Genomic DNA, 72,089 nt, shown 5'->3' with positions numbered 1-72,089 from the left:
TATATGCTTGTAAATTTCTCGCAATCACATTGGCCGGATCCAATACACGTGACCAGTCCTCAAACAGTCATGTACGTAGACTGGTTATAGCCTATATCGAAATTCCTGCAACTGTCATAGCGCATGTGCAGTTAGACCGGAATGCGATCTGTCAGACGACAACAGAAGATGGCTACTGACGAGCGCTTCGCCTCCGTTATATCTCAAAATTCCCCAAAACTACTCGAAGATATACAAATGTAGATGGTGTTAATTCCCATAGAACACGGTGTGCTTATCTTAAAAAGGAAAGAACATTGACGATGTCTTCGAAAGCTATGATGGCGAATTTTTGTATTCAACCCTGGCTTAATTTTACACGGATGCTAGTTTCAGTAAAGCTGAACTATACAAAAACCCAACTCTCAAGGCTATTAGGCACGAACTGAATATATATTTGCAGTTATTTGGACATCATCAATGGTACAGAATTTCACAAGTCAAAACGAACGTCCCAAGCCATGTATATGGAACTCAAAAGGCAGGGCCTACGAGGAATTGAGTATCACCCGCATATCGAAATTTAATTGTTGAAGCATATTATAAAAAGGTTTTGTGCTTTTGTGCTGGTAAATATGATGTAATATGAACCTGAAAAAGTGATATAGACATCGGCTGCCAGCACAAAAGTCCAAATTGTATATTAATCAAAAGCTTACCCTTTTAGCGTGCTTATAGCGTTATTACTTGTAGGTATAGCTGGTACATGTACCTATCGCATTTTTAGCGAAAGCTTAATCTCATAGCTGTTTTACATATACACTTTTGGAGCTATAGCTGACTTACCATTATAGTGTTATTAGCTGACGCTTACTCTTTTTGTAGTGTTTGTGGGTCTCTTTAAACTCAATTTTTCTTTTCTTATTTTGTTACATTAGGTACATTTCACGTTAATTGATATATTCATTCAAGGTTTATGGGCTAAGGACGTTTTGCAGAAGAATTATTTTTTACAATAAATCAGTTTCAACTGTGTAAAGCGATCTATAAAAGTTTTCAATTCCTTGAAAAGACGCGAAAAGTTAACACCGAATTAGAATACCTTTAACCAATATTTCGCTCTGAATGTACATGCACAATATGACTCACCGTCATCACAACGTTTAGCCCTTGGTTAATTAAATATATGTTAATGGCGTCACTACATGTTACATTTATGTCGATGACGTCACTATAGCAGTTTATTGGATAATGCAGACAACAGTGCCTGGTTGTCCTTAGCAACACGCAGAAGGCAAGAACAACGTTTAGTCTTTGATATAATATATAGCTAACATGTTGACTATATTTTGATGACGTCACACTCACAGTTCATTGGATATTGCAGGCAACAATGCCTGATTTTGCTAAGCAACACAAGGAATGGCAGAATAATGACTTTTATATCTCCAACGGTGCGCAAGAGACATTTTTCGTTTAGATGTCGGAAAAGAAATCCCAATTTAATTCCCAGGTTACATCATACCGCTTGGCAGAAACCGATAGTGGATTTTCTTTTTCCTTTTTTTTTATGGGAAATATTGCTTCTGAGAAAAATATACTGCTAATCGTCCGTGATTGTACGTAGTACCATTACTTGAAGATGAGTTTTGAAAATTATGATAAAGCTTCAAACCAAATGCTCCAAACGTCAAGATAGCTGGTTAGTGTGATGGGTCATCATTCATATAACAGTACGATTGATTCTTACGGGAAAGGGCCATTAAGTTAAATCCTAACCTGACATCAGAAAATTCTCCAAATCTGGCCAATTACGCCGGGCTACTGTAGTCCCTCGCGGGAGCGCTACCGGGCTTAAACAGGATATCTCAATAAGTTGAGCAATCGCTTTTGAAGCATTGGCCGTGCTTTCTCAACGCCAAAACGTGGCTGCAGGTCTAAATCGTAATTAGAAATCCAGAAATAAAAAAAAAATGTGGGTTGGAATGTCACTAGAAGACAAATCTAAAGATTTTGATTTCAAATACGAAAACAAAAGAGATTTCCTTTGAACAATCAAATTATGTAAGCGTGCATGCTTTTGATGGTGCCTGGAATTAGTGTCAGGCCGAGGAAAGGACAGGGAAGACCCGCTTCATTACTTGTTATGTAAAGGCGCGCTGTTAAAGGTCCATGATATCGTAGAGATCGATTTTATTTCGAACCGTTTTATTAGAGAAATATCATTTAAAAGATAAAACGAAACTATCATAAGGAGTTTCACTATATTAATTTTAGCTTATTTGTTACCATGTATACTCCATCAGAGCAATATAACGATGTGGGCTCCATTTTAGCGTCATTGTCTCTGTGTGTAATCTCATCTAATTGTCATTGTTTCCGCGTATACATTGTTCTCGACCTTAGATTCACAGCCCCCGTGTATGTTTTGATCACATTTAATAATTTTCCTATATTAACACCATTTATATATATATATATATATATATATATATATATATCCCGGGGGCCCTTGTAGGTAGTGGACTCCCAATCACTTAGAAACCTGGGATGGGGTCTTCCCCGAACACCAACTCTGCTTAAAATCACATGTTTACATAGGTGGCCAGTTGTGATGATAGTGAGTTACAGTCTATTGCAGAAATGGTGTACAGGTAAATCAACTTCTAATCAGATAATCAATAACTGCTTATAATTGCAAAATATTAATTAGTACTTATTTTCCGATTTCTATGAATTGTGTTTAACTTGTGTGACTTCAGTTTGATATTATTATCTGTTATGTTTTAATACTGTATACTTTCTTTTTCTGTGATGATTATTACTGTTTTATTATTAATATATGTGATTATCTCCCTTTACTTGCAATATAATATGTTATTGTTATTTTTACATATGTTTGTCGCAATAATAGCTCTCAAGAGCTAATGTTCCTTGTTTACCTGTATGCGACGTTAAATAAAGTTTCTTGTATCTTGTATGTTTCACTTTCAATTTATTGTACATGTGTATACTTAACCCGAATCCATTGCTTTTGTGTTTTAAGTGTATTCCATCAAATACCATTGCCAGCGTTTAGACTCCGTCTGTGAACTTTCAATTCAATATATTAGCATTCCTGCTTCTCCAAAACAGGGTTTCCAAAGATGCAGGTTATGGTCATCACCATTATCTCATTGCGAAATATGCTATTTCTTTGTATAAAATGATGGTTGAAGTTATAAATTATGCTCATTTGTGTGCCTTGCTTGGTTTGGTTTGGTTAGTATTGTTTAACGTCCTATCAACAGCTATGGCCATTTAAGGACGGCCTCCCATGTGTGCAAGATGCATGCGTGTAGAGTATGCGTGTGTGTTTTGGGAGGCTGCGATATGTTCGTGTTTGTCTCCTTGTGATAGCGCGGAACTGATGCCGACTTTATAGTGTTACCTCACTGAAACATACTGCCGAAGATACCCACCAGGACACCTCACCCGGTCACATTATACTGACAACTGACAACAGGCGAACCAGTTGTGTGCCTTGTGGTTTGTTGTCATTCCCTCAGTTCTCGATTTGACCAAGATGTAGAAGGCGGGAGTCGTTGAAGATACTTTTCCGGAAAATTAGGTCTTAGTCTCCTTGTCCTTTTCCACAACACGCTTACTCCTTGTACTTTTCCATTCTTGGTGAAGATCCTTTAATATTGTCTTAAGTTTGCCCTAGTTATTTTAAGGGTTCATATTACGTACGGTTTTGTAAGCACTCTGGTGGGATTTTTTTGGTTTTTTTCCTCCGTGTACACTTTATCTCAACGTCCAATCTAATTAAAATTATATCTTCACATCGCTCCCTTTTACTGATATGTCGCGTTGAAGATCTAACAACATCCCGTAGAGGGTCATGTTCAGGCGACCTTTGCATTAACCAATCAGATGAGAGCTTACGCATTTCTGTAAGTGATGATGTAATGATTTCGGAACACACTTGCTATGATAAAAGACCGAGAGGTGTCAAATGAGCATCGAAAATGACGGCGCCCTGACACCACGCCGTGTCTATCTACAAGACAACGTTTGTACAATTTGTGGATTTTGCTTTGAAATAAGAGAGACTTCCTCTTCTGGTGATGTTGTCGTTAAAAAGTTTAACAACTTGAAACTAAAATTAACCAATGACAGGCTTCGCAATATTCAAACTATCACTGGACCAGACGAAAAAGTGGATTTTGGGCTACGAGGTGTCTGCATTAAATGCTACAGGTCCTGCTTTCTGATTGGTTGAATGAAAGAGTTATGTCGCGTTTTGATTGGCTTGTTATAAATGCGATAATGCATTCATGTTGACCTCTGACGTGACCCTCTATGAGATGTTGTTAGATCTTCAACGCGACATATCAGTAAACGGGAGCGATCTGAAGATATAATTTTAATTAGATTGTCTCAACGTCATGCTCCACATTCTCTTCCTTCACGGGCATTTTCAGATTTGTTTTCTTTTCTCCTAATAGCATCAAAAGTCGATTCAAAGATTCCAAACCGCTCCTTATTCCAATTTAACTGGTGTTATTCAATCATGGGTAAATGAAGAGTTTATTGGCATGTTCGGCCTAGGGTAGACTTTCGTTTAGAGACTGTATGGGAGGCGTCCTCCTTCAGTCCCTGATTGATATTGATCTCACATGAATACCGTTCATATCATGCGTGTAAGTAACGTGGAGTTATAGTCATCTCTCAGATGCACGTACATGTATGAGCAAGATGTTAAATATAGACTGCTGGTACAATATCTCAATGGCGTGTCGTACATCAAACGCCTCAGTGACTTAGATGAACCAGTCCTCGCTTGTATTACGCCGATGCAGAGAGTAGACATGTACGCATACCATTTTGATTTGATTTTTAGCGAAATATCTATGTTGGAGTACATCTAGATCGATGCTAAAATCACCAACCACATATATATATATATACACGTATGGTTAAGTTGTAAAGAAGCTCTATTACTCATTTTATACTATACATCTATCAAATTCTGTTGTAAAATAAAGCTTAATGTGTTTTGCTATGAGAGATACAATGCTCATAATTCGTCGTAAACCAAACACATAACAATATGCCGGACGGAAGCAAATTTAAACCCAATTAAACATGTACATGTAAATATACAGTATAATCGAACAATATTATGCTATCATTTTATTCATTTTTTTTTGTCATATTTAAAAGGGCAGTGTTTCACTTGTGCGACTAGAATGTGTTCGTGTTAGATATGAAGATATAACTACATGTAAGTTGTAGTACAAATGGCATATCAAAGGCAAAGACATTTACAAATGTAGCTGTGTTCCGTCGAATTTCCAACCAGTTGATCTTTGGCACCCTGTGTTACAGGTCAACGCACAATGTATGTTCTCGTGTAAAGTACGCTTGTTGGATAGATTCTGCTTGACTTTTACAACAGATATCCGAATAAAAGCACAATGTTTCTCCGACAGCTGGAAATCGAATAAATTTTCTGTAGAGCGCACTTGTCGAATTGGTATGCATAGATTCTATAAGCGGGTTTCTACAAGACCGATCGCCTTTATTTTCCCATTTCACAAGCAATAGCCAGTACTTATACCGTTCCGTCCTACGTCCCGACATCTCAGGTGCACTCCCAATCTGTGCCAATCTGAGCTACCCATACACTTCTATGATAACGCTGGTATCTTTCTATTGATACAATAAAACACAAATAGTTATGGATTTCAGGGAATCTATTTCCACTGATAGCGATTCCTGTTTTTTCAATAAAGGCGATTATTTTCGTATTTAAAGACATCGATTTGCGTCCTTTCTAATGTGAACAATGCATTAAATGAATTGAGCATGATTAGCATATAAATTGAACACGATGTGCTTGTCTCTAGAGATACAGGCGCTTGGCCGTGATGACGTAGGACTGGCACTCACTGCCTGTTCATCCACGCTTGGGCAGCACCGACGACCACCTACGGTGGACACGGTGGCAATACACGAAGAAAAAAGTCATTATTCAATCTTAATGTGAACGATTTTGACTGTTTTTGATAGAGCTCATTTACAAATAAATCAGCAGATAGCGCTATTAGACGCACTGATCAAATCACTTTCTGCTGCCGTTTTAACGTCAACTGTATTTCTGTATGACGTTTCATCCGACGTGCTGGATCCTTAGCTCATATGTGTTGTGTGTTTTTGATAAATGATTTCATAACATGCTTTTTGTAATATCTTTTTTAAGTAATTTAAGGCAATTAAATTTCTAGTTATCTAAAGTTATTTAGTAACGCGCGTTATTAGACAATACATTTTACATTTTATATTATTATTCAGTTACCTTACTGCGGAAAGGTGTTCATTTCAACAATTTGAATAGGGAAATGCAATCAGATAATAAATAGTTTGATGGTAATGTACAACCCGTGATATTTCAAAACGTTGTAAAAGCGCATAAACTTAGAATCAAATAGAAGACGATGAATTATCTTTAACATTCATCAAATATGCTTGTTGCTGTCGTTTTTAAAGTTCAGTTTATTAAATATTTCTTTTAAAATGAACAGTGGCTTTTGCTAATGTAAGGAGGGTCTCTTACATGATATGCCGATCATTAATCCTAGATATAGGTTGGTAGACATTTTTTTATTGAATAAGGAAGATATGAGGTAGACTATTCAAATAGAATATCGGTATTTCAGTACTGGCTGTCCACCACTTCCGCCCTATATGTTTTTGTACATGTATACTTATGAAGCTATTTTTACTTACAATATGGCAAATGATGGAGATACATGTCCAGTCCGTTATTTTAGTATTCAGATATTGACATTTTGGTATCGAATAAAACTGATCTCATGACTATCTGACATCTCCGTTATCCTCTATCGCTTGAGATGAACGATACAGACTCCATTTCCTTAGCTTCCTACATTGTATATTGATAATTACTTACAGAATGACAGTTACATGCATGGCCACCTAACTACAAAACCCTTAGATAATCGCAACTATCGTTTACTTTCATTTCCACAGTAGCAACATTTTGGTTAGGTAAAAATTTTAATTTTAATCTTTATTGCTGTGTCTTTTGGAGTTTTCACATATGTTATTTAACTTATAGCGACCGCATGTAGATTTCACTGTATGCAATTTTTGTTATTTGTGAATGGTCAAATGTATCATAAGACAATTGAAGTATGTGTAATAGATATTTACACGTGTGTAATTTTAATGTTAATTTCCTATGAAGCGTTGCATGGATAGAGCATGACACACGGTTAAGATATTCTGTATAATAATGAGTATATTTGTATCGATTTTCTTTCGCGTTTTCTTTCTGCCACCTTAGCATGGCACCAGAACTTAATGTTTTTTCACAAGCGTTACGAAAACGTGAAAGCCAAACATAACATGTGATCCTGCTGTTAAACTGTCTACATGTATAGTCATATAGTAAGTTCAACATCATTGATGTAACACAACGTTATGTAACTTTTTCACAGCGATGAAGTGATATGTGAAGATGCCGTGTTGATATTCAACTTGTCAGGCCTCTACCTCTGCAAAATGAATTACATTGTAGGAGGTCCAGGCCTACGAGGAATTGAACAAATATGAAAGGCGAGCAATACACACAAGCAAAGTACATGTGAGACCTCCAGCAAACGCTTTCGCCCTAGTATTACATACATTCATGAGATGTGTTTTTGTTCATTGATATCATTTTTAGCGTTAACACAATATATAGAGAATGATACATGTTTTTTTCTATATCGCACCAAGTATCAACCTTGCTGCGGGAACCGTAGCTACTATGTCCGATTTTTTTATTTTTTTTATTGTTATCGGACCAAAAAAAAAATCGGACATAGAAGCCACGGTTCCCGCAGCTAGTATCAACCCGAGACTCCAATATCAGCCCGATGGCTAATATTGGTCGAGGGTTGATACTGGGTGTGATATGGAAAACGGCATATGTAATTCTGTTTATTACATACTTACTTATAAAATACGGATATATTTACTATCTTATGATCTGTTTTTCGAAAATCATAAAAAGGGATGTGATACGGGTTTTGCGGGCTGATACGGAGAGGGCTGATACGGGTTTTGCGGTGTGATACGATGAGGGGTGATATGGGTTAGAGCAATTGTGTCGTATCGCATATACAAACAAACCCGTATTTATTAGTAAGTATGTAATAAACTGTAAACAAGGATATTTTTACGCGTTTAAACGTTTGCGTAATGACTCGTTTAACTCATCCTCGATAGCAAACGAAAGTGAGCGTAACCCCTGGATATCGAGGATGCTTTAAACTGACCGCGGTGTGGAAATTTCTCCTATGGAATGGTTTTTCGAATCTTAGCATCCTACATATTTTTGATGTATAGAATCTATAAACACATATAAAGGTGTGGTTATTTTCGCACTAATTTACTGAACGCGAAAACGCGAGTAATCCCATACCGCGAAAATTTTCACGTTTACAGTACATATAATTACCTGTTGCAAGTAACAAAACAACAGGTGATGACTGGTGTTCTCCTTTACGATACAGCGTCCACTACATGGATATTGTATAATATAGATGCTGTGTAATGTTTTCATAGTTATATACTTTTGGTGAACAGTGGCTACCATACATACAGTGTACTGGAGCATTGCGTTGATGCAATTAAACTTGCGCCCTCACCCAAATGGCTGTGACGCGGCAATCAGATTTGATAAGGACACAGTTAAATATGGGTTTGACAGTTTGCATATTACATAAGGTCGTTCTGACCTCACAGCGTACGGCCTGCACGTAGGATAATCTGGACTGTAGACATATTTACTGAAAACGCCTTTCATGGAAAGCTTTGAATAGACCAATAACCTATAGAATATACAAACGGAGTCGACAGCAGGGAACATAAGTGAGTCTCTCCGACACAGGACCGCAGTTAGGAGCCCTGTACTAAATATGGTCGGGCTCCCGCGATGGTTTGTCGTGGTGTTACTGTATCCACCACGTTATGGTGGTACCGTCCGATTAGGAACGGTAGAGATACATCACGTAAATTACACACAAAAATCCATTGTTTATTTTGGTGTCTATTGGGTTACACTGGTTCTATAGATTGTAGAACATGTAATGCTATTTGATATATTTGTATTGTGTATTGTCTGATATGATTATATTAAACAGAACATTGGCACCGAACACAAGGGAATACACTTTGTACATCTTTGTGTCCTACACACGTACGTGCTCCATACAAAAGCTTAGCGAATTTCATCTTCTTCTCGCAAAAAAATATAGTAAGCCTTTGAAATAAGGTTACGTTCGAATTATTTTGTTACCATCTAAATATAACGATTATTTTAATACATTGTAATAACCATGTTTTTATACTGTATATACAAATATATGTACCCAGTGTTGCCTTAGTTTGTATGGCAGTTTAATTAGAACTACTCACCAAATGAAGTTGCAATTACAATGTCATTTATTCCCTATGTGCAACTCAAAATTGCTGAGTATATCTGAGGCTAAGGCATGTTATAACGAGCTGCTGTGATGTATTTGTGAAACCTGTAAGATGTCGACTCATTGGTCAGTCACGATCTTTTTCTCTGTTACTTAAAATGTTGTATTGTTGTATTCGATGAAGCATAGTTATAACTAACCGCAATATAATCATCCCAAGTGATAAAGCGTTACCTTGACTAACACTAAATACGTATGTAATAGGATCTGAAGTTTGTGTTTATATTTAAAAAAGAACTTCAGTTACCATAAATCTCGCTTCTTAATAATCTATTTTTAAATGCTTAGAAAAGATAATTGTTTTTTTTTTTTCATTGCAAATGAGGAATTTGAAGTATTGATAATCATTATTGATACTAAATACATTGCTATCGTTTCATCTTTATTGATACTTAAACTGAAATATGCAATATCTATATCACACGTATTGACAGTAAATTAAATAAGCTATTATGATTTGATTTGTATTGATATAAAGTTAGCTTTAGTGATATTATATTTAATCATATACACATTTAACAATATATTCATGTACTGGTTATATGTGAAGGAATATTTTGACATAATTAGCAATCCGAACGATACATGTCCTCGTATTTGCACTCATTATGCATATGACGTCCGTTTGACTAAGGATAGGGATTTCTACCACTTTTGACTGAATTGTCTCCCTTTTTACCTGTTCAAATTGCATTTCTCTAACATCTTTAAAATTTGAATGGCTTTATATGTATTATTCATTGACGCAAACCTATCGTGTGTATACGTTAATTCTACACTGTGATTACGAGATATCAGCTGCAAGACTAGCCATCCTTATCTTAAACAAATGACGTCCTTAGATAATCGAGATACTTAAACGTAAATCTGATTAAAGACTTATCACATCCGGTTTTCGGCAATTCAAAAAGTGTTCTTAATTGCTTTCGGAAATGTCGTTATATCATTAGTTTCTGAATACCCTTCCCTCGGGCGATACTATTTTAAAACGTATGATAGTACGATGGCGACAAGGGCTACCCTTATGATGACAAATTATTAATACATTTATTGGGCAACCATCCTAGACCTAGATATCATTATGAAAACAAGCTAGTCCAGGTGCGCATCCGCACCGCTTATATGCCAATTAGCTGCACGTCCACTCAGAGTCCTACCCTAAGTACAGGGAAGGCCCACGGAAATGTGGCTTCTATCATAAACGATCAAATATAATACGATATGACATTAATACGCAGTAGCAGTTTCCTCTAAAATTTACTTCCGTTCCATAATGACGTGAGGATTCTACTTTGTAAAATAAACTTTACGTGCTCTGTGCCTTGATGTCTAGCAAGTTAAAACATAGATAAGTGCATTTTCCTTTAGGCTACATGAATCAAGTGCATCGTGTAAAACAAGGACAATATCTCCGTTTCGAGCTCATATGAATAGAAATATTGCTGTTTTAAAATGTTGGTGATACAAATCATTTCCTTTTTCATTTGCTTGATATAATATTTATCTGCTTTCCTTCCTTGTTTCTTGATGTTTCTTCCTTGTATTCCGTGTTTAGGCGTCAGACCATCTATAATCACTAGCCCTCCGGTCTTGGTCGTGGGTTCGTGGCCTACATTAGGCATTCGCCAGGTACTTGTATTCCGGCTTTCGTCCACCACCAAAATGAGATACCTCCTAAAATGACCATGATTGTTAAAAAAAAAAAACGAACAAATATATTCTTTCTGTATCTGTATCTTCCATGCAACAACTTGTCTCCCTTTTAACTTGTAACTACTTGCTCACCTTTAAACTATTTGCCGACTTTGTATCAGCTTTTCTCCCTTTCAACTCATTGTTCTCTTGTACAAGATTGCCTCCTTTGTAACGGCTTGCATCCCTTTTAACTACTTTCCTACTAACCTGCCATGTACCTGCTTGCCTATTTTGTAACTGCTTGCCTCCCCTGTGATTTTTGGCCTCCCTTGTAAGGGTTTGCCTCCCTTGTGACTGCTTGCCTTATTTTTAACATCTTGCTTCCTTTGTTACTCCTTGCCTCCCATTTGACTACCTGCCTACTTTGTAAATGCCTGATCTCCTTTCGACTCCTTGCCTTCTTTGTAAGAGATTAACTCCCTTGTAGCTACTTGCCTGCCATTTGACTACCTGTCTACTTTGTAAATGCCTGATCTCCTTTCGACTCCTTGCCTTCCTTGTATGACATTTCCTACCTTGTACATGTAACTACTTGCCTTTTTTTTTTTTTTATGCTCGCTATTTTTGTAACTGATCGTCCCCTTTTAAATTCTTGCCTCCCTTGGAAGAGATTGCCCCCCCCTTGTAACCGATTGCCTCCCTTTTAACTATGTTCAGTCCCCACGATGAAATCCCTTAGAAATATTTTAAGGTATGCTATGTCTCTTAAAATTTGCTATTTGTGTGCATGTTTAGTGTTGATATACTGAAAAGATAATTTTCTCACAAATTTTTATATTTTGCTCCCAAGATTTCGCTATATATATAGAGTTGGCTATCAAATATTGGGACATTTGTCATGAAATTAAATGTTACAACGAAACATGTAGTAAATTAATTGTGGTCTCAGTCCATTACTGACAAAATATACAATAGCTTCAACATGCAAAGATAAAAACCTCAAGTCGACACGACCAGAAAACGATGAGAACAAACTCCGGACACAAAAAACAACATAGAAGTCATAATTAAACTTTACTAAAACTCTTTTTAGGTTAGGCTTAACGCATCTTACAACAATTGTTCCATCCGTCCTACGGTCGTTTGACAATGTAAGGTCATATTGGTATAAACAATATTTTATTTAGAAATATGCTGTACATAATATATAATTTTACATAGTGTAATATTAGCGATCTGGCAACAAGAAAAGGCTCTTATATCAAGCCATCTCCAAAAGGCCATATTATAAATAGACTGGATTTTCTCCCACCCTTCTGTGTCTCCCGTTTTAGCATGGAAAGATCAGTTTGTCGCCCCTTTGGGGGAGATGGCCTCGTGCCGATTAGCACGTGTTCAGTTGTGACGTCATCAAAATGCGTCATCGGTAATTGTTACGTCATCAAAAGTGAATGACGATATGCATACAATGTACCCCACATGTGTTTTTGTTTACAAACATGGCAGACTACTGTCGGTAGATCTGTGAATGAAATAATAGGATGGGAGAAAAATAAACATCCCCGACCTTGAGGGTTAAACAGGGAAATCTCCAACCCGCGGGGTGATTTCATGGTTGTCTTACCCTCTGTTAATCTCTCTTTTTTCGGGTTAGGATAGGTTGTGTCTTGGATAAACGATCATGCAAAACAAAGGTAAGTACATCCACTTGGTGTAAACAAATTTGTCAAATTCCTTTTCAAGTTATCGAAATGATGATCTTTGGTTCGTCATGATGTTTGAGGACTGTGTTGATCCAGGTAAATACTTATGTTATGTCGTTATGCTATGTATTTGTCTGTAACGATGATTTTTTTTGTCAATCGTAGTAAAAAGTAGGCTCATTGAAACCACCAATGACGACAAAATAGTGGAACTATTTTTCGTTTCAAACTTTCTCTTTAATGGTCATTTTTAAAATGAAAATATATTATTCTATTGATTAAGCTGACTTACAAGCATACATTAATACTAATGAATCTCGGACCTAAGGCTTTAACACAAAACCGGTTAACTGGGTCAAACGGTATGGTTGTTTAACCACAAACGTTAGAGTATCTCCTGAAGTACTTGTGCTGCCCAATTACAACATCCTGAATATGTAAAAACTGCGCATGCGTCAGATGAGTCTTTCCTTTATATGGGTTATACATGATTTAAATGTTAATTGCATTTGTATTGTGTCATTCCTACTGGTGAATGCTTCATCCGCTTGACTGGTGTTTCTGAGGATAGCAAGCAGATCATCATATATAAGGTAGGTATATTATACGTTGGTCCACTAAGGCTAATTATTAATCGTTGTGTAACCCACTCCTACTAGAAGTCGATACAATTGCAATATCGGTGAGTATTGGAGACAGTGTTATTCCGTTCGAACGTCCAGACAGGGATTTTTGTTTGTTCTGGACAAGAACATTTGAACACTTTAACAATTAATCCTGTGTATTAGTTTAGATTCAATCTGACATGTGTCTTGCTTAATGTGATAAACAGTTTTTACAAGTTATGTATATACAGTAACTAGACAGTGGACGCTTTGTAATACACAAATATTGACGTTATACTGAATCACCATAGAAATATGTGATGAATCAATTACATTGTGATTGACGTAAAATCCAAACATTGAGATAGGGTATGATGTTTTAGATTAAAATCTTGAACATTGCCAATGTCTTAAGCTTATGGTGACACATGTTAATCGACCTTGTGCGATTTCACCTGAAAATATTAGTATGAAGAAAATCAAGCTTGTAACCGCGTATACGTGTTAAATATGTTATCAATCCATTTTAACCTTGGTATACTATAACACCAATCTTTTAACCTTGGTATACACTACTACCAATTATTTAGCCTGGGTAAAGTATACCACCAGTCGTTTGATCTGGGTAAATTATATCGCCAATCATTTAACCTTGGTATACACTACTACCAATTATTTAACCTAGGTAAAGTATACCACCAGGCGTTTGATCTGGGTAAATAGTACCAATATTTTAGCCTTGGAATAATATACCACCAATTATTTAACACTGGTGAATAATACCACTCACATTTCACAGTCATATAACCTAGGTAAAGTATAACACAAATTAGTAAACCTGGGTAAAGTAAACCACCAATTAGTTAACTCTGGTGTCATATACAGTTTGTATTAGGAATAATTCATTATCAATACATATCAGAACCTGGATATAAGAGACTAAAGAAACAATCGCGTTACTGTAATAGGACCGATGTTAATATTATCATCATGGTTGTTTAAAATACACCACAAAAGTATGACACTGCACGAGTTCTAATTCGTACCCTACATTATCAATCGTTTAGACCTTTACTCGTTTTAAACTAGCATTCCAGGACCAACAACCATGAAATGTGATTTGACAGAAAATTACTTCAGCATATATAGATGCTCTTTATATGTTTCAATGTATAACTTTTGACGCTGGGGATACGACCATCATTCTAAACGGGATGTTGAGTTTCCATGGACACCGAGGTATGTGGGACAGGAAGTAGGAAATATAAGCGTTTCTATTGTTTATATCCATTGCATGTGTAATATATAGCTATTACCGTACCGCGTCATAACATATTTTTTTATAAATGCACCTGAAAGATGAAAGTAAGACACACATATTATTGCACCTTTCACATTTAGTTACTGAGATACAGTACGCCAAAACATAAATTACACTGTACAAATGTACTATACAGCTGAAATGTCCTTCTGAGAGCCATCGGTGATATTAAGGGCCAAAAAGTGGAAATCCAAATTATTCTAAACCATTATTGAAACACAAGGAGAGATATAAAGGACACCTTAATTATAATTCCAAACACTTTTACTGAGTACTGGTTAATTTCAAATCAATAATAAATCATAAACCCTGTCACTACTAAAAACAAAAGATAAAAACTGGTCATCAAGGTCTCGTTAGAGAAGTACGTGGTATGGAGGGATGGGTAAAGATTGATACAGGATTATATATATATCATAGAAGCAGTATGATAAGGATGACTTCTGATGCAAATGTACCAAACAAATAATCCAGTCCTGTAATATATATACTGTTACCGTCTGAAACCTGAATGAAATAACTACTAACACTTACCAAGTATAATAAGTTAATCAAACCGTTCAATCAAGGAATGTTAACTATTTAAGCATCATGTAGACGTACTTTTGTTGCATTTAAACGAAGAAAAACAAAGGCTGCAACAGGTAAGCGTAGGAATACATGTGAATGTACTATTGATAGTAAATATTTTTGTATGCATATATATTTGCGTGCTACGAGTAGACTATATCACTTTTGTTGTAATTATATGAATTAAAGTCATAACTTACTAACTCGATTAGCTCAGAATAGCTACGGATAATTTGATTAAATATACACAGTAAACAGACCGTACTGTCCTTCATTAGTAATCCATTCCAAAACATAAAGCTAATTCAAACAGAACGAACAAAGTTAAATCAGTATTCGTAAAAGACAATATGCTATCAGAACTTTGACTCCGCGCACCTCACGTACGTGCTATATCTTCCTGTTATCCAACCTACATGTACCATCACCTTACTACTAAAAAACGAACTCTTCTATTCGGTCATTGGTATCGTACACGCGGTACTTACATGTACAAAGGAGTTCGGAGATAATACATTGTTATATCTACATGCATGTATATACCTTTTATTGTACATGAATAAGTGTGGTTTTGGAATAGTTTTTTTTACGTATGCAAATCTGCCTTGCTATATTCTTTTTTAAATATTGTCGTCAGTACTCGTACCATATACACGGTATAGTCAATGAACGTATATTAGATACGCTTGCCACTTTGCATACATTTATCCGTGACAATGTTTTAAATCGCTCTAAATACATGTACATGAAGCTCACAACGTCTGTTTTCTCACGGTTGTAAACGTACGAAGATGCATTTGACTTCGATGACTTTCACTTGTTTTACGCTATAAATATGCCGTAATGGAGACATCGTAAAAACACCATTCATGTGTGTGCGTGTGTGTTGCAACTGAAGGGAACAGTGTAGCTTGAAGCTGACAGAGCAAGTTAAGAACCACTACTGTATCTTGCAAATCATTTCATAGCGTCCGTCGAGACCTTTCCTCATAGACAGGAATCGCATCATTTGTCATGTTAGCTACTGTATTGCTCCGTACATGTGACTCTCCCTCTGACTACCACTTACAATGTAATGAGGTGATTCAGACAAGCACATGGTCAGTACACAACAAACAGTACTACACCTAGCCTGTACCCAAGTACAAACGTAGTGTTAATAACTAGTACTAGCAATACGATACATGTTAATTCGCAATTGTTTCAAGATCAATACTCATCTGTCAACTGTGGGTACTGACCGCGTAACTTGTGTACATGTGTGGTCTCGGATGTGACCCTTCTCCTCAAGATTATGACCATATGTTGGAGTTTAAACATGTTTATGTGAACACTGTAAATGTTATTTTTATTCCTTCATATTTGCATATTTGATAGAGTGGTTAATTTCGCGGGATTTATATTTCGATGATTTCGGGTGTAGTGGCCATGACACAATATAAGCTACGGTACGGACAGATTACTGGTGCTTGATGGAAATAGAAACGCGGCATGAACACTTAATTATCTGTAGATATAAAACAAATAAAAAGCATGATGCTATTATAGATTATTCATGACAAGGTGTATAATTACAGCATAATGCGTATATATTTGTACTCGTCGGGTTGTATAGACAATTTCGCTGTAGAACATACTCTTGCCTCTATGATACACAATATTAAGTCGTTTGTCAGACATGACCGAAAGCTTGTCCGAGACGCTATATGCAGAGGCAGTTAAAGGATCAGTCACAATATTAACCGACGAGGACTTTTAGACTATTTGTATCTTATTTCGGCGGTTCTTGACTTCCCTGTCAGCTTTAATACGCATTCACTATGAAATCATATCCAACTTTATGTTGACCACCTACATACGTATATATATATATATCAGCTAGTATCGTGTATACATCCCCTGAGGGTTGAGGTATTTACCTATCTATGTAATGATATAATAAATAACAACTGGTAATTTCAAGTTTCGTCCTTCCTCCATTGGTTGAAAACAACCAATCAAATTTAGTTTTGGCATTTTTATGCTACATGTATCAGTTTTCTGTCATGATTTTATTCTGACAATATCCCGCTTCATAGTTATTTCGAGCTATCCTTACATGTAATATTCAACTAAGCCGTAAACAGAAATACATTCAAAAAAGAATATCTATTTTTTTACCTAATTAATAGGAATGGGGTTACTTCAATCTGTCGGCTTTGAGAATACGCCCAATTCTTTACTAACAGGCTGTTTCCGGTTAATCTAAACAAATGGAACAAACGACGATAGCTTATCGACTGTGCATGCTGTTTACCACCCGCTACAAACATTCCCATGCACCTTCCACTTGCGTCGCCCTGCACGTGTTAATGTTTTTAACAGTAAAAACGCAAGATGAATGTTGTAAAAGATAACATAAAGAATGCTGTGCTTGTTCATGTCTTCAAACTGTGACATTGCATTTAGAAAAGAAATAGAAACGGTAACATCGACAGCAGTTTTTCTTCTTAAGACAGCCGAGTGAAGGGCAGAAAGTAGATTGGGATTCCAGTTTCGTAAATCTTTATAACTCGCAATATCTCCTTCACAAGTACCAGTTCAGTGTAGGTTGTATATGTTCATGAAGTAAAAGATTGTAGACTTATTCCAACAATTATTATTAAATCCCCCAATGTTTCGATTGACAATGTCGGTTGTTTTTCAAAATCATATTTATTTTTTAAATTAATTCATTTCACTACATGTCATTGCGTTTCGATAAGGTTAGCATAGGAGCATGTTTGTTTATGGATGATACAATTTTATCTCCGACAACAGCTCAAGCAAAACTGTTTAAAGTACACTCTATGATGAAAATATCCTTTTGGGATGTCTGTCAATGACATTTTTATATGATTTAATAAAAACTGAATTGTCTGCCGGAACAAAACGTCTCCTCAAACTGAATAAAAAGTTGATTTTAATGGAAACGGTTCTAAATACCCAAAGGTAATTTGCTTCTTATATAATTCCTACTTCACTTGATACAACAAATTTGAAATCAATTTAGAAATGATCATGACAGCGAAAAAATATAATGTACTTTAGCGGTTAAGAGAAATATTTTTTAAATACTATAATAACATGAAGAGCTCAAGGGAGGCCGTTTTATATTTACAAGACCATCACAATTTTACAAACTTTTTTTGTAAGCTAGCTCTGTCAACTTCAGTTAGTCACTCTATTTATATTTACTCGGTCGAAGTTTCTTATTGGACAGCATAGGTACATGATCGATTTCTGTTCACGTCATCTATACAGGAGTGGGAGGACGAGTTAAAATTTGAAAAGTTTTTTTTTTATTATGCATTTTCTAACTTTAATTATTATATACGAAATCTCATACAATCTTTCAAATCCTCACAAAAATATAAATGCTTGGTTACATTGAAATACCTTCCAGATGTTATAATCACTGTAAGTGGCACAGACATGTTGAAAAGTGACTCAGAAGTGAGGTCAATAAAACCGTTTTACACTTACACCTAATCCAGATACAAAAACACTAAAACAAATGCATCCATAGTCTTAATTAATTTTTCTCGTTACGTCATTGACCTCTCTATTCATTATATAACAGGTGTTAATGGTACTTTGTAGCATTAGTTAATTTTCCGTCCAGTTACCACTGGTCTTTATTTTACCAGAAGGATGTTTTTTGTTGTTTTTATCATCAATCAGTATTATGTTTACGTTATTTGGAAATATTGAGTCAACTCTAAAAAGGCAACTTAAGACATTTTATTCAACGTTGTACTACTGACATATTATGATATCCAAGCCCGGTATATGCATAAAACTACCTTGCTGAGAGACGTTTGTTATGGCGTGGACTAAAGCCATTTATATTTTATTGTCAATTTATTTGAACCAATATAATACAATAATATCTAATTAAACACATGAAATATCAAAAGTGTACCGGACTTATATTGTTTCCTAATGATAAATTACCAGTAACGCTAGATGCAAAAATGAAAGTTAAAGTTACACAAAATATGTTTTTGGAAAACATTTATACAAACAATGAACAAAACTCTCCCTATTAATTATTATCTGAATTGTATAAAGGTTCCGTAACGTATTTTGTAACATTTCTTACTACGTTTTGTGTCCGCTTAGCTCAAAATAAGATTTTAAAATGCAAATAACTGCACGATCAAAATCGTACTTGATAATTTCAATTGATCCTATTTTCCGATTTCATTTCATTTAGTAACAAACAGCTAGTGTAAGGTATTCCATATAAATTGTAGACGTTTAAGGAAGATAAGAAGGAAGTATTCCTGACACCATTTGTTATCAAGGTAAACTGATCATTTTGCAATTCTACATGTTTCTAACTATACTACATGTCTATTTTTAACATAACGATATGTACCTTAAAGATGCGTTTATGTAACCTAGTTAACTACAAACATCAAAACACTACTATTTGATAGAACGCTAGCTCTTTCAAAATTCATTTAATGCCTACATTGTGTATACACGGTCTAGTTGGATTCTCCTCAAGCGTACAGTATATGTACTTTGTTGATTGATTGGTTTAGCAGTCAGTTCGCCTCAGGCTATACAAGTAAGATTAAGACGTGTCATATACTTAAAGATTAACGCGTTTACCTGCATTATAAGCTCCCACACGTCTACCTGCGACTTTGTGTGTTACCACACCTGTTCTGTGCATTGTAGCATTTATTATGATAAGACGTAAACTACGGCAGCATTCCTGGACAGAAAACCTTTAAAACACAGACTACCGTATTCAACTAAACCACAAACTATTGTATTATATAAGGATGACACAATACATAAACGACAACAAACAAAATGTACAATAAACATGTATGTAGTGCTGAAATTACACAAGTTTAAAAGACATACATGTCGTACTCGTTTAAATGAATCCGTACATACTGCCCTGATGGTCCACCGTAAGTTAAGGTAATCAACTCGAATACACATACTATCGTTTCTACCTGTCTAGATGACCTGTATAGCTCACTAAGTAAACCGGAAATCAACATACTTGATTTAATGGCGCCGACTGTGACCTGGGACTATGTTTTTTGTGTGGACCGTGAATGTACTAGCCATTATTTAGGTTATAGGTGATCTTATCGATTTTTCTCTCTATTTCAGGGACGTGGTGATGTAGAACAGGGCACGATGTATGATTATCACGTATAACCAGTAGTCAGTGCTGTACTGTCTGGCAGTGTGTGTATACCTCACAACCGTGACTAGCTAGAAGCGATTCGCTACCGTTTTGATACGTTAGTACATATATCTATAACTGACATAACATATGTACGTAGACTATACATGATACCAGTACTAGGAGTATCTACAGAAGACTTGGCGTTACATTTGCCAGAAGCGAGTCCACCGCAGTTAGAAGTACTCCCGAGGAGACCCCGAACATGTGCATCACATCCTGATTAGTCTTGATGGATGGGTAGTCGTCCTGTCCAGCCGATGAATGAATGGACGTCCTGGAAACGTCTAAGTCGGATCTATGTCAAATATTGACCAATTTTCATAGTGTTCTATCTGGATTATAAACACCATCACTGTCCAGGATATTGTTGGTGCTATAAGGAGAGGTACAGAAGTGGTCAATACGTTGTGTTTACATTAGAAACAAACCTTCTGCTCTATTTGCATCTTACTACCAACCAGATAAAACGTTTTTTCCTGTATACTACCGTCTCAACACATTTCTTCCTAAATATCACTAGATAACACTTGGCGCTGGAATTACATTGTTAGTGTTGGGTTTCAGGGTCGGTATCTGTACACATGGATTCTACCAGAGTTAGCCTCACATCCTAGGACTAAACAGACCCAGTCATGTGGAGTGTGCTATGTTTACTGCCTTTACTATTACCAGGTAAGTTAAAATCGATACGTTTTATATGTGTTATTCGTATATTAATGTACAGAAGATATTCACGTCGTTTGTGTATGCAGCTGTACTGTTTACGGTTCATTTCACACGGCATTGATATTTGAATTCGTCTAAACTGGCGCGACAAGTGATTGTATTGTGAATCATGATTTCGTGGTATTGAATGTACATTGTATAAAGGCAACGTCATGTTAACCCTGTACAACGTATTAGTAAATCAACAACGCACCCTTTCTTTGATTATGTACTGATGCCATGCTTATCAAGGATACTGAAGTACAATTGTATCTGTCAAAGTACCGTTTGTTTTGTTGTTCGATATTTAATTGTGAGTCATTATTTCGTTTTACTAGAGCCATTGTTTCGATAATTTTACTTTCGACATATACCAGGAGATATCTTATGTTAACACTGATTACCGTAGGCACATCAATGGATATACAATGTTTAGTGTACAGTGTGTATTCTTGATTTTGAACAAACATATCACAAGCAATTTAGTATTATATACATACAACCCAATGTCAGTTATCACAATAGCATATGTGAATATTATACATACGTAGTGATATGAGGTTTAGAAATCAATACTCTTATTCCTTAAAAATCTTCTAATTTCAACACATAAGAAATTGTGTTTTAAATACTTTGTCCATAGCAATAAAAAAACATCTTAGGTATGTGTAATTGAGTGGGACGCGTATGCAATTTTTACGACGTTTGTACTTGTGTACACAATATTACCTAACAATATATTAATGTTGCATGACTTTGATATTACACATACTACAATAGAATATATACACATTATAAGAAAATACACGTATTACGCCATATTAAGATATTTGAATACGTTTTACATTTAATTATAATATATTTGTATTATAATTAGAATAAAGTCTCCCTCGGTGACTCCTGTCTCTGTATACACAGTAACCGGACATGCAGGATAGTCCTGTCCTACTACATTTATAACATTTCCTATTTCTGTAAGGAATATGAGTGGGCTGGGTTTTATCCCAGGTAAATTTTCCCACACTGAAATCGATAACATCTTACTTCAAATACATTTTGTAAGTGCATTTATGTACACAGTATTAATGTACATGAACGCATGATTAGCTATTTACGATCTATTGAGAAACTCTGTAATAATTATTATTTATATACAATTTTAATGATGAGTTACTCGTGGTCGTATGTGTATTTAATATATATGTATATTATATGTTATTAATATATTAAATGTTAAGTAGATCTGTATCATTGACTGATATATACACTATGTATTTGTATGTATGTATAAATGACAGCAGTAGTACTTGAACAGCGTTTTACGTCAACTGTTTACATATAAATGTCCATAACATAGTGTTGGGTAGCACTTAATGTCGGTATCAATGAGACACAGACCGTTGGTGCTGGTACATCTAGGTAATTTACGTTAAATATCAATAACATGTCCATAATGAAACTCCTAATCGACTATTCATTTTTGAAATGACATATTTCGGTCTTGGCATTTATTTGTGTTCTACATTAAATATTAATAAGTTATATTGCATAAATGACTACTATTGGTGTATCAGTCATACTATGTTTTCATTACTACGTGTTGTTTGTTATTGGGTGTAAGACAGTGTATTTGCTATTTCGTATAAGGTAGTGTAAAGCTATCACTTTGTTGATTGAAGAAAAAATCTAACTGCTCTCATTATCATATTCAGATGATGTCATGATGTACATGTAATGCAATAGGATTTATAACTGTAGCTATTTTTTCTAATTCATAAAGCATCTAAATGGTACATTTTTTCCCAAACATCAGTCCGTTTTGTTATGAAGAGAACCTAAACGCGTGTCCTTATGTATGATTTCCATGAAACGAGCGAGGGAATGGGCTATGATTTGTTTTGATGAGATGCATTATACATATCAAACTTAAGGTATCTTGAACATGTTGAGAATATTCAGGTATGACATCAGTGGTTACTATTTCAAATTTAACTAGTAAAAGTGCATGTGTTAGTGTTTAAAATCATTACAACACCCTAAGTTTATGATAAGTTAAATATATTGACTGATTGATTCAACCATTACTTGCATACAAACGTTTTTGCCGAATAGACGTACACATCTTAGATGTATTTATATTTTTATATGTTTCGTCATGTCATGTTGTCTTCTATGTTGTGAGATAGTCCTTTTTCGTATATCATATATGTTTGACAAAACATGTGAAGCTATAAACCTTCACAATTTCATATTATATCCCTGTAAAAAACAAGCTCAAATATTAACGTCAATGGTAGTGAAAAGTTATAATGTAATAACATTAATGGATATATCTGTACATGCACGTAAGCTGAAACGTTCACTAACCGGATACATGATACCTCATTGTTAATTCGAGACGTTTAAAACTAGTAGTCACCTATTGTGTTTCCATGTTGATTAAAAGCAACTGAAATCAATTAGACAAATGCCACTTTAGCAAATTAAAAATAAAGCAAAACCTGAATACTGATAACCATTTGAAAATAACTCGTTAGTTATTTGTTAGCTAAAAGACAACCTTCATCTTCGTGTCAGGATTAAATTGCATGACATTTCAAATCGATGGAAACATAATCGATGTTGGCATTCTATTGGCTAGACACAATGGCTCGAGAAGTGATATACATCGACACCACGCCGGGTATATATATCCGGATGGTTGGATTGCGTCGAGTTTTGATGTTAACTCAGCTAATTTATAGTCGTGCACGGCATGTATGTGGCATAAATCATATATAAAGAGATATAATTAAGCACAAGCGTCACTAACACAATCGGTACTTCAGCATATTAGTGTCATTACAGAGTATAACGTCGAGTAGGGTGGTCTGTTTGTTGTGTAAACAACAGGTTATTTCAGGTGAACATCTCAACTGTGGTAGGCGATAAAAGGTCCCTCCAGGTGATTCAACAGGTTATGTGTGATGTTTAACGAAGTGACTACTCTTATATGTCGTAAACGATCTCAAACATTTAATACAAAAAGTACACCACTAAAACGCTTAATATCCTAAAAGCCCACATATTGTCTAGGGAATACGTTTGGTTATGATGACGTAACTCAGAAAGGCACCAGCTGATATCGGGTGATCTGAGTGGTATTTACATCAGTTAGATGCGAGAATGTGGTAAACCACTCCAAAAAAAGGGGAGAGAGAGCGAAATCCGAGAAACGAGCTAGATATACAAAAAACAAACCGCAACCGTTACTCTAACATTTATCACTGATAGTGTAGCTTATCCAGCTGGTGTGTCTGACAGTATTATATATGTCAATACAGGGTGGTTACGGTGTGGGTTGTGGTGGGAGGAATATATCGTATGTCGTCCAATCCTGTTTCACTTGCGGTTTATCTCTTTGTAAGACATGATGTATTCGTTGTTTACAGTAACGTTTCGTTGCTGGTGTCCTTTACAACAGTTCCAAGAAAATGTATTCATCATCCATTAACACGCCCAATGACAAATGTAATGTAGTTCCGCACAACGTAATACAACACAAATTGCACAATATAAAACGAAACATTATAAATCAAAATAAGATACCACTATATTATTACATAACTACAGTATTACAATGTGGTTCATGTTTGTTTAAGGAAAGAATATCAGTAAAATCGCTTCTGTCAGCATTGCGTTGTTTCATTGTTAGCCGAAAGCGTTGACCACTCCATGTAACATTACATGCTCATAATTCTGTCAATGCTTTGTTGTTTTAGTGAGAACCGGAAGCGTGCTGTTGCGATTCTAAGCTAGTTTCAGTGGTAGCCGGAAGCAGTGATCCATCTACGATATACTAATAAGTCCGTAGTTGGATATTTCAGTGGTAGCCGGGAGCAGTGATCCATCTACGATATAGTTATACGTCCGTAGTTGGATATTTCAGTGGTAACCGGAAGCAGTGATCCATCCACGATATATCTATACGTCCGTAGTTGGATATTTCAGTGGTAGCCGGAAGCAGTGATCCATCCACGATATACTTTTACGTACGTAGTTGGGTATTTCAGTGGTAGCCGGAAGCAGTAATCCATCCACGAAATACTAATCCGTCCATATTTTGATATTTCAGTGGTAACCAGAAGTAGTGATTTCTCCGAACTATACTAATCCGTCCGTGTTTTGTTATTTTAGTGGTAGCCGGAAGTAGTGGTCCTTCCCTGGATCAGAACCCGATTACAGTTAACCTTATAGCAGGTTTCACGGCCGTCCTACCTTGTACAGTCAAAAACAAGGATCCAGCAACAAGGGTAACTAGGTTATTCTACCTGTTCTATTAAACTCACTACTTCACAAAAGGACAGTACGATACTATTATCATGATGTAAACATAACACAACTAGATAACTACGTCTTTGTCTATTTTGTTTATTTTTGAGATTAAAAGGTTGCTTTTTTGGTATTTCTTTTTAAATCTAAGAATAATGCAACAGGTAGCAAAAATAGCAAAACAATAATAATACACTTTTATTTAAAATTAATTATCCGATTAATGTAGAATTTTATTTATTTATGTATTTCTTTTATTTTTAACTCCTTCGAACACTTTTGTTTTAAGCGTCCAAAAATGACGCCGTACTTACACTCTGTTATTTCGGATCAGTATTCCGTCTTTGCGTTTTGCAGAGTTATCTTCTCTTGGGAGCAGGTATTTATTGTGACATCATTGGTCTGTGTGAGAAAATTCCGTCGTTTTCTCAAAAATTTATGACGTTATTCTCACAAACAAGTGACGTAACAATCAATACCTGCTCCCAAGAGAAGATATACATTGTTACGTGTTCGTGTCGACGTTGAGCTGCACTTTTATTTTTGAAACTATGTCACTTTTTTCTAATGTTTGCTCCAACTAAATTCACGTTTTTAAATGTCATAACTTCACCGTTTCATTACCATGGTATAATACAACACATAATTATTGCTCTCAGCAATCATTCCTAGTACATGTTAAGTGATAAGTCACAGTCATAAAGGCGTACTTAATGACAGACGTTTCTCACGGGAAGAGCATCTAGCACAGCTACCGTTTTAGAAGTATCCCATTAAGCTCTACTGTAATTAGATATGGGAGAATAAAAAGGCGGTTGAAGCACCTGTGTGGTTTTAAAACTACATCCGTTCCACTTTTTTACAACATCGTCTTTACTATGAAGCTATTAAATACAGAAAAAATAGAATGTCAAGGTTTCTTAGAGTATGAAACGGGGAACTACTAGTGCAAACTTAAAATAATTATACATTTAGGAGTACTCATTTTAGGTGTAAGAATTTCTTTAGTCATTGTTATTATCATTAATATAAAAATCTTCACTTCTTTCTCTTTTAACTTCTATATAAATGCACTTGGGAACCCTCCCTTCAACCCTCCTCAACCCTACCCGCTGAATACGAAACCTCATCTGACGTATGCAGGTGAACTTTTGGTAGAGATGCTCTTTGTGAAGGAGATAAGACATTAGCGTATATTCCAGTTCACGGAGTACACTCAGCTTGTGTCAGAAGGGTTCGGTAACTGCCGCGATTACGTTGCGATTTATCTACTGTATAGACAGCATGGTACGAGTAGTTTATCCCTTATCATGAACAGACAATAAACTTTTGCTAAAAACTTTCACTAACGACATTAAAACAAGCAAAAATTGTCTTCAAGCGTGCACTGACTGCAACGGAACAAGCTGTATTCGAACACATGAAGCGTTATATTCCTTTATTTACGAATGGTGCATTTAACAAACCGTTAGTCCAGTGCCCTTGTTTTACAATGTAGCTTATGCAACCTTCGTATAGGCACTCGGTGTTATAAGTGTTACACATATTTCCGTAAGTACATTGTAGTAGTGTATTCATTGTACAGAAGTAATCGGCCTTGGTGGTCACGGGAAATGCATGACATTCATATAATAATTTGTGACGTGTATGGATACCCGGATGTCAGGGGCGGATCATAGTATGTGGTGTGGGTCTTATGTCTAATTAGTCATAATAAGCTACATATTTCTATCAATATTCAATCAGGTGAGGTAGTACAAGATACCTGAACAGGCTCATTGTTCGATTTTATATATCTGTCTTTATATATTTACAAACAGAATGTAACATGTTCATTAGTTCAGAACATGAAAAGCCTGATCCACTAGACTGATATATGTTTAGTAAATACAGAACCGATACTTCTCTTGTGAATCTTATAAATACAAAACCGATTCTTCTCTCGTGTATCTTATAAATACAAAACCGATACTTCTCTCGTGTATCTTACTATAAATACCAAACCGATACTTCTCTCTTGTATCGTTTACATATAAAACCGATATTCCCATGTGTGTCTTATAAATACAAAACCGATACTTCTCTCGTGTATCTTATAAATATTAAACCAATATTCTTTTGTGTGTCTTATCAATACAAAACCGATGCTTCTCTTGTGTATCTTATAAATATAAAACCGATATTTCTGTCGTTTATCTTATAAATACAAAACCAATACTTCTCTCGTGTATCTGATAAATATAAAACCAATATCCTCTCGTGTATCTTACTATAAATACAAAACCGATACTTCTCTCGTGTATGTTATAAATACAAAACCGATACTTGTCTCGTGTATCTTACTATAAATACAAAACCGATACTTCTCTCGTGTTTCTTATAAATACCAAACAAATACTTCTCTCGTGTGTCTTACTATAACTACAAAACCAAACTTCTCTCTTGTATGTTATAAATACCAAACCAATACTTCTCTCGTGTATCTCACTATAAATAACAAACAGATACTTCTCTCGTGTATCCGACTATAAATAACAAACCGATACTTCTCTCGTGTATCTCACTATCAATAACAAACAGATACTTCTCACGTGTATCCGACTATAAATAACCAACCGATACTTCTCTCGTGTTTCTTATAAATACCAAACAAATACTTCTCTCGTATGTCTTACTATAACTACAAAACCAAACTTCTCTCTTGTATGTTATAAATACCAAACCAATCCTTCTCTCGTGTATCTTACTAAAAATACCAAACCGATACTTCTCTCGTACATCTTACTATAAATACCAAACCGATATTTCTCTCGTGTATCTCACTATAAGTACCAAACCGATACTTCTCTCGTGTATCTGACTATAAATAACAAACCGATACTTCTCTCGTGTATCTCACTATAAATACAAAACCGATACTTCTCTCTTGTATCTTATAAATACCAAACCGATACTTCTCTCGTGTATCTTATCAATATAAAACCAATTCTTCTCTCGTGTATCTTACTATCAATACCAAACCGATGCTTCTCTCGTGTATCTTATAAATCCAAACCGATTCTTCTCTCGTGTATCTTATAAATACAAAACTGATACTTCTCTCGTGTATCTCACTATAAATACCAAACCGATACTTCTCTCGTGTATCTTACTAAAAATACCAAACCGATACTTCTCTCGTACATCTCACTATAAATACCAAAACGATATTTCTCTCATATATCTCACTATAAATACAAAACCGATACTTTTCTCGTGTATCTCAAAATAAATACCAAACCGATACCTTTCTCGTGTATCTAACTATAAATACCAAACCAATACTTCTCTCGTGTATCTGATAAATATAAAACCAATATCCTCTCGTGTATCTTACTATAAATACAAAACCGATACTTCTCTCGTGTATGTTATAAACACAAAAAACGATACTTGTCTCGTGTATCTTACTATAAATACAAAACCGATACTTCTCTCGTGTTTCTTATAAATACCAAACAAATACTTCTCTCGTGTGTCTTACTATAACTACAAAACCAATACTTCTCTCTTGTATGTTATAAATACCAAACCAATACTTCTCTCGTGTATCTCACTATAAATAACAAACCGATACTTCTCTCGTGTATCCGACTATAAATAACAAACCGATACTTCTCTCGTGTATCTTACTATCAATACCAAACCGATACTTCTCTCGTGTATCTTACCATCAATACCAACCCGATACTTCTCTCGTGTATATTACAATAAATACCAAACCGATACTTCTCTCGTGTATCTGACTATAAATAACAAACCGATACTTCTCTCGGGTATCTCACTATAAATAAAAAACCGATACTTCTCTCTTGTATCTTATAAATACCAAACCGATACTTCTCTCGTGTATCTTACTATAAATACCAAACCGATATTTCTCTCGTGTATCTCACTATAAATACCAAACCGATACTTCTCGTGTATCTCACTATAAATACAAAACCGATCATTGTCTTGTGTATCTCACTATAAATACAAAACAGATACTTGTCTTGTGTATCTCACTATAAATACAAAACCGATACTTCTCTCTTGTATCTTATAAATACCAAACCGATACTTCTCTCGTGTATCTAACTATAAATACCAAACCAATACTTCTCTCGTATATCTCACTATAAATACCAAACCGATACTTCTCTCGTGTATATTACAATAAATACCAAACCGATACTTCTCTCGTGTATCTTACTATCAATACCAAACCGATATTTATCTCGTGTATCTCACTATCAATACCAAAGCGATACTTCTCTCTTGTATCTTATAAATACCAAACCGATACTTCTCTCGTGTATCTAACTATAAATACCAAACCGATACTTCCCTCGTATATATCACTATAAATACCAAACCGATACTTCTCTCGTGTATCTTACTATCAATACCAAACCGATACTTCTCTCGTGTATCTTACCATCAATACCAAACCGATACTTCTCTCGTGTATATTACAGGAAATAACAAACCGATACTTTTCTCGTGTATCTTACTATCAATACCAAACCGATACTAATTTCGTGTATCTTACTATCAATACCAAAGCGATACTGCTCTCGTGTATCTTACTATAAATACCAAACCGATACTTCTCTCGTGTATCTTACTATAAATACAAAACCGATACTTCTCTCGTGTATCTTATACATATAAAACCGATATTCTTTTGTGTGTCTTATAAATACCAAACCGATACATCTCTCATGTATCTCACTATCAATACCAAACCGATACTTCTCTCGTGTATCTTATACATATAAAACCGATATTCTTTTGTGTATCTTACTATAAATACCAAACCGATACTTCTCTCATGTATCTCACTATCAATACCAAACCGATACTTCTCTCGTGTATCTTATACATATAAAACCGATACTTCTCTCGTGTATCTTACTATAAATACCAAACCGATACTTCTCTCATGTATCTTACTATCAATACCAAACCGATACTTCTCTCGTGTATATTACAATAAATACCAAAACAATACTTCTCTCGTGTATCTTACTATAAATATCAAACCGAGACTAATCTCGTGTATCTCACTATCAATGCCAAACCGATACTTCTATTGTGTATCTTATCAATATAAAACCAATTCTTCACTCGTTTATCTTATAAATATTAAACCGATATCCTCTCGTGTATCTTATCAATATTAAACCGATATTTATCTCGTGTATCTTACTATAAATACCAAACCGATACTTCTTTCGTGTATCTTACTATAAATACCAAACCGATACCTCTCTTGTGTATCTTACTAAAAATACCAAACCGATACTTTTCTCGTACATCTCACTATAAATACCAAACCGATACGTCTCTCGTGTATCTCACTATCAACACCGATACTTCTCTCGTGTATCTCACTATCAACACCGATACTTCTCTCGTGCATCTCACTATAAATACCGATACTTTTCTCGTGTATTTTATTAATACAAAACCGATTCTTCTCTCGTGTATCTCACTATAAATACAAAACCGATACTTGTCTTGTGTATCTCACTATAAATACAAAACCGATACTTGTCTCGTACATCTCACTATAAATACTAAACCGATACTTCTCTCGTACATCTCACTATAAATACAAAACCGATTCTTCTCTCGTGTATCTCACTATAAATAAAAAACCGATACTTCTCTCGTGTATCTCACTTTAAATACAAAACCGATACTTGTCTCGTGTATCTCACTATAAATACTAAACCGATACTTCTCTCGTGTATCTCACTATAAATACCAAACCGATACTTCTCTCGTGTATCTTATAAATACAAAACCGATTCTTCTCTCGTGTATCTGACTATAAATACCAAACCGATACCTTTCTCGTGTATCTTACTATAAATACCAAACCGATACCTTTCTCGTGTATCTTACTATAAATAACAAACCGATACTTCTCTCGTGTATCTTTTAAATACAAAACCGATACTTCTCTCTTGTATCTTACTATAAATATCAAACCGATACTTCTCTCGTGTATCTTACTATAAATACCAAACCGATACTTCTCTCGTGTATCTCACTATAAATACCAAACCGATACTTCTCTCATGTATCTTACTATAAATACCAAACCGATACTTCTCTCGTGTTTTTATAAATACCAAAACCGATACTTCTCTCCTTGTGCTTCTCTCGTGTATTTTACTCCGACTACAAAATCCGTACGCCTCTCGTGTTTCTGATGTATACAAGCCCGTAGTATGTATGTTTTGTATTTGCAGCACCATATTCGTACGAGATGACAGATAATATAATCAGCCTATACAATTCTGTTTATTCTGGCATGCCTCTTTCGTCTCTTTATCGTCCGTTGATGAAATGTACCATATGCGTTATATCCACCGATTTCTGATACATTATATTTTATATATCGGCAGACTTTAGGGAAGAATATTTTAAAACAAAAGTTGCCAATACAAACATGTTAAACGGTAGCATAAATTTGGCATCTTTGTTACATATTCCGTCTTTTCGTATTGCAGAGTTATATTCTCTTGTGAGCCTGTATTGATTGTTACGTCATTGGTTTGTGAGAGTAACGTCATCAAATTTTGAGAAAACGACGTAATTTTCTCACACAAACCAATGACGTAACAATCAATACCTGCTCACAAGTGGGGATAACTCTGCAATACGCAAAGACGGAATACATTCAGCGATACCGTCTCCCCACTACATACATGTCGATTTTCAACATGTAACAAACTAGTTATCATACTAAACCTCCTACAATGTAGTGTTTGTATCATACTACAGAGAATAAGTATATCGTGAATTAACACATTGGTCAATGGGATATTCAGCATTATAGTTCATTATTCGTGATATCTAAATCATATGAACACGAAATGGGAAATTGGACATATTTCATTAATTAAGGTAATTTCATCCTGATAGCATGGGAAAGTACCACAAAATGATATTCGTATTTTGTATGTCTGACAGAGACGAGATTTTTACATGATACAGGAAAATCTGAGATTTTCAGTAAATTTACTCCATAAGCTGACCTGTGTACAAGGTATGATACATATGTATATGTACAATGTCAGGGGGGCGGTAAACAAACCAGGCATGTAAATTCCTGTACTAGCATCTTGAAACACGTCATTCCAGTAAGAGTGTCTACCTGAACAATTTCATCTATGTTAAGGACGGACAAGTTAAAGCACTTTTATAAACCAGAAAAAAATCGACAGCAAGCCAATAGTATACTAGTATGTAGGGTATTGAATACGAACCTCTCTGTGTGAGACTAACCACATGGTTGTCGTGCGTCACGATGGAAAGATTGTGGAGCGTGCGTCTTGATAAAAAAGATTTGATATGTAGTTTTTTTTTGTTTAATCTTAAAAATATCAATAATGATCTAAATATGCGTACATGTATGTTTGAATATTGAGATGGTATCAGTCTTCGCGTATAGGAAACAAATCTTTATACAGTTTTGTAGTAATTAGCTGAGCTTTCTATAGAACGTTGCCTTCACGACTTTGATCTGATGTATGATTTTCGTGATATCCTTAATTCCCTAAAATCTTTTAATGGAAGATAAGGGCTTTCCCACGTTGATGAAATAGTTCTTTTGGTGTAAACGAAATATGTGTTTAGTCCATTTTAATTGATTATGACGAAAAATATATTACTTCCAGAATTGTTTATTGGTGTGTTCCCTCGAAATAATCCTGGTGGTGCATGAATATATTAAAAACCACAGCGTCAATCAGATTGACATATTTATGACGACATACATTAAGATCGATAAATATATATGCTAATTGTATTGATTGTATAAGTTGTATACCTATGTACTACAAAGCTCTTTAGAGTGGCTTATTCTAGCTAGATAGGGCGCTATGTCAAATGTTGTATATTATTCTTATTAAGATAATTTTAAAACAAGTAAACACTATTTGAAATAATAGATAACTTTGAAAATGAAAACCTTCTTGCCTGATTAAGTTTTAGATCCATTACCGTGCTTTAACAAAATCTAGCACAATAATGGTACATGTACCGACGATGTTTGTTAATGGATAACAGCACAAACTCGTCATGACGCCTGGAACATAACAGCACGCAACACTCTAAAACGTCACCGGCACCATCTGCTGTGATAGGTAATCAATGAACCTCAAACACGGGGATGATTCGAGTAACGTGATATGTATGCCCTTCTTTTAAATGGCAATCCACAAACTACATTTGTCACCCTGCTGTTGGCAGCGTAAAGGTTACTTGATTCGTGTAATTATAAAAGATTCCAATAGGACAATTAATGGATTTTAGTCCCCAGATATTTGAAACATATTCAGCTACAGTAATTAAGGTATTCGTATAATGCCAAAGAAATGGAATAACCCATTTAAAGTTAACTTTAATGTGACTGGATCGATGCTCCCTTTCTGTTGCTTGATGTCAAAGCATGATAAATGACGCTCGGCCTACACTCTAAAGTTATTCTCGGTAACTTATCAAACATCTGAAATTAGGATATAATCCCTCAATTTGATAGGAATAGCTATTTGATGTGCTTAATTTCCTAGTGTGTAGAGAAGTCACGAACAGTTACCCGGGAACTGTGGGTGGTGAGTTCAGGACCTGGTGTCTAAAGCATTGTCATCTTATTTGGGAAATCATCCAAATTTTGAAAATGTGTTTTCTTGTTTAATTAGTAGTCTTACGATCGTTATTTGTTCTCTAGTAGCCATTTCTCATCCCCTCACGTGCATCTAATATGAATTTAATGGTTACTGTAAAAAGAATCCATAATGATTAATTTGTTTACAAAAACATTCAGCTAACCGAACGTTGTAGATTTAAATACAGATGGGAGAGTTTAGACTGTAGAATGGTGAATCATGACGTGTAAGTCCATGACTCCTAAATGTCCGTGTAAAGGTCAAACCGAGTGGAAAACCCACAGAATCGGTCTGTGGTCGGTATGTCCTTGGGGTAAATCCATAATGATCGAATCGATTTACGCATCATCACTGACCTAGATAACCTCGACGCTATCTCGCAGACAGCTTGATGCTGATGTTGATTTCATGTGTTTTGCTTGTTATTATTTTGTATATGATAACGATAGTAGCGTCTTGTTTGTATAACTCTTTAATCGAGGTTTTACGTGATGTGAAACTAGCCTAATGTTGGAATTATCCTGAACATAGAATTTTCCACGAGAACGATACATCGACACATCCGTCCACAGTTGGTGATTCCGAACTGCGCACGTAACATTAGCGCCTGGTTTTATCTTGTTGTTCGCGACACTGCTCTAGAAGTAATTCTGCTAATGACAAATCATTGCTGCTGATGTCCAATATTTGACAAACACAGGATATACAGTTACATAATTAATACACGTTTTTCAACTCATCCCTTTATGAATCATTTATACATACATGTATAATAACCAAGACAGTAGCCGCCCAGACTTCCTACACATTTGAGGACTATTACAGAAATATCATGGCAATCCTTCTATTGTTTATTGATGCGTTTTCGAGAGACACAGTATATAAGATAATAAATTCATCATTGATTTAGTCTGTAGCTGTACAGATCACTATTTTATACAACTAGGGAATCACATATTCCGTCTTTTCGTATTGCAGAGTTAGCTGCTCTTGTGAGCAGGTATTGATTGTTACGTCATTGGTTTGTGAGAGAAACGTCATCAATTTTTGAGAAAACGACATAATTTTCTCACACAAACCAATGACGTAACAGTCAATACCTGCTCACAAGAGAAGATAACTCCGCAATACGCAAAGACGGAATATGCAGATATGTACTGATGCACTATTTAGAGTATTGTTCATCTCTTTCCCCGCTACTTACATTATCTTATATTTCTCACAATAACATATGATACATAAAACACCCCGGTTGAGTATACTTTCCCTTGTAAGCATTAGGTGATATATAAAATCCATTGTCATTGGGTAAAAACATTGTAGTCACTGCATTGTCTCAGTTGAAACATTATTGTTATATTCATTTAAGCAATCGTTTTTGAACTAACGGAAATTAATTTATATAGCGTTTATGTACCTCAATAATGGGTTTTGCAAAAGTGTACATCCCTACAATTCGTGATGCTATCGTAAAATCAAAAAAAAAAAATGTCTAACAACGCGCAACCGTATTTTACCACTAGGACCGATTATAGCTGACACGAATTACGTGCAACCCGATATAGAACATGGACATCGGTACATTATTTCACTGAATCGTTAGTAAAAACAAAGATAAAACGTATTGCTTAACATACTAAGAAAAAAATCCTTGATTTTACAGAAGATGTATCGTACAATGGTAATAAGGTAAAATGTCATATCAAAAGTTATTCATATAGGTTTTTCAAATAAGGTTTCTAAAGTATAACGGTAACGAAAAGCAGAAAAGATGCAAATAGAACAGAGTTTTCGTTCTTTGTGGAAGGAGTGTGTTGGATGGGGTTTATGAGTAAGTTTATGTTTGGTACATGTATATCTGAGTCTATATATGGTATAACTGAGTTAAGATTCTTTTGTGAAGAATTAACAAAATCTGAACTCAGTTACACCATATATAGACTCGGATACATGCACCCGTTTACCTAGGTATGGATCTGCAAAAAAACATAATGGAAAATACGTACTTAATATAAAACAAACTAGTACAGCAATATCAAACACAAAATAATTGGATCATCATGACGGTAAGTCTATGACGACCTGGATGTATGTAAGGCAAACACGTTTCCGCCCCAGTCCATTCAAGTATACGTTCAGTACTAAAGGATGACGGCAAACAAGATACTGCACTTGAAAAACAATTCACTTGCCTTCACACTAGGAAAACACACTTAAGATAACAAGTGCGAACCGGAGTCCATGATCATCTTGTAAAAAAAGATAATATTGCTTCAAGTTAGAAATATCAGGGTCACCGATGCAGTTTCGTGTATGACACATTTCGTTAGATCAGGAAAAACAAATGTTTCGACATAATTCTTCAGCATTTTGTATTTTGACATTTACCTACAGAATGATAATGATGACTACATTGTGTACCATATGGCAAATTTGAGTCTCCTAATTTTATGATAATTTCTTCTCCTCTGTCGTAACATCCCTCCCTCCCTTGGTGATGAAGTTGATTCATTACTCCAGATCCTGTGGTGAAGCTCTAATTATCAGGTTCTCAGGGCGATGTGTCACTTAATCAGCCTACATTTTCTATCTGAAAAGCTTCAAGCTTTGTTAAATACATTTTATGGTCAACATGACCTGGTTTAAAACGATGAAAAGTCATGTCCACTGTGCAATAGCTTTTGTGCAATCTATATAATGTCCTGTATTTGACCAAAAAAAATGATGCCGGGTTCCACATTCGTAGCAGGAAACTGGGCCTGGTTCTACTTTCGTCTTTGTATAGGGACATGGTGCTTTTCTTTTGTTTTTCGTGCTTATTTAGATCTTGTAGTTTCCTATACTTATTGACTTTACGTTCTTATTTTGGCATTGACGCTGTGTTGTTATTTTTACTTTTCTTTTCTTTTCAATTATTGCAAAAGTTACAATACAAGAGTTCCTCAAGAAGGATTGAATCTTTTATGTCATATTGAAATGACCGAATAAAGACAAATATTTTACCTTCATTTCTTGAATATTAATATAAGAATTATGTTTTCAAGTGTCTATGGAGAATATAAATCATTTTACCTGATACATTTTTTGAAGAGAACCGGGGTGGGGCTAATTTTAAACATTAATCAGTCATCAACTATAGGTTCTCCTTCAATCGAACAAAAGAAAGGCGCTCCAATGCACATGTTCTTTGCAATCAATATTACAATTTTTTCGCATGTCTTTTGCGATGTATAAGTAAATATTTCTCTTTGTTTAAACAGGTACTATGGATCGGTCCGTCAGGCAATCTATTGACGATGAACGAAATCACGAGAACGTCAGACAAAAGAATAAGTCTGCGCAGTCCGTACGAGGACGATTGGAACCTGCGAATTGAGCAGGTCAAGTACAGCGATCGGGGGGACTACAAGTGTAAACTGGCGACCAGCCCGGTACAGATCAAGGTGGCAACGCTTAATGTATTACGTAAGTAATCCTATCATGTTCAGCTGGACATATCGTGACGAGTCCCATGTTGTATAAGTGTTTACCTCTTGCATCTTTGTCTGTTTGACTATTGACATTACAGTTCGGTTTTAATATATAACTATAATAACAAACAACATTTGATATAATGCCCTATCTAGTTAAATTAAGCCACTCTAAAGCTCTTTACAGTACATAGATATACAATTTTATCCAATCAATACAATTTGAGGAATTCACACGAGCTGCCTCCTCAGGAGCTAACTTCTAGTCCTATGCCACCTGGCTAATATCTCCCTATGTGTGGATGCCTGCGTGTGTGCTGGAGATGAATTGTGTTCTGTTTGTAGTGGAACCATGCTTCCAATAGTATCATTTATAGTGCCACCTCACGTGAATGCTACAGCACAGATACCGCAACATCCACCCCAGACCATTTTATACTCCACCTGGGTTGTTTGGGGTTTTGCAATTCTATATTGAACCTTCGTTATGGTATCTTTGACACCTTCCTATACGTATTACGGTGTTATTGACATTTTCGCGACAATAAATATTTTCTAACAGATGATCTTTACCACAGAAACAAATCCTGTTCAGTGCTGTTAGTTTCTGTTACCCATAACAGCAATCTTACTGACATAAAATCAACAAGTTTCGTCAGAGCCAACAAACTAATTAAATGAATTAATTGCAAGATAGGCACTTCTGTTTTTAATATAAGAAATCAATTTTGATACGTCTAAAGAATGTCTTTATCAAACAGTAAAAGGTAACTATCATTAACGATTTATCGTATTTGCTTAAAACACAAAAGCCATAAATCCCAGCTGTGATGAAACCTTTGGGAGTTCTCTATCAGTGATACACGTACAGTATTAAATAGTGTATGTAGAATGCCGTACTGCGGAATCAGCTAATAACTCGATTTGATTACATGCCAAATAACCACAACCCTCTAGTCTAAACCCCTATCGCTGACAACGTTAATTGGTGTTTGATTGCATCAAGTGGCGAAATAAAGTGTTTCAGCATTCTAGATTAAATGACATCGTTACGCCCTTTAGATAACGGACGAAATAGAATAAAAAAGGACTTAGACATTTGATTTTTTTAAAATATTTTGTCTCGACAATGTACATGTTACAAAACAGTCTTCGACTATAACACATCGATTTTTTCACTAAATTCGCCGTTACATTAGAAACTGCTATATTCTAATTCCTTACCTCGTTTTCACCAAACAGCTTACACGTAGGCGGAGCTCCGTTGACCTTGACTTTTCGTGTGATGTGTACATGTTGCTTTTGCATAGTAACTTTTCATATTAAAAAAAAAAAAAAATGACAGGCCTTCATGAAATAGTTGTTAATAGTCATCACCGAAAATTGTGTCGTATTTTAGGTAAGAGCAAATTTCGTATTCCCTTGCAGAGGCAGGTCAAGAAACTAATGCCTCGTTTCTATCCTATTTATTAATTGATAGAGGTTACATGTATGATGAATATTCTTTCCTTGCTCATCATAAAAAAAAACATTATTATGGGTTGGTCATTAAGCATTAAATTATAGATAAAAAGAAATATCTTTCTTGACAATTTACGGGCTGTTGTGATATTTCAATATATATATGTACATGTATACCTAATGTATAAAAAAAAAATCAAATAATGAGCTGATATTCTCGTGAATTCAAATATATGTAAATCAAACTAGAGACCAGATCTACACCGATACGATCAGTTTTATTTTAGAACGATTTGCTGACAGATCGAGCAGCAATATCCTTTCTTAACGAGGTTATGAAAAGACGTGGATATCGAAATCCAAAAACTTTCAATTTAACACCGTGACAGCATTTCCAATTGTTTTCACGACGAAAATTAGGCTGGCGATCTAAGAAAAAAACAGTAACTTATAGGCTTAATTTGGAATTATCGAATTTTCAGCGAGGTCCGCCGCCATGATATGACGCGTTTGCAGCTGTTGTTCTTCCCGTTATATATAAATAAACGAATTACACTGTTCCACAATATGTCTGGACCATTAACAAGCCGCGGTGCATCACTATTTTAACATCAGTTTATATGGATGCTCAAGATTACCCGACTGGAATTCTGCTTGTCCTTGCTCGTCTAGTGCAACCGTGAACAAGGGCGGTAACTCTAGTTTACCATTAATGACCGACTAGGACCATTCGCACACCACAAAATGCTATTTGCCACTGATAATGTGACTGATGCATAGAAAAGAAATCTAATTAAACAACAAGAATGAATAATTAAACATGCAATATTGCTGTTTTGATATCATTTTATAAGTTATAACTATAAATGGCATATTGATCAAATTTGTTTCAGTATCGCCAAAAATTTTGACGGAGTACTCCAGCAGGGATATGGTAGTTCGGGAGGGTTCGGACCTTGACCTGGTGTGTAATGCTACCGGTGTTCCGCTTCCAGACATCACGTGGTACCGAAAACAAAAGGACACGCCGAATGCTAAAACACGTAAGATGAAATGAATTATGTACGCTACATGTACGTCATGAAGATTAAAGTTAAATGTATTTTTCTGTTTACTTTAAACAATTTCCAAGGAGGAGAACCAGCTCTTGAATTGAGAACAATAAGTTTGTTATTGTGTGTTTAGGTGATTGGTCCCACTCACCTTTATCTCCATAACACAGCATGTTCTACTTGTTATGCTTAGTAGTGTGTTTTGTGGTCTTGATGTCACTCCTAAATTTACTTAGTTAGTATTGTCGATGAATCAGAAGATGCTGACTTTCCCGTACCATTCATATTTATGTTCCGTGTACTTTTCAAAGGCCTCCCAGTAAATCGTCCAATTCTTCATCTTTTGCCCTACATTACGTAGTCTCGTCAAATCTAGGTTGGTATAACGGTTTTGTTAACACCTTGGTATTACCGTGTTGTTTTATATAAATGGTCAATAACACCGATTTTAGATAAATGATAACGTTTGTCTGTAGATTTAAGCTGCACTGGGTTCCCATGTGTCGATATTTTACTTGCTGTCACTCTTCGATCAGGTCTTGTTTCGCTTCAGCTACATATACGAAACGAACTATAAATAGATGGCAAAAGTGTGTGAATCCTAGCATTGATCACGCTGAACTTTTAATTTTAAAGAAGCCTACTTTTAACATTGACTGATATTGCCAATTTTCCGGCTCAAAACGGAGATATATTGGAGTCATGTTTTAGCTGATAGGGAAGATCGATCCTCCTAGTATTGTGATGAAAACGGTTACCGTACTTACATCTATATAAATACGGATGATGCATAGTAAACGGACCACTATGAACATTAATAGGTCATAGTTTGCAACAAACGATAAGAAATCAATGGATTCCTTATTTTGAATTTTTCGTTTGAAATTATTACCAGTCTGCTGTAATTTGTATTTCGAATATCTAATGCGAATGAAGAACCACTTCAAAACTGAACTAAATACACATTAAATCTTCAAAGACCTATGGTGGCTTGAAGCTTATCTTAAACCAACATTGAAGCTGAAGTAAACGACTAATGTCACCTAGTTTGACATTTAAACATTATGGATAGCTCTTGAATTCTCATTTGGAAGACGAATTACCGTCACGGCGTATGTTTACCGTTTTGGATACCATTACTGCTAGCCGTGCACATTCAATCCGAGAAGATTAATCGCTCAGGCTTCTTTAACTTACTTAGGAGCTGGTAATCTCTCGGTACTGAATCATGCTGTGCGCTTTGCTGGCATCGACACAACCAATAGATCTAGTTCCATAAGTTATATGGCTACTTCAGACGGACTCGAACTTTAAAATGCAACAGACGTCGTCTTGGACAAGTCTTCTTTGTGATATATGGAAGGATTTCAGGCAAACTCATCGTCTAGGCGATATCTATAGATTCATTTAGCTTCAATCACTCCTCCGACAAGGCATTGCGATACTAATTATATCTATACATACATATTTTCAATATTGCCCTCGACATCATAAGTAAATTAAAAAGGTACGAGTCTGGTCTGACATGACTAGGACGTTAGGCAAAACACAGACAAACTAATGTGTCTCAAGTTTAGCGAATTTAAGTCCGATTATAACGATTCAGTTTCAATGAACAGAACAATGCTATCAACTCATTAAGCAAAAGGTAATACAGTAGTTGGTGTTCCATTTGCTACATTAAAATATTATCATCTTTCTGGTTCCATTAAAGTGATGTGCAACCAAAAATGTTCCGGATGATAGGACGTCATTTTTTCCAATTTTTCTAGGGTTCAGACAGCATTTTTGGTAAAGTATGTCAGGTTAATGATAAATTAGAAATTGATTACATTGTACAGTAACACATTTTTTGGTGAAATAATGTACTCTTCTTTCAATACTACAAATAATTTTCCATTGATTTTAACGTCAATGATATGTTAGTCATAAAAGGTATATAACATTATTGGTATGGATTAGTATTACATTTTTGATATTGTAACGTAGGGCCTACTTACATTGATTAAAAATCTATGCGTTCAGATTGCTTGAAATACGCTTGATATACGAAGATATGAAGCACCTACCTTAATAAGTTGATAGAGAAAATCGAACGAAGTAAACAATTTTATATTCCGTTAAGCTATTTGGCTCTTAGTTGTTCTTGTCAATGGTAGATGTAGGATTAATATTTAATATTTCCGAAACTTAATGTGGAAATACATTTTTAAAAAAGGAAAAAATCATTTTAAACGTTCTTTAACATTATGTGTGACTACAACATATTTTCTAAGCTAGTAAATTTTGTAAACTGTGTCAGACCGTCAACATAGGACCACTTATATTCATTTGTTTTGGCGAGTAATGTAAGACTACTTTTGTTTTGTTTGGGAGCTATTGGGCTTTCTGGTAATCTAGATTTACTTTTTGTGTAGCAATGCATTAATTGTACATTTCAGATTTGGGAACAGGAAACAAAGATCAGCTGTTGATATCTAACATCACACGTGACGAGGCGGGAATCTACGAATGTGTCGCGCGCAATGACGTCGAACCATCAGATACGATTTCTATCAAAGTTGATGTACAATGTAAGTTTCCGCCACAGTAACGTTCAACACACGAAGCCTATTTTGTATATGACTTTATCAAATATGTGCTTAGATAATGTGTATTGTTACTGACATTTGATTTCCTGATCCATTGTGGTCAATGTGTATCGATATGTAAGTGTCTATTATATTACCCAACTGAACGTATCACGTTTTGTACAAACATATTCATTGTATTAGATAGTCACCTGATCTGCACCTGAAGATCTAATACAGGGAAAACGTTTGTGCAAAATATAGCGTCTTCTTTTGTTAAAAACACAGGTTTTTTTTATTATTTATTTGCATTTTGTCGATTTTAGTATTTTTTGTATATATATATAGAATTATACTCGTGACGTCTACTCAATGTAGATTTACATTCAATAACAGATTTCAGATTTCCCAACATAGTACATAGAAGAAGGTTACAATGTAGATTAGATAACTTTAACGAGTAATGGTATAGTGTTACAATATTTAACTCATTCCTCATGTCACGTAGTGAATGTTGACTAGTTCTATGAATATTCAACTACTTGATATTTTCAGATATCAACGATGAATCAGTTATTGCTGAATTGTCATTACACTAATGTACCGGTACTAATACTTATTAAAAGGCAAATAAACTGTTTAACCTTACCGAACCACATGTATCAATGCACTGGCATACATTTCTAACAACATCATTCTCCTTTTTACTTCTGCCAGTTGCCCCAGAAATTGATATCGGACTTGAAACACTAAGTCAGAAAGTTGGCAAAAGCACTGCCATAGAATGCAGAATCACAGGGTTCCCAATGGAGGTCGCCGTCTGGCGGTACAATGGTGTTGATATCGAGGAGAGGACGTGGAAATATGAGCCGTTCGTGTACCAGAGAGAGGAAAATAAGATACTGTTAAGTCTAGAGATAAGGGACCTGAGCCCCAGTGACTTTGGTGTTTACACGTGTTTTGCCAGTAACGTACTTGGGTCTGCTAATAAGACAACACTTTTAACAGGTAATTCTTGATTCATATATCATTACATAGATGGGTTTAAATATCTTAGATTATCGTTCATTTCAACCACCAACCAGATTTATTTCTTATTAAATATCTTCATTTTATATCTATAAAATTAGTTTTCTGACCATTAATGCGTTCAGTATATACATTATTTTCCTTAAACATATCATGATTTAGCACATTTCATTTTCAAATTGATAGGAAATTAAGGTTATTTTTACATACAAAGCAACGCCGTTTTTGATACCTCTATGCCCGTCTATACTTAAGTATACAAAATTGGATGGCTACTGATTTCAGAATTGAAGGTAACTACGCCGTTGGCGCTGGAATCCAAGCCTACAACGACACCAGTTAATTTTACTACCAGTACGACACGGGGGACTACTTCCACTGTTACACCGGACCCGAACCTAACCAGTACAACGTCGAGTAGTGGCGGTATTGTGATGCCAAATACAGATTCGCCAGACGGACCTGCCTACACCTTAAATCCACCGGGAAAAGAAGGTAGTGTACATCAAAGCATTGACACTTTTTATTGATTTACTATATTATCTGTTACTAACACAAGCTAATGTGGTTCGAAAGGTAAAAAATAAGCTGCAATTTTGTAGGGATGCTATTTTTTTAATAAATAATTTGATGCATGAACATTTGAGGTCATGGCAAAGACACCATTTTCTTCAAAATCTGTTTTCCGTGAGTCCTGTACAGGGTTATACTTTATCTGTCTTCGAATTGTGTAATCTCAATACGTCTTGCATTATTTGGTATATATAATGTGTCCAATAAGATTTGATAAATCATAAAAAAAATGTTTAAATGATATGTTGATGTTGAGGGATGATAATGTATTTCAAAATACATCTTGAACATTGCGAAGCAGTGAACATGTACGTATCTTATCTATATAACTTTCTATTTGATCTTATATTTACTGTTTCAACGAGTAGCAAACAATAGGAGTTTTAACCCAGGTAATTTATACATACTCATACAAAAGTAAATTATTTATTTATTGTACCACACAACTGAAAGTACTGTAACATGTATTCACTATTTTTTTTGTAATCAACTGATATTATGTAGTTATATTTGATTTCATCATCACGCTCCTTATATTGTCTTAAACATAGATTGTTATCGTTTTCCCGTCTGCGTGTTGTAACTTACGCAATTCTTACTTTACTACTTCAGTTTAATCAAGATTTTTCTTGATGTGTTTGGTTTTTGGAATGCAAATCATAGTTAAATGATATAATTGTGCAAGAAGTATTTCACTTTTGTTTTAGGTATGAAACACATACATGTGATGCATTAATTTCACTTAACTGTATTGCTTATCTTTTCAAATATTATATGCCTGATCAGTCAATTCTAACACGATATTTTCACTATAAATTTTATGACCAAGTGTGTTGTTGAAAAGTGGGATATACGCTATATGGACCATCTTAAGTTGTTTGCCAGCGTGAAAAACTTAGAAAAGACGATTTTGTTTCGGGAGGGGGGTTAGGGGTTGCTTGCCAGGCAAAATTTTCTCCAGAAGCCGACCATATACAGTTTCCGAAGTTAGTTATTAAAACATTACGTCGATATAATTATTTACATGTATCGTGTGATCACTATAATGTGTCAAACAGACGTATTCTGGTTGATTATACAGTATCGTTCTTTGTGTCAAAGATGTACTATTTTTTGGTCGATGTTAATAAGACAGAGGACATTTCGTTGTTGATGGTTTTATTCAAATTAGAGTTTAATTTGAACGTTTTCTATTTCATTTTTCAGACCAGAATAACAGTTGCTCGACATTCCGGTACCAGAGTTGGACGTTTCTGCTTCTTGTTATTCCATATGTTACTTTTATATGACTAAAGTAAGAATTCACAAAATCTACGATACAGTAGTGTACCCGCAATAAACTCCTCTAGATCTCTGAGCTCGGGATGAACCTGTGAAAGAGCCGCGGACAGAGATTAGGGCAGTCAAATTCACGGATTCTGACGATTTTTCCTCCGTCTTTTCAACCTCGTAAAGTACCGACTCAAATGCCAATTTTCTCATGGACCTATGCCTAATGAAGAGAACGAAAACACTTGCATATTTACCATGAATTGGTCAGTGGTTGTCAATCGTCAAAACACTAATTATTATCATAACATTATGTGATATCAAGTACGTTTTTACGTGTTGTGAATAGCGCCATCGATTTGACGGTTATAATGTTAGTACGAAGCGCAGAACATGTTCGATGGTACCATTGCATTGTGGATAATTCATATTGACGGTCACATCTGCTTCAGAAAAAAATATTTATGATTTGTGAGATGACGATATACTTTATCGATGATAATCCATTTTATAACCGGATGTTTCTCGTGAACAGGGTTACGTGAACAACTAGTCATCCACTTTCATTCATTCATTCATGTACCATATGATACTCGGCATATCTTTGTCGACAGAATCACTTGACCATGCTGTATATTCTTTTGCTAACCCAAAAGATGATGTTAATCACACCTTATATTTCCTGGGTTGTGACTTTTGTCTAGTTTCTATTCTACAATACGCGCGTGACTGCCATGGTAACCAGCTGCTCTGCTGGTCAATTAATTATGTCAATGAGTAAAGTCCCCTCTATTTATTATTTCTCACAGCTTGTACATGTATTGTAAAGTGCAATGATATGATAATCAGATCATTATTAATCTTCATCGTGTACATGTAGAGTACATATCACTGCTATTCCGTGTTTGCGTATTGCAGAGTTATCTTCTCTTGTGAGCAGGTATTGAACGTTACGTCATTGGTTTTAGTGAGAAAATTACGTCGTTTTCTCAAAAAATTATGACGTTACTCTCACAATCAAATGACGTAACAATCAATACCTGCTCATAAGAGAAGATAACTCTGCAGTACGCAAACACGGAATTGGTAGCTACAGACAAAATAATAGTGAGCTGTACTAACATAAATGTACTGTTAGTTATACACGTCTTCAAACCTAAACAACGGATGTTTTAGTCGATTGTATGTGCAATTCCTCGTACATTTATAAAAAAAATCATTAATGACAAATGAACGTGTAACGCCATCGTTTTATTTGTTTGCCATCATTTGTCTCATTTAAATATAACGGCGAATTATCCTATTTGGTTGGCATACTGTCCATCATCGATATTTCAAAAATCTAGTCCCTTGTACACTACTATGGAAATCTACTTTATATATCGGGGTTCTTTCATTACAAATGCTTACCTACATTAAATATGAAATGTCATCTGGTATAACATATGTGCCAATGCATTTTGATTAGTTAGTGCTTAGATACTAATGTATTTATATCCAGTTAGTTCGGTATTAGCGTGTAAGACCAGAAGAAAGCGGAATTTGATTCTGTTCTGAAAAAATCATTTCTGTCTTTCTATCTGAAAGGGCTCTCTGTTTTGCAATGAACTGAAAAGTGATTATCAATTGCTGTGTGGGAGAAGTTCAATTGGTGTTTTGTTGACATGCTTGTATTTATATTGTTGAGATTAATCAAACGCTAAATATAATGAAAATGCACTCCATAATATGTAGATTTGTAATTTTGTGATAACAGTTGAATAACATGTGTACCTACGTAACGTCTCGGACCTACAAGAAAAATAACAAAGAAAATCACTTGTATGGCATATCTTGTTTTCAAATATCTTGACAATTTCACAGCTTATTCCATATTTTTACGGGAACAAGATAACCATCTTTTTTGTTACTGTCAATAATGTATTTACATTTTCTCGAATAACGTCACACGAGTGTTATAAACAAACTTTCTTTTTTACTTAAGGCTGTTCCAGGAATCTCGTTTGCTCTTCAAAATCTCTTCAACATCGAAAATTTAAGGAAATACTTATAATAAGAATAACTTAATTTTGAATATAAATATATGGAGTGAACAGCATTTTTCAATTTTCATAACTTATTCGATTAATAATAACAAAATAACCTCTTCCAATACGTAAAAAGTACACATCGTTTAGGAATCTTCTTAGGTTAGATGTTTCCAGTCTTTGATTTCGAAACAACAATTCAATAAATAAAAATTAATGAATCTTTTTATAAAGGCCTACAAACATAACAATATCAACTAAATGTAAACATAACTGTACAATTATATTCAAAAGTAATACAGAACATGCAAAGACAATTGTTTCTAATACTATATGAATTGAGGAGTTCTATTTCTGTCTTCCAGTGATTGACACAATCAGCCGGTGATATATCGTTATCTCTACAATTACCAGACAACAGGTACGATATATTGTCTGTACACACATATGTAGTTTTGTACTTCAACTAATTTATCTTAGATATGTCAATTTAACTGAATTATCTGTAAATTTCTTTCAGAAAGTAATTGTCTATGGAACTCATAGAAATAATCCTTGAAATTCCAGCGGTTACGTAACGCTCCCTTACGTTCTCGGCTCGCCTGGAATATGGCAGGGTAAAATGGAAGGCATGCGGTAACCTATTTGGTTGGTTTCAGGTGAAAAAATGACAAGTCATTACGCTGATACCTGGCAGTTAAAGATTACAAATCAGCGACACCAGACTTCAAAGCAGGTCAATTTTACTACGACCGTACCGCGTGATTATTTTGATGTACATCAAAGGATCAAACATGTCTAATTGTATTATCCACAAAGTGGCGTGTTCAGAGCCTTCGATTTCGTCATGACAAATTTCAGTGATGTAGAGAGCGTAATTGGGCTAAACCCTGCAATTGCGAGGATGCATACAACTAAACATAAAAATACACTTCAAACGAATTTGGCATCGCTCAGGAAAAATTTCGTAAGATATTCAAAATGAGCTTTGGAACAGCATACCTTGACTATAACTTTGTTTAGATTACGTTTAGACACCTTTCTATTTCCATAAAGACTTGATCTGATCTGTTCATATATCTGTTATTGATAACGACTAGATCTGACCTGTTAATATGTATGATATAATCGTTTATGCTTCACCTCATCAGTATTGATTCATTACAAGCACTTAGTGCTACGTTGTATATTGTGCCAAATCAATTCTATGTGCGCTTTTCTACTGTAAGTATGATATGTATAACAGTGTCGTAAGGAACATTGTACAGTTGCCTTGGGTTTTTGTTATTATTATTGCACATTTTTGTTTCGTCGCAACGTTTTATTTGAATAAATGAAAGATAATAACTGATATAATGAATTGTTTTCTTCTCATTTCACAAATTTTAAATGCATAGCTAGCATACACAATACATCTCCAGCACATACGCAGGCATACACACATAGGGAGATATTAAGCCAGGTGACATAGGACTAGTAGTTAGCGCCTGTTAAGGCAGCTCCTGCGAATTCCGCAAAAATTGTATTGATTAATGTACAGCTAATTGTATAAATTGTATATATATGTACTGTAAAGCGCTTTAGAGTGGCTTATGTTTGCTAGATAGGGCGCTATATCAAATGCTGTATATTTATACACAATGATATATGTAATAGCGTGAACAACACGCACGTATAACAGAAGAGTAACTTTGAATAGAATTAAAATCAAACATATAACAATGTTATTTTATAAACATACAAATGTACCAGTATAACGAAAAAATGTCATTGTAAATCTTATATAAACAAACCAGAATAACGATTTTTATTTAGTGTATGTCAGTTTACTGAAAGAATATCCCTTTATGAATACAATGTAGGACAGTATATGTATATCAAGAAAGACAGGTTAAAAATGTCTCTTTATAAACAGGCCCGTGTACCAAAGAATGTCATTGTATAAATGCGATATTAGTTTAAACTTTGTTTTTTTCACATAACATAACATGTAATACAAATATGATTAAACATAAATGAATTGGAGACAGAAACAAGTGTTAATACACTAATATAAATCTGTTGCCTTTCATCGTAACCAACATTATCAACTATAGCTTAGGGATAGTGACGTGAATAAATTACAGGTGAAGTAAGAAGAGAGTGGGGGAAATGCAGTATAAAATATGGTACATGTACAAAAAACGTTATATTCATAAAATCAGTGTATCGTGGTCAAGAAAAATCCTTCTGTTGCGACATCGTTAATACACTTTATGATTGATTTTCATACTGTTTCAACAAATGCATATATATATGCATATACGTAAGATCTAAATAAACAAGCTGCATTATAATGCTAATATAAAATATACTCTATGATAATTATAATCATGTGGATGTTTTTTCCCTACGCAGACAATCGTTGTGATAGACTGTTCACATTCCATACACTATTGCTGATCAATTGTTCGTCACATCCCGTGCCTTAATATGTCATTCTCCTGTTCATTCTTGACCTCCTGGTATATCCTTTCCTACTAGACTGTTTGCATCGGGAAGGACCATCCACATGACTTACTTTACATATGATGTATGTTATTATATGAATACAAAGGTCATTGATTAAGAATCTTATTCAAAGACGTCATAAGATAATAAATCAGAAGTCAATTGATCTATTATTATGTTAGCAACTCAGCTATTTCTTTTTACATATGATCGCACACAAACTTGCATGTATGCATCCCCACACATATCATAAACACATATATCTATCATACATACATACATACACACATACGTACATGTACGTACATACCTACCCACCTACATACATACATAACTTATATTTACTTGCACACATGAAGATATAACATGTAATATGCCAGCATATCAAAAGATAGTCACTATATAAATAGGTCAGTTTACCAAAAGAATGTCCTTTTATAAAAAGGTCAGTATATCAAAAGAATGTCACTTTATAAAAAGGTCAGTTTACCAAAAGAATGTCCTTTTATAAATAGGTCAGTAAACCAAAAGAATGTCATTTTATAAATAGGTCAGTATATCAAAAGAATGTCATTTTATAAATAGGTCAGTATACCAAAAGAATGTCATTTTATAAATAGGTAAGTACATGTATAACAAAGAATGTAATTATATAAACTCAATTAAATATTTAATGGTTACTTCTGGGGTTTTAATGAAAAGAAATTCAGAAAGTGATAGGAAAGACCATCAAGCTTCATTTAAAAAGAGGAGAACTGAATAGCGGATACACTTGGTAGAACACACATGCACAATTTAAAATAATTTTGCTGAGCTGTCTCCGAGAAGACAGCCTGGTACAGCACCTTGCTTTTCCTCCATCGTAACAAAACGTTTAGTTTGTTCATTAATTGAGTGATATTGATGGATTATCGAGAGGATATGTATGAAAATCTAACTTAACTTTCAGTAGACTATACACTGATGTATCATGATCTACACAAGACCATCACAGTTATCCCCCTTCCTCCGAACTCGCGTTGACTTCAGTGTGGATGTTGTGATATATTGTGGGATGATTCATCAGATGGAAATGTTCAAAGCATACCGCGTATTGCATGGAATATAGGAATATATCCCTGAAGGATCTTAGTTATGTTTCTTAGTCATATCTTCTCTATTAAAGACATATATTAACTATTATCAAGAAAACAAGGCAGTTTGAAATTTCTTGGTGTTAAAATATTTTCTGTCTTCTGACTTAATGATGCTTTCCATTATAAACATCATAATTGAACTGTATTGTATGAACTTACAATAGCAATTTAAACTTGAAATAAATCAGTATTTTATATCAGTTTACCATATCATCCAGCGATTTTTTATTGTTTAGTTAAAGTATCTATTGATTTCATTTTGTAAATACTTATGCGAAAAGAAAAAGGGAAATAACTCTGATATCATCAGCGATACAGCTACAATATTCAGCTATTCAGCTGATAAGATAAATTTTATAACAATTCATAAACAATTATTTTGATATTTACAATGAAGTGAAAAATACAACGAAATAGGAGATAACTACCATATGTAAACAAACTCAAATGCATAACTCACACATCTCGACATTCGAACTTTTGATGAGCGCAATGAATATTTACCATTAAAAACATTCCCATTGAAGCCCAGTTGCAACTGTAATATAAGGATGTCGTTAATTTAGACTATAAACTCCATTAGACTATATATTGTTTTAAGATAGATAACAAAACTAAAGACACACGTTCCAATACAGGGACTCATTCTTCATTCAGCCTTACTGCAGATAGATAATGGTGGTAAAATTGATTAAGTTCTCAATTAGGTCACCTCATGCATACATGTAACATGACTTTCATGATTCAGATACCTTATTATACACAACATATAAAGTTGAAAACGTCAAGTTTCCACTATAAAATGATGAACATCGCTTGAAATAATTCTCTTTATATTTCAATGTCAGAGAAGACAGCATTGTAGAAAAGTTTGTATATCAATATAATTGTAAATAAGGCAGTAAGAAGGTCCCGTTTTTGTTCATTGTACAATAGACAATTAAGACAATAATGTGTCACAATTTCACATACTAAAAAAATGAACGATCCAACAAATGCCTGTCTATTAAAAATTGCGTAAATCATGATTCAACTAACGGCAAAGATTTCTAAGAGAGAACGATATTTGAGCGATTTTGTCACCCAAAGTTTAAATTTTTAGTGAGGAAAGTTCACTATTACGTGTAGTTTCTTCATTATGAGCTTAAGAATGGTCAAAGCAACATAAGTCTAAGCAAAATATCATCCATATTATTAATAATACGCACATAAAAGGATACAACTATCGAAACAATTATTTGTTCCCCATGTAGCTGGATTATAATGGCTTGTCCGTCGTACAGAAGGAAGTTTGGTTACGTATTAATATGTAGGTTGTTTTTAAAAGGAGTTCTGCCGTATTGTGAATATTGCGGTGGCAGGCTATATATTGTTGTATATGTATGTATAGTATATGCCGTTAGCGTTAGTGTTTCCTAACCAAGTTTACTATTAAATGTATTGCGTGATGTTCCAGAGCGAAGATCAGCGATAGTTCTAATAGTTTCAAAATAAACTTATTCTAGAAGATCGATATTCCCACAATATGTCTTCATAATCCGAAGACAAATAAAAGATACATACTGCTTAGTTAATGTTTTACGGTCTACTTAAGACTAGTCTAACGTTTTTCTCTTGAAGACATTTTTTATTCGCTACCAAGAAACTTTATGATTTAGAATAAGACAAAGATGCGTATGTGACGATGAATACAATGTAAGTAACTACTCTATATTTGAAAAGATATTGGGAAGAGAAATATTGCTAAGATTCCCTGACAGAGCTTGTGCTGTCTGAGATGGATTGCAGAGGTGTCAAACGGCTTAATGTTGGGCGCATTATTATCAGTGATATCATTGTAATCAATAGTTCAGAATGACGACTGCTTACTTGAAGAACGCAAAGGTGTATTGTACTATATATGTGTTGAATACTAGGAATAATACTGTTTGTTTTGCACATTGGCCGGTGACAACCACTTCTAAAAAAGCAAATAGATCTGAAGCTAAAGGTTGCGTGAATAATTATTTAATTTCATGATATATGATAAATGTAACAAGAACTTATACGGTTGCCCTTATTGCTATCGAAAAGTAAAAAGGAATACAAAAATGAAAGCAAAAACAGCAAATTGGAATAGGATCAAGTATTCCGGTAAGGTAAGCGCTACCTTTTCCTTTAACACAGCCACCATGCAAATTCAAATAATGGCATGCCCTCAAAGCGATGACCACGGTAGGTACAACAAAACAACAAGGCACGCTCTTGAGGATAACAAAACAATTAGCGCTAGAAATATGATGTGATGAAACTTCTTTCATTCATTGAAACGATCATATATACCTGCCTTTACTAGATATCAAGGACACTTCAGCCTTTTTCGAGATCTCCCTTTTCATCACAACGAATGGGACGACACACTTTAGTAAACTGTACGATAAGCGGCACGGTTTCGATATTCCTCTTTTCCCCGTTTCCTGATGGTAACATCCCAGCCTCCCAACCTACGTTGTTTCAATGGTTTAACTCGGTATTCGAAAGCTGTCTTTGAAAAGTATGGCTTTTGACTGCTAATGGACAAACTTACACCGAAGGGTTTTGAAAGAAGCATGCTAATGAAGAGTATGGGATAACTTTATGATCACCATCATGATCGCATCGTAATATTTTTTTTATTTTTTTTTATGAAATATGAACGTCGATGTTTTCATTATGTACATTTATTTGTCTTATAGTTACGTTTTCATTACACTGGTTCTCGCTTTAAGGATTTTACCTGACTAGTATTTGCCCTAGATTTTCATGGCTGGTGTCGTCAAAGAGGTAGGCGAAGCTTACCCTTCCGGAACATCTGGTCTTATTAAGGATTGAATCTTGCTTTGGTCGATTTCATGGGGTGATGAATTGAGTTGGTATTGAAACTAATTTAATGAACTGACTAAAAATGACTATAATGCCACAAAGTTTCTTTTTTAATATTTTTGAAATATTATGTACATTATTTCCATTGTTTTTTGGAAATGGTATGAATCCCATACCAGTGGTATCTTCTTCTGTACAAGTTGTGCTAACAAAATGTCAATAGTTATCTCCCTTTGCATAAACTCAAAATATGTATTCATACGCACAGGCAATGTTAATCTGGTCAAATTCATGGGCAAATGAAACAGGTAACATTTGGTAGTTGCATTGAGTCCAACTTGAGTAGAAATTGAAATATTACTTCTTATACTTTTATAAGTGCCTTCATCAAAATCTGTCCTAGGCTCATATGAGATTTGCCCTAGTTTTATTGATTTTAGGTTCGAATTAAGGTTTTGTTACCACCTCTGTGTTATTTTGTTGTCTGTTTCAATATTAAAAATGTGCTTTATTGAATAACTAATGTTTCGTTTTTAAAACTTAATATGAAATGAATAACATTCGGAACATTTTTTATTTTATTTTTTTACATGTAAGACGGATATATAGTAGATATACTTTATTGGATCATATTGGACCATATCTTATTTTAGTAGATACAGTGCACTGTATATATATATCAAACTTTTTGAAAGAATCCCCAGTTTTTTATACATTGTACAAAGTATCATATTTATCCCTATTTGATAAATGCTAACAAACCGAAATAATCTTGTTCCTTTTTATGCCTTTACCAACCACAAAGATACTTCATGGAAATAACATTTCGATTTTGATAAATATTAACCAAATTATTCAATAATCATTTATTCAGAAAAGTACATTCCGTGAATAACATTAGAGGTGCGTAGAATTCTATACATTTCAATTTAAGGAATGTTTCAATGTGTATCCCTCATCAAAGATTAACCATTGTCCTCATTTTCCTTTGTATTGTTTCCACGACAACTACAGACACCTCCGTCGGAACATGCCATTGAATACGCAGCTCAATTCTACACTCAGTCATTCTCTGCCCCACCATGTCAGCGACAAATTCATTAGCAGAATTAATACCCATGGGAACGTTATCAGAAAAGGCTTTTGTTTCATTAACAATTTTGAAATCATTACACATTCTTTTAATATCAATTACTATCAAAACTGCCTTGTTACATAATATTTATTATAACAATTTTCTAATAGCACACATTTTCTCAATCAAAAGTACATATTTTGTATGCGACTGTCTTTTTCTCTTTGATCTTAATCTTAAGCTTAATCTCATCGTAAAACCTGGATAAAATAATGGTATTTAATGCCTGTATCTGCAGTGTAATTAAAACATATTATCGGGAGCATCAGACAAAATGGTGCGAAGCAGATTATCGTCATCTAGAGCTTTCGGAATATGCAATATAATATTTTCAGTACATACTGCTGTTGTACATTTTACTTCGTTCAAGCAGGAGGCGAGAGGTACTGTTAAATTGAAGAATCATTGCACTGTTGGTGTTGTTCATATCCGGTACCATTTTGGTACTCCCCAAAATGTTGGCCATTGCTGATTTTCCTTGGTAGTATTATACAAGGTGTTTTTTTTGCTTTTGAGTTTACTTGTCATGGTTGATTTACTACCTATCATATGATTTAAACATCAGTATTACCGAGATACAACTGTAATTGTGTATTATTATCCACGTTAAATCCCTGAGAGGGATTTCATTTTCAACTGTTATTAAAGTTTTTGTCTCTGTGTCTAAGATCCTTGGTGATCTATATATATCAGCAGACATTTGGTACAGGAAACGATTTTTTTTCAAGACAAACGGTTACGCCTCCGTTTTGTTAGCTTTAGATGCGTTCATGGTGTGGGGTTGGTTTTTTTTTTTTTTTTTTGTCCTTGGTTGTTTTTTCCATTTCTTGTAAATTTTGTCCTTGTTTACTATGAACCAACGCTGTGATGCACTTTGCCCTTTTATATTGACGCTATGGTACAGTACCTTTGTTCTTATAGTGACGCTGTGATACAATTTGTCCCTTTTTATTGACGCTTTGTTAAATTTTTCTTTGAATGTTGACGCTGTTGTACATGTTGCCCTAATAGTTAGACGCTTTGGTAAATTTATTCTTGCATATTGGCGTTGTGGTATACTTTGCCCTTGTTTATATTGACGCTGTGGTATAATTTGTCCTTGCATATTGACGCTGTGGGAAACTTTGTCATTGTATATCGACGCTGTGGTATACTATGTCCTTGTATATTGACACTGTGGTTGATTTTGTCCTTGTATATTGACGCTGTGGTATAGTTTTCCCTTGTATATTGCCGCCGTGGTATACTTTGTCCTTGTAACCTAACGCTGTGGTATACTTTGTCCTTGTATATCGACGTTGATGTATCATATATCCTTCTCTACTGATGCTGTATGATATTATATTCTATTATTTTGGTTCACTTGCTATTTTCTCAAGAGCATCTACTGGTCTAATCAATACTTGCCTAGATAATCATTTAAAAGAATGCAAAATTCCAAGTCATTTGTCTGTTGTAAGTTTTATTTTTATCGAAATTGACACATAGCAATATATCATATCATGATACATAAATATATGTCACAATTATGATGAGCCAATATCATTACTGATAAATAGTAAAGCCTCAATCAGAAATGGAAAACTACTGATTTCGTTTTCCTCACAATCATAAACGAATGATTACAATGAATGAAATTGTATCTACCATCTGTAATCATTAATGAAATGCTATTCGATAACTTTTTACACACCAATATTGACAATGCATGAAAAAGTGTATGCATGAAAAATTAAAGGTGTCGCCAATTTGCTTTTAAGGAAAACGTGAACTACGACATAAGCAACGCATAATACTTGTTACAATGGTATGATGATTGATCTAGAATGCAAATTCATATGACAATTTGTTCTAGATATTACTATGGTCAATACATTCAATGATTTAATATCTGGTGTACATGCATGACTGATACTCAATAGCATTCACATAATAGTATCAGTCAATCATAATCACACTTAGCAAACAAATAAATAGATATAAGATTGACTAAACTCGAACATACAGGCTGTTATATTCACGGTACGCTGTTGTACATGTAGCCACTTAGCATACCATGTAAGTGAAAAGGACACATATACACAGTAGTATACTCTGTTCTTTCGAAACCATCCTCGGTTCCGCCTAGTTGAACAGAAATGTGAATCGAGCACACTTAAGGAAATGTTAAAATATAAGCAAGACACCGAGAAAACTGTACATTTCCTGTTCTTCCTCTGACGTTATAGTTAGGTGTTTTGAGGCTTGAATCCACATAAAGCGTTTCATTTGTCCACTTCCAATATTCATTTAATAAATGCAAACTGTCACAAAAATGTCTATACTCACAGGTATTTATCCATTTACACGTTCTACTCATTTTGTACTACATACATACTTAAGTTCATTATCACTTCCATACCACGTGTGTACCCCTTAAACATGCATTCCATTTAGCAATCATTTCAATGAAAGAACAACATATACGCGCATGGTGTTTCCTAAAGGGAGACAACACCGTGATATTAAGGTTTGAGTAGGCAAGTTGTAAGTGATGAAACATGCATTTAAATAAACAACTGCTCTGAACATGTGTATACTTGCGACATGATTTGATCACACGCTGTACATGCGTTTACTGAATACGCAACACTGTAGTATGTGCAAGTTTGTTAACACAATATTACCGTCTTTCTACAAATTAGTTTCACATGACCAACTTGTTATTTCCGTAAATGACTAGCGTTTAATTGCATCATTCACGAATAACACCATGACATTATATCACACCACCCTGTTATTACAATACATGACTTGAATGTTATATCAACACACTATGACATTGCATCATTGTTTGACTGCCGCGTTTTTTTCCAGTACATCACTTGAGAGTAATGTCACCATTGATACATAACACACTATGACATCATATAACTTATTTTTATGACTTCCTTTCTACTTTAATACATGACTTCAGTTTTGTGTCATCAACAAAGATAACACATTATGTCACTACACAGCGACATTGTGAATGACCGCGTTTTTCAATACATACCTCGAGTGTAATGTCATCATTAATACATAACACACAATAACATCATATAACTCCTTCTTATGACTTCCCTGCTATTCCAATACATGACTTGAGAGTAAAGTCATCATTAATACATGACATACCATGACATCATATACCACCTTCTCATTAATACCATGCTATCCCAGTACATGACAAGAGCATTATGTAGCCATTCATTTACAACACACTTTACAAATGTTTGAATACTGTCTTACATGTAATTTGATCACATAAATGCTGATGTTATAACAGTAAAATAGCCTTTGTTGCCAAAAAATAATGGGATAAAAAAATGGATCAACGTTAAACAACATTCTTAACTAGCAATGATGAGGAATATGAAATTGACTTTGCTATTGATTGTGAAACAAAATGAATACCCTCTTGTACTTATAACCAGAATACTTTATTATCATGCGTTATACTATGAATGAACATGCGCATAGCATATTATAATATCGTATTTATTTACAATGGTTTTACTTTATTTTATTTTGTTTACATATTTATAAAGTATTTGTTCTTTTCACATTTTATCGAAACTATACAAATAGCAATGGAAAAAGTGATTCACAAACACTTATAGTTGTTTATTTATTTAGTTATGATTTATTAAACAGATTCCTTGATACATTTCCATATATTTATCCGTCACAGATATATCAAACGGATGCTGTTTTAAATGGTGATTTATAAAAGTCGAGAAAAAACCCTGATGAAATACCTTAAAAATGAAAAAGTATTAAATTCATTTTATCAAGGTTCATGTGAAATGATAGGTAAAGAAGAACCTTTGTTTTCGTACGTAACAATTATTTATAATAGAAAGGAGAATTCTTTTGATAACAAATAAATGCTTCGGAAGATAGCTCTGTTTCTTTGTACAATAAAACCGTTCGTATTAAGCCAATCAAGACATTTGTGTTCATGGGCTGACTGTTTTAAAATAAATACTACCAGAATGTAAATACACAAATTTCTTACTGACAATGAATTAAGGAATCATACACATTTATGCATCCATATATTACAAATAGTAGTTAGCCCCGTGAATTATCATATACAATGTACTATACGCAACATCAGCAGACATTGATTTGTGTCTAGACACCACGTGATATTAGATACATTACGTGGGGTATAATCACCTCGAGTTCGTGATCTCGTTCAAAGCCTTGCTTACAAGTCAAAGCCATTAAATCAAGCTATATCTTATAATACTATCACTGACATGTGCACAATATGTGTGCGATGATTGTACAATACAGGAGGTGCATACCTAGGTTTTCTTAAGACATAGTATCATTTGCCAAACCTGAAAGCGCAAGAAGATCACATAACAGAGTGTTGATGTACATGTACCTGCTATTGGTTTATTTTGAATTTTATATCTTCCCCCACATCAGCATCCTAAACCTGTCTTGCGTTTGTCTTCAAAGTGAAAATGATATCATTTGTAAAAGGAACCTGATTATTCAGAATGTAAGAGTAACTTTCCGAAGAGCATATAAGAAATGCAGAAGGAAAAAATACTTCCACTGTCGTAGCATAGCTCATTCTAGAGGCGTTTGTTAAAGCTAAGACTCATCGATAAGCGGGCACATACATGTTCTCAAACAAAAAAATCACCAAGATGAGAAAAATGCAGTAAATGAAAGCACCCAAAACGATTAATAATTGATTTGTTTTAATTTTGTCTTAAATACTCTTATACCCTCTCGTCACAGATGCGTGTTACGCATGTCATACTACAAAACCATATACATGTATATAAAAACGGACATACATTTATAAGACCTGTATGTATCGACACGTACTCGACACGTGTGTTTTATAAGACCTGTATGTATTGACACATATATTGTATAAGACTTGTATGTATCGACACGTGTGTTTTATACGACCTGTATGTATCGACACGTACTTTATATAAGACTTGTATGTATCGACACGTGTGTTTTATAAGACCTGTATGTATTGACACGTGTGTTTTATAAGACCTGTATGTATCGACACGTGTGTTTTATAAGACCTGTATGTATCGACACGTGTGTTTTATAAGACCTGTATGCGTTGACACATATATGTTGTATAAGACCTGTATGTATCGACACGTGTGTTTTATAAGACCTGTATGTATCGACACGTGTGTTTTATAAGACCTGTATGTGTTGACACATATGTTGTATAAGACCTGTATATATCGACACGTACTTTATATAAGACCTGTGTAAATTGACACATATATTGTATAAGACCTGGAAGTAGGGATATCTGTGCTACACAAAATACGTACATGTAATAACATATGATATAAACGCTAGCATATCATTAAACTTAGCAGTTTTATACATGTTTTGGTGCACAGGAAGATGTTGAATACGTTGTACAATCGATAGCAAGATGTTAGCTCCCTACCGTAACAATTTGGGTTTAAAAAGCTCAGCACGCAATATCATTGCTCTCACGATATAAGAATTTAATCACAAATTCGCAGAGTAGATACGTCCATGAAACAGTGTTTGTTAATCACTATCCGTACACTAATGACATCTTGAATACAGAATTATGTCTATTAGCCGTCCTGGGAGCTAATCGTAGAGGGCTAGCATATATAATTCATACCAAGACTGATGAAGAGAAATAATACAATAATTAGTTTGTAAAATCTTCTATGTAATGTGAGAAGCCAAAATAGAAACAAACGAGGAAGGAACCCGGGTCCACCCCATGTGGTATTTCGATTACTTCGATCGGGATCGTAAAGATGAACTCTGTAGAAGTCATTGATCAAACAATCTCTATACAATAGCAGGAATCCGGTTGACGATTCCGATATAAACTATTTTGTAATACTTTTTTTTCTCTGATACGTTCTCATATTTGATTAATAAATATGTTGATTTCACAGGCTTTCAGCAATAACCGATGACAGAGTGTTTGTTAGTATTAAGACATGAGGGAGCGTTATTTTGTAATAATTAAGAACTCTATTAGGAGAAACAAAGTATTCGAACAAAAGATTGCAGGTAAGAGTAGGATATTGCATAGCATTCTCATCAAATGTGATACACAAAGAGTCGATGGAACACCCTCTTCTGTCACAGAACCGGAAGCAGCGTCACGATATTGCACTCTGAACACATGGATATTTACACGAGCATGTAATGTTTTACATTGCTATGGCCGTCTTGACATGCACACGTCATACGGTATAGTTCTAAAATAAACCGCTCTGGCTTGAAGATTAAGACACAATCGACTTTATGACATTGACAGATGAGAATCGTCAATTGATTACATTTTGAATAAAAAGTATTAAGAAGTACTGAATATTTACAATGAATTTGTACATAATTGTTGTGACATCTAAGGAAAACGGTGTTATGTCGTTGCACGTGTAACATAAAATGCCATCTACGTCCGCAGATCCCCCATGGTATGGAACTACTGGATAAGATGACACTGATCAATAAAGCTGATCTCTATTGTTGTCTTGTTATACTGCAGTTTTTCTATGCGCCATTTTAATTATATTGTACACTTAACAATGTACAATGTAAGACATTGTAAACTATGTATGTTGCAGGTACTTTTTGGATATACTCATGAGCTACATGAGCTAAACCTATCCATGATATAGCTGTGATGTCGTTTGCTTGTAAGAGTTATTTCCCTTCCTTGAGCTTAATCCTCGAACACTTGTAAATCTTGGTACTTCCTTATATCACTAGATTATCGTAGCTTCTCCTACATAATTCCGCGCTGAATGGTGTGGCTTCGTGTTTGTTGATATTTAAATGATTCCACATTGACGTCACGTAAAAGAGGATAGATTGTATACCGCTATACATAAAGTCCATACAAGGGTGCGTAGTAATACAGGAAACCCGAAGTAGCTATTGGCGCCATTCCATTCCATTTCCACAGGACCTACAACAAAAAGTATCTTGTTTTTATAAAGGCAGTGTTGTTGTTCAATACTGAAATATACCGTACACAAATATATCAACGATTGCAATTGAATTAAGTTGTTATTAAATACAGCAATACTCATAGATTTATAGTGAACTTTGAGATAATTTGTCTAAGGTTGATAAATATAAACGTAAAAATGCATCATTATATTATTTTCCTTGCAAATGCTAGAAATGTTGTACCCAGGACTCGCATTACGATCTAAAAACTGAGAGTTCAAAACATATATTGCTATTGAAAGAAGATATAAACATATGTAACATGTAGTTTTAGAATGGACAGGTACTAACATGAATTGGTTTCAAAGAAATTAAAACAACTAAGAAATGTAAATTTTATCATATAAAATATCGCACGCATAACTTATCCCAAACCTTCAGTAGTTATGCATGAAGCGTAGAATTAAAACAATGCTATTGTTTACATGAAGAATTACAGAATGTTCCAAATCCCGTTTGTGTCGAGAAGAGAAAGAGATAATGACAAACATTCGTGAGTCTAACTCTGACCTATTAGAGCATCTAATGTACATGCATTAAGGTAATATAGTGTGATTGGATAAACAAGAAAAGAAACTACATTTATATCAGAAACTTAAGCAAAAGCATGCATAAAGTCAAGACTAGGAATTAAGATAAACAGAAATTATAGACAATGAAAATAGTAAATAAGTGAATCATTTAAAAAGTATTGACATGTCAATAAAACGGTATGTGTTTACTGTGTTTGTGTGTCGGGTGTTCCGAATAGTGCTAGTGACGTGATGCTGCGTTGATCATTCTGACAAAGGTATACTAGTATTATAGTTTACCGTTATATGTAAATGTAGATCTAAGTGATAGTACTGTATGTACCGGATGTGAAGTTAAACGGCGGGGGTTTTCTTGAGTGATTATTTATTTAATCACTTTTATCAAAACATAAATGTATTTAACTGGTATTCTCAGACGTTAAATTTAACACTGAATATATTCGAACGTTTCAAAGTTTATTTATATCCATGCTTCATTTACATGTTCATGTCATTTGACACTTCATACCCGGATTTTTGTTAATAAGTCAAATAATTTAGTTGATTATTTTTTAATTGCATTATCTATCTATTTATCAATAACCATAGTTCATTAGTTTATACATTTATGTAGTTTGACACGCGTTCACGTAGAACTCAATTAATGGAGTGCTATATGTCTAAGAGTGACTGCGCGTTAAAACCACACATAGGAAGCCAATGAGGTATTGTACTTCATTAAATGTCGCTATTCTTTTATTCATAAATCATTTATAGAATCTCTGAATTCTTACGAGTTGTTAAACGAATCGTTGCAAAATTGCTTTTTTTAAATGTCAAATTTTAAAGATAAAGTTTTAAACTTCTTTGTTCATGATTTTTTATGGACAGCAAACTAATACTAAGTTTGCTAAAAAGGGGTTGCACTAGCAATGATGTGGACAGGAAATACCACAAGTACAAAGGTGCAGATCCAAACCAATATGAAGATACATTTACAGTAGTCTAACATTTCTCGGCAGTTCTGGATCTTACGACGAACCATGTATATCTGAGATGAAATCTGATGTCTTATTATTTGTCAGTAATATACATTTGAAACCATCTGGCGTCTTGCAATGTATTTCAACTGGTTTAATATACTCCGATTATTATGATTATTCATTTTAACGCCCATCAATCTACAGTGGTTTTGTTGTCACTAATCGATTTATCGCTGAGAGGAAGTGACATCACTTGGATTTGACCTAGATCACCATGGGAGGTGTCGTCATTGAAGTAAAAGAGTTTGAGTTCGAAAGTGTTGTTTTCCAGAATCATTCTGTAGTTGGTTTCAATTATTCATCTACTGATCAAGCCAATAAATAGAACGGAATCCTACATGTTACCATCGTTAGGAAGCAGATATTCCAGTCTCCAGGTTTATTGTCAACTTATTTCATTATGTTATTATGTCATACTTTTAACTGATTTCACACTAATTTCATCCAGCTCTGCAATCAACCAGTATAGCAAAAGTGTATATTATAGTTTAATAGTGTCACCTGTAACTAGTTTGATTACCTGTTTTATTTTCTAAGCTTTAATACCGCTATGCACCTTAAAACATTAAGTGTATTGCACAGTTGTACATATGTATATATTTACACCTCTCCCCCTTTTCAGGTAAGTAAACAACGCAATGAAAAAAGATTCGGCGGATTGATATATTTTTCAAATATGGCGCCGTTCATGCACCAGCGCGATTACTGTTCGATGTCAATTTGTTTTGGTTCCTTCAACATCTAGAAAATTGGAACATATTTGAGATCCATTATGTTTGATTATGCAAGAAAGGGTTGCTGACAAACTTCTTATTCAATGGATGCACATTCAAAATTCTTTGACGGTAAAGAAAATAATAGCGGCTTCCTTTTGCGATGTTCGACCGCGTCACTACCAGAGCAGTGTGTCAATGCGTGTACATAACGACCGTTATGAATGAATGAATAAAAAATGTTTTCTAAATTTACCAATATATCGATGTAGATTCACTGGAACTATATTATCGTAGCAACCACGGCTTACGTAGTTACCATCGTATCAACCCGCTTCGAATGTTTTTTTCTTTGTATAGCATTTAAACGTTATTTATTATGTAAATATAAGGATTGACCTGCATTTTGACGGCGTATACGGTAGTATGAACGATGTTGGCAACGGACATATTATTTATGGAGCGCTAACACGCACCATAGAATATGTTCGTTTAATTTTCAAAATGCAGGTCAATCCTAAAGAGATGTTACATAACGCATCTAAAGCTTTGCTTTACCGGCACCCAGTGTACTAATAGGTGATTTTCTTTCCAAATCATGTTTATTCCAGCAAATTGTTTCAGTGACATTAATACGGCATGGATAGTTTCAAGGTCAATACAGAAGTTATTACATAGTTCTCTATATGTAGTAAGGGTAAAATAATTACCATAATAGCTAAGTACGCCTAAAATAAACAGTTTGATATTACAAAAGCAAGAGCAATTGTTTTATTAGTATACATGTTTTAATACCTATATAGATATATACAAACATGTCATTTAGTTGATTACACAACACACGTTTGGCATTCATAGCAACACAAATGTGTTTACTTTTATTGGGATAACTAAGTTTATGTATGTATGTCTTTGAGGTAACGCAATCGGTATATTTGAACAACAGTTCTTTTTTAATGAGCAATTATTTACGTTTTTCATGAAATTATACTTTCTCACCAGAAAAATAGTTTCTTTTTTTTATTATATTGGACTAACGATAAATTAAGCTGTCCTATCTACTAGTGTGACTTTGGACTGTGTGTGTTACATACCGTTTCGATTGAACTTATTATATGCTGTGATTTGGTTATTAAAACGTGGGAAAGTCGTGGTCGTACCCGCTCCACTACCTCCGCGGATGTTCGCTTTTCCTGGTGGAAGCGTGCTCGTGGGAACCTCTGCCCTTCGTACTGGATATTCTGTAAAATAAAGACAAACGTACATTTACTTGCCATCAATTTGTCACAATTTATTCTTACGTTTGTGCTTAGCTTCCGATTTTTGCCTTTCAACCTACTTTTTTGTTACTTTCAACATTGTCCTATTAACAGAATATAAATGCGACAATTTGACTGCTACTAACTTAAAATCTGTTATTCATTTAAACAAAATATGCAAAAAAAATATTTACGTTTATAAGCATTTACAATGTATTTCACAGACCTACATATATAAGGTGTAATCCTCAAAATTTGCCTATACATTGGAACTTTCAAGTAGGTCAAAGGTCTCCTGAATTCTGTTCCTTTTTATCAATTAACATGCTCATCCCCTACCAGTTAAATTTTAGTTATATGTAGCGCGTTTACAGGGATGTCAGCATTTCAGTTGACAAACGGAATGGAGTGATAACGAAATATAACTATTTGTAAACGCAACGAAAATGGCATGCAAAAGGGCCTAACTAAAATAAAACGGAAATTATTTTCCTACTTAGAACGAAATGGGGTCTGGTAAATCGTCTACTCTGCTGTACAGTGTTTATCCACAAATAATATTTTACGCATGACTAGGCCAAGTAGCTCTTGCAGTATGCAATTGGATTTCGCCTGATGTGTAGGATACATGTATAATACCTGTTTACTGATGTTGAGGGATATCAGTTTTAGCATGTGTTGATACTCCTAACGCATAGTGAAGGCCCAGAAAGGAACAAAACGAAACGTTTGGGATAGGGAGAATGGGTGGGGAGGGGGTTGAAATGGAACGGTAATAAATCGAACCATTCAATTTGGTTAGAAGAAAGAATATACTGACAACTCAAATTATAAAACCGTTGAAAAGTGTCAGTCCCTGTGTGAATAAAATGCTTTATGTGAGTCATATTTTCCCCGTTCCATCCCTTCATTAAACCATTTCTCATGACTAGTAATTCATTTATCAGCTTATCACCGCTAGCCCTTCACTCAAACGTTTTATCATGACTATAAATTCATTAATCAACTTATCATCACTTTCCCTTCACTCAAACGGTTTTTTCATGACTAGTCCTTCATTAATCAATTTACCATCACTCGACCTTCACTCAAACGCTTTCTCATGACTAGCCCTTCACTAAACCATTTATCATAACCATCTCTAAACAAAACCATTTTTTCATCACAAGTCCTTCACTAGACCATTTTTCATCTCTAGTCCTTCACTAACAAAATTCTCATCACTAGCCTTTCGTTCAACCATCACTAGCTCTTCGGCTTTCATTTATTTGTTTCTAAATGGTCATTAAACGTCAATCAGGATTGACAACAAATGTCACATGACTTTTCTGAACCTGTGTCCTGTAGTCCTTTATCGCAACAGGTCTTCAGTTCTTCACTTTCTACTTGAATATAGGAAATGTCAGCTGGAACGTAAGGTATTTCATTCATTTATGAAACCCAGCACCATATCAAGTACGTGTTTTATGAGGAACAATAAATCACTCGGGGGGACCTTAAACCGGAAGTTTCGGGAAAATTGACGGTTAGTCGATTTGGTGATATTGTAGAATGATTTGATTAGACTTCAGTTGACATTAAAACAGTCAATGGTATATTGACATTGATTTTGTTTCAAGTTCTGCGCAAATTAAATTAACCGAAAATCTTTTGAAGGAAATGTGTAAATTAAAGTTAGGTTATAATTGTGTTAGCGAAATAAAAGGTGAACTAACGCTCTCGAGAAATATATAAAAAAAAGAGTGTGCGGCTGAAATCCTGATGCAGAATCAGTGCATATGGCTCCAGTGAGCAATCTGCACTAAAGCCAGTACTGTCCACTAATTCATTTTATTTCAAAATATTTTATTAAATCAATTGATTCAATGGGAATTGGGCAACAGGCTATGTCTATACAAGCCTGTCCACTAGTTAACAGCATTCGGTATGCCAGAATAGTATAAACTCTCCCTAAATAGCATACATCTGATGACTAACACCTCCAATATAGTGTACGTCTGAAGTCCTGATACAGAATCAGTATAGAAGGACCCGGTAAACAGTTTGTACCAAGGTCGTATTGTTCCCTATCTTATATAACGGCAATAGGTATGCCAAAATAAACCTCTCCCTAAATAGCATACATCTGACAATAAACACCTCCAATATAGTGTACATTGTACGTCTGAAGTCCTGATACAGAATCAGTATAGATGGACCCGGTAAACAATTTGTACCTAGGTCGTATTGTTCCCTATCTTATATAACGGCAATAGGTATGCCAAAATAAACCTCTCCCTAAATAGCATACATCTGACAATTAACACCTCCAATATAGTGTACATTGTACGTCTGAAGTCCTGATACAGAATCAGTATAGATGGACCCGGTAAACGATTTGTACCTAGATCGTTTTGTTCCCTACCCTAGATAATGGCATGAAGTTTGCCAAAATATTCCTGATAATAACACAGTAACCGTTTTTTTTGTTTTTTTTAAATATACCACACTGATTTAAATCGGTTTTCCTTAATACAATACCGCACACATTTATTCATAGAGCATACCCATGTGGACTACAGATTTGTTTTTATGAACAAAAACGTATGTCTCCCCTTTAACGGTTTAAAAAAATTGCGGCCGGACAAAATATTCCTGAAAACCTGATAATGACTTACTCTCATCAAGTAACAAAACTAAGACAATAAACACCTCCATTTAAGTCGGATACCCCTGACACTGGATACTTCTATTGAAGCCGGAGTTTTGGAGAAGTCGACCATTTTTCATGTAACATAACTCTATGTAACAAAAATAATCTCTCTTCATGTAGGATAACCCTTGCAAAAGACATCTCTTTTTAGGCACAATAACTCTAATAATCACTGTATCTCTTCATTTTGAACAACCATTTCGCTCCTTATTGAAACTAACCTTGACAATTGCCTTCTTTCTTCCAGTCACATAATCGTGGAAGTAACCACACACTTTACCAAGGAAGACCAAGTTATTTTTAATTTGTTTGTTAATCAACAATCTTCATGATGTCATCCGTTAATGAAACAGTTAAATCTTCGATCAATTTATTCCTTTCAAGAATATAATCCTAACAATAATTAGTAATGAAAAGAATGATTGCAGCGAGTTCTTTCATTTGTCTGCAATTCCATCCAGTATTCTTTACCTACAAGATGAACGTAATTCACGCATAGGTCATTACACCTTTAAGCATAGGTGATAGATACAGTACAATGTAAGTCAAAAATGTATCAAACTGCATCATACAGCTGCTTCATCCTACTATAACCTCATCCTTCTATAACCTCATCCTATTATAACCTAATCCTACTATAACCTCATCCGACTATTACCTCATCCTGCTATAACCTCATCCTGCTATAACCCCTGATCCAACTATAACCTCATCCTACTATAACCTCATCCTTCTATAACCTCATCCTACTATAACCCCTCATCCTACTATAACCCCTCATCCTGCTATAACCTCATCCTACTATAACCCTTGATCCAACTATAACCTTATCCCACTATAATTTCATCCTACTATAACATCATCCTACTATAACCCCTCATCCTACTATAACCTCATCCTACTATAACCTCATCCTACTATAACCTCATCCTTCTATAACCTCATCCTACTATGACTTCATCCTACTGTAACCTCATCCTACTATAATCTCATCCTACTATAACCTCATCCTACTATAACCCCTCATCTTACTATTACCTCATCCTACTATAACCTCATCCTACTATAACCTTATCCTACTATAACCTCATCCTACTATAATATCATCCTACTATAATATCATCCTACTATAACCCCTCATCCTACTATAACCTCATCCTACTATAATCTCATCCTACAATAACCTAATCCTACTATAACCTCATCCTTCTATAACCCCTCATCCTACTATAACCTCATCCTTCTATAACCCCTCATTCTACTATAACCTCATCCTACTATAACCTCATCCTACTATAACTTCATCCTACTATAACCCCTCATCTTACTATTACCTCATCCTACTATAACCTCATCCTACTATAATCTCATCCTACAATAACCTAATCCTACTATAACCTCATCCTTCTATAACCCCTCATCTTACTATAACCTCATCCTTCTATAACCCCTCATTCTACTATAACCTCATCCTACTATAACTTCATCCTACTATAACCCCTCATCCTACTATAACCTCATCCTACTATAATCTCATCCTACTATAACCTAATCCTACTATAACCTCATCCTTCTATAACCCCTCATTCTACTATAACCTAATCCTACTATAACCTCATCCTACTATAACCCCTCATTCTACTATAACCTCATCCTACTATAACCCCTCATCCTACTATAACCCCTCATCCTACTATAACTTCATCCTACTATAACCTCATCCTACTATAACCTCATCCTACTATAACCCCTCATCTTACTATTACCTCATCCTACCCCTCATCTTACTATTACTATAACCTCATCCTACTATAACCCCTCATCCTACTATAACTTCATCCTACTATAACCTCATCCTACTATAGCCTCATCCTACTATAACCTCATCCTTCTATAACCTCATCCTACTAAACCTAATCCTACTATAACCTCATCCTACTATTACCTCATCCTGCTATAACCTCATCCTACTATAACCTAATCCTACTATAACCTCATCCTTCTATAACCCTTCATCCTACTATAACCCCTCATCCTACTATAACCCCTCATCCTACTATAACCTCATCCTACTATAACCCCTCATTCTACTATTACCTCATCCTACTATAACCTCATCCTACTATAACCCCTCATCCTACTATAACCTCATCCTACTATAACCTCATCCTACTATAACCTCATCCTGCTATAACCTCATCCTGCTATAACCCCTCATCCTACTATAACCTCATCCTACTATAACCTCATCCTACTATAACCTCATCCTACTATAACCTCATCCTGCTATAACCCCTCATCCTACTATAACCTCATCCTTCTATAACCTCATCCTGCTATAACCTCATCCTACTATAACTTCATCCTACTATAACTTCATCCTACTATTACCTCATCCTACTATAACCTCATCCTACTATAACCTCATCCTACTATAACCTCATCCTGCTATAACCTCATTGGTTACTACTGTTGAAACAGAGGAGTAGTTGTGTAAAATCCTTTGATCATGATTTTTAAAACCTAGAAGAGTACTTGTTAATTTCATATCAAATAAACTGTTAAGCGTGTATATCATGAACCTTGCCACTATTCAAAAAAGATAACTCCGACATTCAAAGTTACAGCAACCCTCAGGGACTAAAGTGTCCACCATTAGATGAACGTTACACACACATGTGATTGCTGCTTCAAAATTTGGTAATATATGTTAATATGATCAAAATATAAAGGTTCCATAGGTTAATGTTTCTAAATTTCATTTGAAAATCCAAACAAGAATCGGAACAAGGAAAAAAAAATCGCCGTGCTACATCTGACAATATTTTTTTTAATCATGCTGGAAAATGTTCCATTTTACTATGCTTCCCCACGACATATTTTAAGCAAAATCTTTCAAATGTATACTGTAATTACATCTAGACACACGACATCCAACATTTCGGGATCCGTCCTTGCGCGTATCTAAACAAAACGTTTCGTTTGGGGTCTCGGCAGTCCCACCCCTCCATCCTTTCTTATTTTATTTTATTTGTCGAATACCTTTTTAACTTCTTACGCTTTTGATTATGTGTGATCAAGTTCCTGTTTTCTTTCCTGTACAACGACTTACTATCTAGTTGAGAAAATGTTTGTCCTTACCATGAGCACGTGACAAGGTATGTCAGGATGCGTGATGCAAGACAAGGCAGAATAGGAACGCGTGCAAAACATGTCAAGATTTACGTCTGTGAGGTATCTAATGTAACGCTTTATTATTGCGCAAGCTCCAAACGTCGAGGAGCTTACTGATTTTGTTTTATGTGAATAAATAAAAAAAAATCTTCAATAACGTTGAAAATATATTAAAGACAAAATCAAATATATAATGTTTACCGTATAAAAGCATGTTTTCAGTATCGCCTCCCAACTTGTTTGATGCCTCGCATGTATAGTTGCCGAAGTCTTCTTTCTGTAGGTTGTAGATCTGTAGG

The 72,089-nt window shown here is 34.8% G+C and overlaps 2 protein-coding genes across 4 annotated transcripts in view; one reads left to right on the top strand and one right to left on the bottom strand.

The window, feature by feature from the left end:
- Positions 1–13,347: 13,347 nt before the first annotated feature.
- Positions 13,348–45,782, top strand: LOC110445699 (limbic system-associated membrane protein-like). 2 transcript variants are annotated; one of them, XM_021490472.1, is made up of 9 exons: positions 13,348–13,449; positions 20,513–21,263; positions 25,473–25,588; positions 37,573–37,777; positions 40,137–40,286; positions 42,737–42,868; positions 43,583–43,873; positions 44,180–44,389; positions 45,674–45,782. In XM_021490472.1, exons 2-9 carry the CDS (start codon positions 21,224–21,226, stop codon positions 45,754–45,756), a joined length of 1,227 nt encoding a protein of 408 aa, XP_021346147.1. In that variant the 5' UTR covers positions 13,348–13,449; positions 20,513–21,223; the 3' UTR covers positions 45,757–45,782. The 2 variants fall into 2 exon arrangements, with proteins under 2 accessions (XP_021346147.1, XP_021346148.1); XM_021490473.1 differs by lacking the exon at positions 13,348–13,449 and adding an exon at positions 13,495–13,538.
- Positions 45,783–56,819: 11,037 nt separating this feature from the next.
- The window catches only part of LOC110445698 (opioid-binding protein/cell adhesion molecule-like), a 149,232-nt gene continuing 133,962 nt past the window's right edge, over positions 56,820–72,089 (bottom strand). Inside the window, exons 6-8 of one of the 2 annotated variants that reach the window (XM_021490471.1) lie at positions 71,992–72,089; positions 65,826–65,906; positions 56,820–62,353 (exon numbers count right to left, since the gene is read on the bottom strand). The exon at positions 71,992–72,089 is cut by the window's right edge and continues 193 nt beyond it. In XM_021490471.1, coding sequence (XP_021346146.1) covers positions 62,238–62,353; positions 65,826–65,906; positions 71,992–72,089 — 295 coding nt within the window. In that variant the 3' untranslated portion in view covers positions 56,820–62,237. Of the gene's footprint in view, positions 62,354–65,759; positions 65,907–71,991 lie in introns of both variants that reach the window. The other variant, XM_021490470.1, reaches the window with a different exon arrangement.

This window comes from Mizuhopecten yessoensis, unplaced genomic scaffold, assembly GCF_002113885.1.
Source record: "Mizuhopecten yessoensis strain PY_sf001 unplaced genomic scaffold, ASM211388v2 scaffold2329, whole genome shotgun sequence".
NCBI lineage: Eukaryota > Metazoa > Mollusca > Bivalvia > Pectinida > Pectinidae > Mizuhopecten > Mizuhopecten yessoensis.
The sequence above is the reverse complement of the archived record's forward strand: the minus strand, read 5'-3'. Positions and strand labels throughout refer to the sequence as shown.

What these genes read in the sequence shown, in the direction of transcription:
- LOC110445699 (XM_021490472.1), top strand. Translation starts at nt 21,224, where the DNA reads ATGTGGAGTGTGCTATGTTTACTGCCTTTACTATTACCAG. An exon ending in ACTGCCTTTACTATTACCAG is followed by an intron (nt 21,264 to 25,472) that starts GTAAGTTAAAAT and finishes TTGTTATTTTAG; the next exon opens with TGGTAGCCGGAAGTAGTGGT. An exon ending in CACGCCGAATGCTAAAACAC is followed by an intron (nt 40,287 to 42,736) that starts GTAAGATGAAAT and finishes TGTACATTTCAG; the next exon opens with ATTTGGGAACAGGAAACAAA.